The 72,089-nt window shown below is 41.5% G+C and overlaps 3 protein-coding genes across 13 annotated transcripts in view; 1 reads left to right on the forward strand and 2 right to left on the reverse strand.

Annotated features, from left to right (window-relative positions):
• The window catches only part of SIRT1 (sirtuin 1), a 15,378-nt gene extending 12,539 nt beyond the window's left edge, over window positions 1-2,839 (forward strand). The window contains exon 9 of the mRNA XM_048506458.1: window positions 799-2,839. Within this exon, the coding sequence (XP_048362415.1) occupies window positions 799-1,118 (320 nt within the window). The 3' untranslated portion in view covers window positions 1,119-2,839. The remainder of the gene's footprint in view (window positions 1-798) is intronic.
• A 5,520-nt stretch (window positions 2,840-8,359) lies between these two features.
• Window positions 8,360-55,572, reverse strand: HERC4 (HECT and RLD domain containing E3 ubiquitin protein ligase 4). Of its 8 annotated transcripts, none has more exons than XM_048506455.1 (26): window positions 55,364-55,492; window positions 51,131-51,181; window positions 46,554-46,839; window positions 44,047-44,206; window positions 40,098-40,174; window positions 39,062-39,283; window positions 38,503-38,594; window positions 36,336-36,466; window positions 34,680-34,840; window positions 34,176-34,252; window positions 32,629-32,750; window positions 31,994-32,053; window positions 31,779-31,890; window positions 31,100-31,289; window positions 29,599-29,771; window positions 27,927-28,046; window positions 21,969-21,992; window positions 21,460-21,558; window positions 18,263-18,430; window positions 17,578-17,721; window positions 13,783-13,949; window positions 13,272-13,338; window positions 13,005-13,087; window positions 11,627-11,810; window positions 11,001-11,103; window positions 8,360-9,759 (listed from the first exon to the last, which is right to left on the reverse strand). In XM_048506455.1, the coding sequence occupies exons 3-26, from the start codon at window positions 46,777-46,779 to the stop codon at window positions 9,551-9,553; spliced, it is 3,171 nt and encodes a 1,056-aa protein (XP_048362412.1). In that variant the 5' UTR covers window positions 46,780-46,839; window positions 51,131-51,181; window positions 55,364-55,492; the 3' UTR covers window positions 8,360-9,550. The 8 variants fall into 8 exon arrangements, 3 of the variants coding, with proteins under 3 accessions (XP_048362412.1, XP_048362411.1, XP_048362414.1); XM_048506454.1 differs by having other exon boundaries at window positions 50,998-51,181; XM_048506457.1 differs by lacking the exon at window positions 21,969-21,992 and having other exon boundaries at window positions 50,998-51,181; window positions 55,364-55,491.
• A 4,200-nt stretch (window positions 55,573-59,772) lies between these two features.
• Window positions 59,773-72,089, reverse strand: part of MYPN (myopalladin) — an 81,444-nt gene continuing 69,127 nt past the window's right edge. For all 4 annotated transcript variants that reach the window (XM_048506348.1, XM_048506350.1, XM_048506351.1 and 1 more), the window contains exons 16-21: window positions 71,310-71,392; window positions 70,821-70,947; window positions 70,050-70,257; window positions 68,341-68,506; window positions 66,880-67,013; window positions 59,773-63,379 (exon numbers count right to left, since the gene is read on the reverse strand). In XM_048506348.1, coding sequence (XP_048362305.1) covers window positions 63,210-63,379; window positions 66,880-67,013; window positions 68,341-68,506; window positions 70,050-70,257; window positions 70,821-70,947; window positions 71,310-71,392 — 888 coding nt within the window. In that variant the 3' untranslated portion in view covers window positions 59,773-63,209. The remainder of the gene's footprint in view (window positions 63,380-66,879; window positions 67,014-68,340; window positions 68,507-70,049; window positions 70,258-70,820; window positions 70,948-71,309; window positions 71,393-72,089) is intronic.

The raw sequence follows: 72,089 nt of genomic DNA on the forward strand, positions 1-72,089 counted from the left end.
CTTATTGCAGTCAATTTGCGGCAATCCCCCTAGATGGGGTTTCAAGGTGAGAGACTTTCAGAGCTGTTGCCTGCCTCTGTATCACAACCTTGGACTTCTTGATGATCTCTCATCTAAACCCTAACCAAGGCTTACCCTGCTTAGCTTTGAAGATAGACATAGCCTCAGCTGTCCTGGTCAGGGGCCACATGGTAGCTGTACTATAAAACCAGGCCTAAGCTCTTGTTTTCAAGCATCTCCCAGATGGCAAAGTCCAGGTATGTTTCTTGCGTTATGATTTGTGTTGAAAGGCAGACAGGTGTTTTCCTTTATCACAGTATCTAATACTATATTGAAAAGTATCACAAATTTGGATTCATCTTCTTCTGAGAGAAAGCTTTTATGTATTTACTTCCTGTGTAAAAATCCTCCAGAAAGCTTGAGTTGTACAAGCCTGTTAATGTAGTTTGCAATTGAACAGCTCAACAACAAAAATGTTGTGTAATGGATTAATAAGCACTTAGATATGGTTTTCCTTTAACTTGGTCACTAGTATAGTCTGATAACATTCTTAATTCAAGTATGTCTTTGGAGGATGACATACCAGAATTAATAGAATGATTACTTCTTCTCTAGAACCTTAGAGCCCTTTCCCCAGTCCTTCTGCATCGCTGGGCTTTTACTTACAACAGTTCCCTTGCCTAGATCTAACAGAGTGTACAGCTATTGCATCTGTCAAAATCTTAAGCAGGGTGGGTTTGTTTGTTTTCTGATTATCCATTCTGAAATAACTGTTGCTGCCGTTCAAATGTGTTTCAGGTACTCAATACTTGTTTTTACCCCCAAATCGCTATATTTTCCATGGTGCTGAGGTATACTCAGACTCTGAAGATGATGTCATATCCTCCAGCTCTTGTGGAAGCAGCAGCGATAGCGGGTCCTGTCATAGTCCAAGCTTAGACATAGAAGATGAAAGTGAAATTGAAGAATTCTATAATGGCGCAGAAGATGATGATGTCCCTGATAGAGAAGAGGAGACTGGCTTTGGGGGCGACGGAACTGACCTTCAAGAATCCGTTGAGGAGTCGGCTTCTGTAAACAAGGCTGTCAGACTTGAGCATCCAACAGACAAGCTGTAAAATAACTACTGGTTCCAGGAACTTTTCCACCAGCATTAGAAACTTTGGCATGCCAGAACGAATGTGTACTGAATTTAGTGCAAGGAATAAGGATGTAATGTTTATACACAACTAGAGTAGATTTTCATGCATAGTTTTCTAACTTTCCAAATCAATTCTATAAAGGCACACTCAATACTAACTGATCTTCTTATGTTTTGAATTTTGAAGAAGGTACTAAGTATCTATTACTGTCACTGCATTCATGTTTATTAAGTTAATCTGTGTGACCTGTGTGTATATATACAGTATTTTTGCTTAACAAATTTCAGCCTATTATTTTTAAACAGTTTGAAAAAGCCATTGGAATGTTAATGTAATATAAAGGGAACAGCTAATCTAGACCAAAGAATGGTATCTTCCACTCCTCCCTCGCTTTGTTACACTTTGGCTTATTTAAAGCCTGCTTATATTTCTCCTAATTCTCTTACTGCATAATCTGTTAAACACTGGTATTTCCCCAGAATTTCTGTGGCAGCTATGTTTGTTTTAACATTACTCTTCACACTGAGATGCATGTGAGCATACTGAAAGTTAATTAGGCATATTAGCAAGCACCTAATTTTGTTTTAGAAAGATTACTAGGAAGTGCTTAAAAAACCTCCTGTGGACATGTGCCAGTGCCTATGGCTTGCACAACTGCAGCCAGAAAGTGTTCAAGTAGATGAAGTCATCAGACTTGTTTTGATTGGAAAAACAAATCTTGATGCAGGATCATACTACACAAAAATGCTTTGTGTACGAGGTCCTTTGTATCCACTGCCAAGATGTGAATATGCAAATGTACTGAAAAGTGTATATAAAAGGAAAGTAATGATGCCCAAATACAAAAGTTGCTTCTATACTTTTAATACCTTACATTGACGTTGGTAAGGAATTACTTAGGCTTCCACTATAAGACATAAATAGCAGTTTAAGCGTGATTTAAAATGTGCTGCCTGATGGCTTTCCACTTTGGTTTGGAATCCCAAATACCACTTGTTGGTACAGTTCTTTTAAGCAGCTACCAATTCCCCCCCCCCCCCCCCCGCCCCATACTGCCTAGAGGCTGCCTTGACATGGATGTCACAGATGTTTCCAGCTGCAGACTGTTTGCACCCACAATTTGTGTCCTACTTCTGCATTAAATAAGTTTTGTGTTTCTTTTGAAACCACTTTCAACTATGTCCCAGAAGTGCTCCACCGGTCATCATTGAAGTGCACTGCTTTAATATTTATTCCATTTTGAAATATGTATAATAGCTGTCCTTTTAAGCAATTAATACATCTGTTTTGTAACACAGCATAACAAAGTGTTAAGAATGGCCTTCTGTGTTCATCTAAAAAAAAATGTTGGCATGTTTTCCTATAGCCCAGGTTCTAAATGCCAGAACTTAGTGGGCTACACTAAAGAATGCAATATGTTTAGCTTTGCTTGCATGTCAAAATGTATTTGTGTTATAGGAGATATTTTAAATGGAAAGATTTTGTTTTTAAATTATTTTTACAGTGTGGATTGTTTTCTGCTTTTATATTGTATATAGTGTCTTTTATGTAACCAACTGGCAAATGTTTTGTAGAAGACGGTTTCAAAATGACTGGCTCTCTTCCTGCAACTTTTGACATATAAAACCAGTGTTTTATACTCGTACAGTTTGTTTTAAAGTCTATTAAATTGTCATTTAACGTTTGGTTTCTGTTAAGAATGTGTGTGCAAAGCCTTTTCTCATGAAAGCTGTCTTGCCAGTGAATATGAAGTGGAATATGGCTAGGGAAAAGTTTTAGTGTGGTGCTTCTTCATCATCTGCTATAAAACACTTACTCATCAGGTGGGGCACTTGAGTGCATTGTGTGGTGGGATGCCAAGATGGACTAAGGATTCTGGTGCTCTATCATCTGTATCATTCTTCCTGAACTGACCTCAGGAGGGGTGTGTGTGTCCTGCCCCCTGCCCCCAATGTTTTCGGTAAGCTTCAGAATCCATGTGGAAGCTCCCCTCAGGTTTTGTTCAGAATGTCATGGGTTTTGTAGTTTCGAATTTATTATATATCTAATAGAACATACTGATTTGGTACTTTGTGTCGCCTATGGGAGAATAATCTGAAGGTGCAAGAGCTTTGTATAATGATTATTGGACAGGTAGAGTACCTCCTGGAATTTAGACTCCTAGGAACTTGACAATGAGACAGCTTCTGAAGAAGCCCTCGATTTCTATAGATCTAGTTAACTTCCAGCCATGCTCAGATCTTCCTTATTTGTGCATATCCCTGATATGTGAGTCTCAATTAGTCTCTTCAGTGTTTACTTCAATTTTGGAGTGGATTTTTTTTGCCTGTTTTGGTTACCCTTAGGCAGTGGTGGTGAACCTTTGGCACTCCAGATGTTATGGACTACAATTCCCATCAGGTCCTGTCAGCATGGCCAATTGGCCATGCTGGCCGGGGCTGATGGGAATTGTAGTCCATAACATCTGGAGTGCCAAAGGTTCGCCACCACGGCCCTTAGGAACCCACACCGATAATTGGGCAAAGTTCTATTGAACTTCACTATGGTATCATTCAGAATGGCTTAAATGGGGTGGGAGTCAGAGACAAGGAATCCTAATTATTCTTGGAAGATAGATTTCAGAAGGTAGTACTAGGAGACTATTAACAGAAGTAAACTAAAGACTTTAAATTAAAAAAGCTACCAAAATGTTTTTATTTAAAGTTTAGAGGCACAAAAGCAGTTGCTTGTTTTGGGCATGTCTCTACCAGCTGTATCAACTTCACATTTAAAAAAAAAAACAGTATTAAAATTGATGCAGAAATAATGCACAGTTGGATTGTGTGCTTCGGTATCTCCTTCCATCCCTATCACCTCTCTCGTGAGCAAATTATGTTCATGCTAAGGTTAGTGCTAAAGCAAAAACATGTACAAAGTTGAAAATTGTTATGAACACTACTATCCGACTTCGCTGATTGGTTCCAAAACGGCAGTAGGAAGATACTTTTAAAAATTTATTAGCCATTATGACCACTGCAGTTACCAAAATGTAACAGTTTTATACAGCATCAGTTACACAAATAATAATAATTTTATTAAATAAACTGACCATATGCACAATCAGAATATAGTTTAAGCACCAGACTTCTTATCTTTGCAGCATTTAAGGCAGCAACAGTTCTAGCAATAATTTTTTATTTGCAGAATATTCCCTGCTGTTTTTTATACAACTTATGAAACAGTTAAGTGAACCGGATATTCTGCTTTCCACTAATTGCATGTGTACATGTAATGAATGTTATTTTCCCTGGAAAACTCTAGCTTTATAGCCATGTCTTAAAGGTATTTGATCAGACAGGGATCACAGCAGCTACCTATTAACAGTAGCCATACATTCTTATATCTCTACCTCTGGGATTTTCTCATTTAAATGTAGGCTGTTTCTACACAGGTACATTTCTCTATGTGGCTTTCACTGGAACAAAGGCAGGGGCATTTGCAGTGACAGTGGAGGACCCACACAGCAGTTTGCGCTCCTTGATAACAAGAAATTGCAACCTGCTGCAGTGTCACGTCAAAACATTTTCCATTGTCTACTGGTTGCCAGTTTTGTTTTTGTTTTAAGCCTCTACAGTCTTTGGCCATTTCCTTCACCCCAAACCTGACTACATTCTCCAGTGTGTGTGGAGTATAGCTATGAGTACTTAAGCAAGGAAAATGAGTTGATGTGGGCATGACCTGAACAAATGCACACCTTCTGGTCCACAGATGGTGATGGAGGTTTTGACTGCGATCTTTTCAAATCAGTTTTGGGGAAAATTTTAGCAAAGCAGAGAGGAGGAAACAAGCAAGACAAATAAAAGGATGACATCATGTGGATGCTCCTGTAAAATAGCTGCAAGAAAGCCAAATAGAAACAACCCTAGATTTGCCATTTAAGAAGATTCTATAAAACCAACTGAGCATTTTTAACTAAACAAGCATTTTTAACTAAAGGATGGAGATCCTTGTTCACCAGTTGTACCTTTCCAGTACCCTAAAGCGGACCCTTCAAGAAGCTGTCTTCAGGCAAATAATTGAATCTCGGCCAAACATTTAGAAAGTTTGGCTAAAGTTAGGCTAGTTTCCAAATAAACTGCAATGGTAAGTGTAGATAGAGGCATTACTAACAGATTGAGTGCACACACACCCCCTTTGTACCTACTCCATTAAAAAGGATTATCCATCAGATTTCTGTCTGAAGAAGTGAGCAATAATTCATGAAAGCTTATACTGAAATAAATGCCAGCCTTTAAGGTGTCACTGGACTTGTTTTATATTACTGAAAGGGACCTCAACAACAAATTTTGCACTGGCTACAATGGTGGCACTGGAAAAGGCCTCCCTTGTGCAGTGTAGAAAAACTTTGCAAGAGTGCCAACTTCAAACACGTTTAAAGCTGGCAATAATTGATTTGATCCTTCAGTTCTATAAAATCTAGGAAACACTTGGAAACTACCATAGGCATGATACTTTTCTTCCAATTACCTGTAGATGGAAAATGAAGGCTTATGATACGTGAAAGTCCAACATATAGCCATCCTCATACTAGCTGCAAGCTAGCTGAAGAACTTGCACTTCTCAGCAAAAAAACATAATTTTAGATATCATTTAAATTCAGCCTGTCGTCAAAGAAAAGCATATTTTTAAGCAATCTACATAAACTTATTTGTGTTTGGGAAAACAGTATTACAAAACAACTGATGATTAAAACTTTTAATGACCTTTTTTAGGGAACTCAAATCTATCTGCCAATAGCCCAGCTAGAAAATGGCTTCTTTCAAAGGGAGCCAGAAACCACTTTGGCCTACTGTAAAAGCCACAGCTATAGTTGTAGGGGATGGGGGAACCAACAGATAAGATTCTGAAGCCTCACTTACGCTTGTTCTCCGTTTAGAAAGTGCAGCCGCGATCCACATCAATCATTGTTAAATTTCATATATTTGAATGAGAAGTACATGTTTAAAATTTTTCCTGCTGAAATCAACACGACTTAAAACTGCTAATCTTTGACAGGATTCTTTATTTTTCTTCCCTAGACCACATTTATTGGCTTAACATTACAATGAATTAAAACATCCATTTCAGGAAAAAGAAGTGATATGTCATCAATGTCACCAGTTCCTGCCTTATAAAAGCAGAGAGTTCGGAGTCTTGCAAGAGGTTTCTTTGTCCCTGATAGCTGTAATCCCCCACCCCCACCCCTTTCAGTGTCGATAGAAACGACATGGCAGGTCTACTTAGACTAGTGAGGCGGTTGGGCATAATTTTTCTTTTAGTTGTATATTTAGCTGACCCCTTTGTCTGGGCTATTAATTGGCATTTTTAATGCCTCATAGCTTTACTAGTGCATTTTCTCTGTTGGTCACTTGACAGATTTGGCACGTGCTTAGACCAATAAATGACTCAAACACTTCCTAAGAGATGTATTTACATTCCAATGGGTGTGTTGCAAGCAGGTAAAGTGATTGGTCCTTTGCTGGCTGCTGAAGTTGAAGATCCAGATCTATCTTAAAAAACATGTGGCCCGAACCCTTCATGGCCCTAACCGTACATTGCAGCGGAAGAGTACTAATCCATACTTGCTGATTCTGCCCAACGGGTTTCCAAAAAGACCCTAATTTCTTACAAAATGTATTATTAAATTATGTCCCATTTGTATTGCGTGGCATGCAAGCAGATATCAGTTCCCAGGTCTCCCATGTTGGCATTGATTAGCTCCAGACCTGCTTAACTTCAGCAAAGTTGCTGCATCCTGTGCCTACAGCTCATAGCTTCTATTCTTTGTGTCCAGCATTTCAATGTTGATGCCAGTTGTGTTTCCTTGGTAGATAAGAACCTGCAAAGTAATTAACATAGCAAAGGTGCACCACCTGATAAAGTGCAGATAAGGATTTATCCGGGAACTCATATACCACTGTGAAGAGGTGAAAGAGAGAAGCAGCCTAATCCAAAGGGGTGGGTGGGGGTAGAGTGGCAGCTGGGGATGGGGTCGCCATTGCCTTCAAAGAGGCAATCAGTGTTGCAGGCACTGGGAGAAAAGAGAAAATCCATTTATCTTACAAGGAAGCCTATTTTCAGGAATGACTTCTCCCACTTTTTTTGGTGGTGTAAGTCTACATAGCAAAAACAGCCTGAAACTACACTGAGAGTTGGAATCTACTGGGAGTTTTCAGGATAGAAACTACACTGTCTCTCCACGCTGACACAGGCCCCAATGGTGAAGAAGAAATGGCATGGAGGCAGACTTCCAGATTCGGGCAGGGCGTAGTCATGTGCCACCCCATCACTGAGATAAGTTCCTCTGCATCAGCTTCCATGCCACCTTGTGCAGTGCTAGCGGCACTGGCACTGGGGTTACCCCAATTCCAAGACAGCTTCATACACTCCTTTGAGATTGCACAGATAATGTTTTAAGTACATAATTAGCTGAGAGTGAGAGTAAGACACTGTTTTAAGATTAGTAATCTGAAGGCAAACAAGGAATTTCATTTAACAGGTGAGGTACTTAACCTCACTATCCCATCTAACTGCCCTCTTGCTGCCGGGCCGGTTCCAACAGAGGAACTTTTGCTGAATTCATCTTCATTCTCTCTCCTGGTTCTGGGCTGTGATCCAATTGACATGTTTAATTAAATTGGCAGTCTGAAATACCTGATATTTTTGGGTTTAGGAAAAAGTTCCGTAGCTCTTTTCTCCTCATCAACCCTACTGTTGGAAGACTGTTCTTTGAAATCCAACTATCCTGCCCTTGACTCACATTTGTTTGGCTGATTTACTCACTGCAAAGTGGCCTGTCATTTGAAAACCGTGAACTGGGTTACCACCACACCTCATAGCTTAAAAGGTTCTTGTCTGATCACATGCAGAGATTTTCCCCTTGCAGCAGTTTCCACGTGGTTCACTTATACAAGAGGTCAAGCCTAAGGTTGACAAATGGCAAAGCCAGGGCGTGTCTGTAGATCACATGGTGTACTTTTTGAAGTGACTCTGACAGTGTTCCATAGCAGTTAATGCAGCATAGCAGTTAACGGAGAAAAGAAGCATACAGAGCAGTAATTCTGGGTCTGACTTCTTTTGATCTTCAGACAGCTCACACAAATGATGTTTCCCTTGGCTAATCCCTATATCAAGTTAACTGAAACCACTTGCATATTCAGATTTAAGATTACTGAAAAAATGAAACATCTGCAAGAAAATTCGTGTACATAATCCAGCACTTTCACTGAAGAATTTTTATTTTATGCTTGAATTGATTTCACTGCATTTTATAAATCTAAAAAAAATAAATATTTGTTCACAGCTGAAAGTCACATACTATCAAGAACACATAAACATTCAGAAACTGAAGCCAGAGACACCCCCCACCCCGCTCACCAATTCACATGTTCAATTCAACATGATCCTCTCAAAAGAAGTCCTTCTGAAGTTCTATGAGGGCCTTTGAAAAATTATCCGATAAAGTGAAAATTCAACCAGAATGCCAAAAGTATTCCTCCAGCATATGAGAATGAGAACAAATGATTATATCCTGGCTTTGCTGAAATTATGGTCAAAAAAAGTAGAGATTTTGCCAAGAGGGTGCAAGGTAAGTAATTATAACTCCTAGATCAGGGGTGGCCAACCTATGGAACATTTGGAGCACCATAGGTTGGCCATCCCTGTCCTAAATAATTTTAACTATATAGCTGCCAAGTATTGAGCTCCAATATTAAATGATGGATCTCTTCATAATTTTTTATTGATTGTTAGTTCCTTCATGGGATGTTACTTCCTTTGAACCGTATTGATCATCTTTATGCTGGTTCCACCATGAAAAGGCTGCCACACAAACTATTTCTAGTGTCATGGTTTTCGTCCTCGGATTTTCACATGAAACTAGAGACGGATGACCAACTCTGGCCCGAGAAGTGGTGTCCCCATCCCACCCCGCCGCTTTTGGTTTCTGAAGCCCCAAGTCAGTGATAGGCAAGAGAAACTCTACTGCTACTGAAGCTTAGCTATTTTATTACAAAACCGTATTTACAAAATGAAAAATAATCAGAATGTGACTTAGTTGCAGTGATTTAAAAAATTTAAGCACATCTTTTCACACGCACAGCAAGTCAATTTGCAATATGTGAAGTACTAGAATTTAGGGAAACTTTAGTTTTATTCAAAAATTGAATTTTTATTGTTCAGATGGAAAATGTGGCTCCAGAAGTTCCTATCAACAATACATTTCTGTAAGGGTTTTGGACTGCCATACGGAATCCGATAACAGGATATGTTCACAAATAACTTATACCGTCACCGTCCGCCATATCATTGAACTTGCTACTGCAGATCAGATACAGCAAAGTAAGTGTTCCCACAATATGCAAAGCTAATGAGTTCTCATCTTCAACAAGTTATACTAAGTTGAAGCCTTCGTAGTGATCAATAGCCTGGATCAGCTTAGATTGGAGTAGTGCCTTATCTGTGTATTTTGGAAGATCAAGAAGATTAAAACATGTGTGGGCCACTGGAAGATATTCATCTCCACCTCCGGTTGGCTGAATCACGAGACTAAGACTCTTCATCCCAAGAATAGGAATACGGTCACTACCTGTCAAGAATACTACCAAGGAAAAAAATTAATGAGAAGTTCTGGAATGAAGACCAGCACTTTATCACAAACTACAACTATACAATTCCTGGTACTTTTCTGCATCCTAACCGCTCGCTTTCTAGACTGAAGAAGCACAAAATAGCAAGCTACTGAAAGTATAAAGTAATTAGTCACTGGGTTGGCTCTGACCATCTTTTCAGCTGATAGAAAGACAGAAGGAAGACCATGAAAAAGGTTATACTTGATATGAAAGCCATGTAACAGGAGATCTGCATTAAGGAGAGGAACTGAGTGGGGTTGAGTGAAAAAGCTAGCTGGAGCCACTCCATTTTGTGCATATATATACACACACACTCACAAGGCAAATAAAGATTTTGAGGTCAATGAATCACTTTGCATTTCTCATAGCTCAGTAAAGAAGGTGGTTTTGAGGCTATTTAATGAAATTTAGAACCTCTCTCTCAGTTAAATATAACCCACTCTTTGAAAACACAGTTCACTGAGCAGGAGACACATAAATGGTTTTTAAGCTGAATGTAAAATCCTCCAGTCCCAACTTGGATTAATTCATCATATCAATCTGGAGTTGCAGGAGTGCTTTCCATTGGTGTGATATGTGCACCCCCAGAAATTGCTACAACCTTTCCATTTTGTACACCAGCTCAGGTGATCTGTGCACACAGAGCTCACATTCTCTAGCATACAATGAAAACATGTGAACGTACCCTTGGGCAAGTCACTCAACCATTTCCAAATTCAACCCTGTGTTAACAGTTCTGTAACTAAAATGATTGCTCGTGCATCATATACTCCAACACACATTAAGTGAGAGTTAAATACAATATAATTTTGTTAGAAAGGTCAGAACCTAATTTTCCAAAGGGTTTGATTGACTGATTTGATTTCTATCCTGCCAACCTATAGAAGATACTGTCTGAAGGAGGAAAAACAAACTCCATTTCACGTACCAGTGAATCTGTCTTAATTAAAGAAAACAAATTTGCTAATACACAAGTTATTTGGATAAAGTTAACATCTGACTAACCAAAATTTAACTCTAGCCAATTTTAAGTGACAGGCCAATGATTTCAATGAAGGATTGACTTCGTAATCCTTGTCATTCTGTATTCCTTTCTTCCGCATCTTCTCATACATCCTCAAAACTTTTCCATAGTAAGGAAAGCACAAATAACTATAGATACAAGAAAACTAATTAGGTCTATTTCTGTAAAGAAAAGTTTCACACTTACACAAGAACTGTTTCTTCTTTTCCAACGGTAGCTCATGGAAAACTTCCCAGAAAATTTTAATTGTTGGATGCTCTGCCCAATATTCACCCTTGTATTCAGTGTTCTACAAAGGACAACCACAATCACACAGTCATTCCAACCTATTCACGAATACAGTGAATCTGGAAGTGCTCCATTCTCAGCATTCATATATAAACATATTATTTATATAACATATAGGATTCTTAGCCTGTAACCCAGAGTCTCAAGGATTTCTGCTTTCTCAATATCTGGGATGAAACTGATCTGTCTTTCCACCCAGCAATAAACAGCTAGAACAGACTGCAAGATAGCCGGTTCCAGTAAAATGTCTATAAAATTAATTTTAATCAATGTATAAATGTTAATCATTGGTACTATGGTAAAGTCAACTAGAATGGTAAGAAGTAAGAAATTTTACAGCCACATCCTTTCAAAGAAGACAATGAGGAAGGACTGGGCATGTCAGATATGTTATCAGTGTATTACTGAACAATCCTGTGGCGGTCTACTCAGAGCAAGCCCCACCAGGTAAAAAGGGGCTTCCTTCCAAATTGGTGAGGACGTGGTTTCCACTTTGACTGCCAGCTCTTGGAATAGTCACCTACCTTTTCTAGCTCCTTCCAATCGTAGTTTGTGTTCCCAATCACCATTGCTTGCAACTCACTGGGCTGGAAGAGCAGAAGAACTTTACCTCCACACACTTTGTGAAAGCCTGCATGGAATGCATCATATAGAGGAGCCACGGATTTATTGAAGATGTAGTTCACATAAGCATCCACAAATTCTTGCCTAAAAATCGAACAAAAGAGAAGCTACCACATTTGCTCAAGATGAGAATGTTCAAATCACAGTCTCTCTAGAAATAAACGTCAATTTAAACGCTGGTATGATCATTTGGTGGGCAGGGGAATTCCTGGTTAAGAATCATTAGGGCTACTCAGATACCACTTGGCAGCAACAATTTCCCTTTTCTAAAAAGGAATGGTTCCACTGGAGAATTTCTTGGTTGCTGCAGCGGTAAACATTAGAGCAGGGTCGAAATCTTTGCTCGCGGTATAGCCGCTAAACGCTCTTTAGGATTCTGTGGTGCTGACTCCACGCTTCTTTCCTGGGCAGCGTGGGATTCCTTCCTCACAAGAGAGACTACCGCCGCGTCGGGCCGTTCCGACGGGGAGAGGTGGAAGAAGCCGCCTCCCGCGCGAAGAAAGCTGCCTTCAGCGCCACCCCTCGAGAAGAAAGCGGTTCGTATTGGCCTCCGCCAATCACCAAAGAGAAAAAAAAAGCTAGCACCAGCCGCTCGCCTAAAAAAATCCCCGCACCGAAAGCTCGAAAGCCCTGGAGTTGGCAACGAGGGATTTTTTTTGACAGGCCGTAAGAAGGAGGGGGGGAAGCTGATTGAACAGCCGTGAAAGTTAGGAACCAGCCGAAGTAGCAACAGAAGCAGCAGAGTCGCAACAACAGCCTCGCTGCCGCCTCCCCAGAGAAAAGCGCCCGCCTGCATCCGTCCGCCCACAGAGGGGAAGGAAAGGAAGTGGACTCTGGCAAGTGCGGCTCCATGAATTCTTTTCCTGTCGGGCCCAAATGGGCTAAATGGCTCTTTGAGTCTAAAAGGTTCCCGACCCCTGCATTAGAGCCACAGTTCTCCTCAGGTTCCTGGTAAGTAAAACTGAAACTCTTTTAAGAACTTCTCCAGTCCAAGGTCCAAAGCACAGAACAGTGAAACTGGGAAAACAGTGAAACTGGAAAAGGCAAACCTCAGTTTTTAGAACTGTTTGCCTGTTTACTATCGTGACAAAAAGTAACATCTTTGCAAGTACAAACATAACTTTGCAATTAGAAAATGTGCATGAGAAGTGCAAACATGCAAGCCCCACTTCTTTTCAGACCTCTTTTAAATTCAGTTTTGAACGGTACCCTTGTTCCTACCTGACAAAATTAAGCCAACATTAATGTATTCTGTCTACATGCGCTGCTAAAACTCACCTATTCTGTTTGACAACAGGAGTATCCGTGCCGTTAGGAATCAGCTCTTTTACTTCTGTTGCACCAAAGTTTTCAACTGTGATCTGTTTCAGAATACAAGAGTATACTTTACTTTTTGCTATGGAAAAAATATCCATATTTCATATAAAGGACGCCACGCAAAATCTACATTTATAATTTGAAACAGAAAAAAAAGAACAGTAATTGAATGTTATTACCTATCACATTTGTACATAAAAAGATGCCAATGGATGACCTAAAGCTTACTGTGAAGTTGAGGCAGAAGGTATCTTCAATATCATCTTCTGGATAATCCAGCAGCTGCTGCATACTCCTGCAAGGCAAATGGCATCATCTTTCACCTCATAGTCATACACTAGCAGCATAGCCTGCATTGAGCATCTTACAGAATGTAAATGACTTGGTATTTTGCTACCGCAATCTTGTTTAGATTATTAACAGACTTCTGAGAACAGACCATCTGTTCGTTTCACTGATTCTTCAAATGCACCTGCACTGATGTTTGTACAACTGGCCCCTGAAGTGCTGCTCTTGGGGTGCAGGGATCACCCCCAAAACAGAATGAGGGGAGAAGCAGCAAATATCACCCCTCCTTCCCTCAGCTGAAATTTTCCATTGACAACAGCTTCTTAATGAAAATAACTTTACAGTTTTATCTTCTTACATTGTCGGGCTGCCTTTTTTTGGCAGCAGTCAAAGTAGCTGGTGCCCACAGATATTAGTCTCATTACTGTATTTCCAACTATGACATGCTCACCTGCCAACATCAGGCATAAGCTCTTTGAGATCTTCCAGGGTAGGTTTCTTGTTCAGGAGCTTCTTGTACAAAGCCGGGGGGAAATGAAGGTCTACAATAGTAAAATTATATATTGCTAGCCCACAGACAACACCAATCAGATGAAACAAGTCACTGTCTTCAAAGGTCTGTGAATATGAAAAAATTGAAATTAAACTAAAATAATTTGAAACGACATAGGATGAAGCCATGCATATTACTTAATTTTTAGAAGCCACATTGATATTCAACTCTTATTAGGACTAAATCATCACATTTGTATAGCTTAACACACCAATAAAAGGTGTATATCAGTTGAAAGACTGGAATCTACACCGTCAAACTAATCTTTCAGATCATACAGAACAGGGTGTGTGGTTGCTTAGTATATGCAATCTCCTCTCATGACATAACGTATATACTCACGTATAAGTCGAGTTTTTCAGCACATTTTTTGTGCTGAAAAAGCCCACCCCCCCTCGACTTATATATGAGTTAGGTGTATTTTAAAAAATATTTTAGGGTTTTTACTTTGTCGGCTGCCAGGGGGCGCAATTTTTAGCCTAGCAGCATCAAAATTTCAGGGTAATCAGGTGACACTCCTGATGATACCAGCCAAGTTTGGTAAAGTTTGGTTCAGGGGGTCCAAAGTTATGGATCCCCAAAGTGAGTGCTCTCATCCCCCATTGTTTCCAATGGGAGCTAATAGTAGATGGGGCCACATTTTGAGGGTCCATAACTTTGGACCCCTTGAACCAAACTTCACTAAACCTGGGTGGCATCATCAGGATAATCTCTTGCTGAGACCAGCCAGATTTGGTGATGTTTGGTTCAGGGGGTCCAAAGTTATGGATCCCCAAAGTGGGTGCTCTCATCCCCCATTGTTTCCAAAGGAAGCTAATAGTAGATGGGGGAAGGCTACCCTTTTGAGGGTCCATAACCTTGGACCCCCTGAACCAAACTTCACCAAACCTGGGTGGTATCATCAGGAGGGTCTCCTAAAGATACTCTGAAATGTTGGTACTGCTAACATAAACCACTTATTCCTCCCTGACAGGTTGTGTAGATATGTTCCTTCTAAAATGACACCTGCCATGTGCAATTTTAAAAATATGTACACTAAAAATAATGAACTAGTCTTTTAAAAAGCAGGGTAGTTTTGAGTCACAGTGAACAGGCATGTTCATTCCAGTTTTTATTGTAAGATCCATTGTTTAAAAATCTTTCTTACAAAAAAGCTAAGGTTTTTTGTACTTGTAAAGTTATTGTTGATACCCTATTGTTCTTGTTGACCCTCTTTTCCACTTACAGAGCTAGTTTACTGTTTTTCTTTGAAATAAATATTCAAAAACATTTAACCTACTGATGCCTCAATTAATGTAATTTTATTGATATCTATTTTTAATTTTGAAATTTACCAGTAGCTGTGTATTTCCCACCCTCGACTTATACACGAATCAATAAGTTTTCCTAGTTTTTTGTGGTAAAATTAGGTGCCTCGACTTATATGCGGGTCGACTTATACACGAGTATATACGGTACCTAAGAAAGCAGGTAATCAATACACACAATGGCAGAAAGACTAAAGAAGCATAACACAAATAATCCATACAGACCAAACTGGCTTAATACCCAAAATATATATGAAGGACAATGTCCATTTTGTGACTAATGCAATAGAATTTATGAAAAAAAGAAAGAAAGCAGAATTGATGTTCTTAGATGCTGAAAAAAAATCCAATAATATGACCTGACCTTTTTTTTTAATACAGAAAATGCTTGGAAGTCTAAATTGCAGGTCAAGATTTATGAACTGGATACAGAGTGAATGAAATGCAAAGATCTTAATAAAATTGAGTTTTAACTGACGGATTTCAAATTGAAAAAGGAGCATGTCAGGGATATCCATTATCACCACTTTTATTCATTCTTGCACTAAAAGTGTGGGCAATTAAGATTAGAGTGCTGACAGAATTTGAAAAGAAAAAGGTTTGGATTTATATCCTGCCTTTCTCTCCTGAAAGGAGACTCAAGGCAGCTTACAAGCTCCTTTCCCTTCCTTGCCCCAACAACAGGCACCTCGTGTGGTAGGTGGGGCTGAGAGAGTTCTAAACTGTGATTAGCCCAAGGTCACCCAGTAGGAATGTAGGAATGGGAAAACAAATGAGGTTCACCAGATAAGACTCCCCCGCTCATGTGGAGGAGTGCAGAATCAAACTCGGTTATCTTAATCACTACATCACCCTGGCTCTTGTGGTAACACAGCAAAAAGAACACTTATTGAGACGAATTTATAAGCTATTACTTCAACATGATACAAAAAACAAAACAAGTGAATGTAAAACTAAATACAAAACTTTGAACAAGAAATAAATGAGGCTAGAGGGATCTAGGTTGTAGTGAATTCATAACCAATATTTAAATCATCCCAGCCACGCTATAATTTCCAACACAGTCTGGCCAGTTTCAGTGCAAAGAGCTGCATATATCTTGGCATCCCCATGATTTCATGCAAGAATTTTGACTGAACAAGATGAAGGGGATGATTAACCACTACAATCCATAGTGGGTTTCCATATAATAGTTGAGCACCTATTTTAGCGTTAAAGACTTTCAAGGCTGCAGGAATATATTGATTACCACTGTTATAGAAAAACGGGTAATTGTTGAAGAACATGCATTAGCAATGGCTACTGCTGATCTACAATGAATAGTCCAGGATGTGTTATACTGGGACAGAATTCCTAGATAATTAAATTGTTTAACCTGTTCCAGTTTATGACTATTCATTTTCCATTTATAGAGTTTCCAGGTTTCAGGGAAGACGAGGACTTTAGATTTCTCATAACTCAGTTCAAGGTTATTAACTGAGCAATATTCAGAACAACAGCTCAACAGTCGATTCAGGCCCGCCTGTGTAGAAGATAACAATGCTGCACTGTCTGCATAAAGTAGAATGGGGGCATGAACTGATCCTAATTTTGGTGAACGCCCATCAACTTTAGAAAGAAACTGGGCAAAAACATTTAAAAACAAATTAAACAGGAAAGGAGTTAAGACCACCCCCACCCCCCTGTTTAACTCCCTTCTTGGTGGGTCTCTTTTCAGACAGCCTTCCAGCTATAGAGCATTTAATTGACAACTTGTTCATCTTTTTTTATATCATCAGCTACTGGCAACAGCTATCGGCTAACAGCTATTATAATTCTATGGTTTAATAGATTGTTGAGTATAATATCATATGCACACTTCCCTTTTTTCTTAAGTCTTCCACTATAATTGCAATACTTGTTTTGATTTTCTTTTTTTCTGTTTTGTTTAAAATATACACTATGGGCAAGTGTGGAGAGGCATCAAAGACAGACACTGCCTTCTGCCCAACCTCTGAAGCAAAGAAAGGAGTAACGAGGCAGTGAGTTTCTAATTGTTTTGCTCTCAACTCTAACAACCTCCACAGAAGATACCTGGATAAAAATGTGGAGCCATGTGTCATTTATAAAACATTCTGACCCAATCCAGTACTGCTATGGGCACCCACATTCTCCACAGACTCTCAAGGAAAGGGGACACAGAAAGAGCATTTGGAGGAAGCGGTGAACGAACAGCTAATACAGCAGATGCCCAAGCACCCCAAACCAGAGGATGCCAGCTAGGGTGCTCTGGTACAATGACAATGCTCCAGTAATGCCTCTGAGCCAGCCAAACAGTTCAGATGGATATGAAGCAATAATTATAACTGATTGGCAATATTTTTAACACACACACACAATTATATACCTTATCTGAGAACCAGATGAGCCTGGATTCTTCATAATACCTAAACATTCCATACTTGGGATCTAAAAGTTCTCTCATGATAAGTAAGAAGAATTCTTTGCGGACTCCTCCTGCATCAACAGCTTCTTCCCCTACAAAAATAACCTAACATTGGCAATGCAGTTAGCAAAGGATATTTTTTTACAGCATAAACAACAGAGGTTTTCTACTTGGGTATCAAAAGTTAGAATCCATCTTAAAGTTTAGAATCCATCTTAAAACTTCCATTTAAACCAGCCTTGAAAAAATATTTTACATGCGTACATAAAAATCTGATGCATAAAAGTCTAACCAAATCACACCAGGAAATATGTTATGCACGCATACTATCCGTCAAGCTGGGATTGGCCTCCGCTCCCTGATGAAACTATCTGCTATACTTAAAGGCACAAAACAGCACTTTGATCGTTTTGATTTTCTGAACGTGAAAAGCAGCCTCAAAAGGCTGCAATTTTAAGTGGAGGAAAAGGGGATGCTTAACCCTTTCCCTGCAAGATAGTTTTCTATTCACCTTCCCAGCTGCTTATTCTATTTCAGAATTCCAGATTAGGGTTTACAAAGGTAAAGAGGGAAGAAAGAACAGCTGAAGTGGCTACCAAAACTGATGCACAACAACACAAAGTTAAACACACATATGAGACGTTACCTTAAGAGGCTTCTTGTAATCTATATTTTTTGTTTTCCTTAAGACTTCCATGGCATCCCCCACAATATTTTCTCTGCGCACTATTAAGATCAGGCATGGATTGACAGATTCAAAGACTGGGAGAAAAAGAGATGAGAAATTCTGTCTGTGAGCCTGGTCAACAGCCACCTGGGAAAAACCAAGTAAAAGCCTTAGTGGTAGCAGCAGTAGTGATGGACACTGGATGCATGGCAGGCTCACTGTTCAAGGCAATCTACAGGTGGCTCGTAATTATGTTTTTCCCTTTTGCCAAGGCTAATGCTTCATTCCAATCTGCCCAGCCTATCAGAAGATCTGCCTCGCAAGCGCCCCGCCCCGCCCCCCTCACAGGTAACCAGAAAGTGGGCCTTTTCTTTCAGTAGTGGCCCTCAACTGAATAATAAGTGTGGCCATTCTCAAACCTTTTGCTATCTGGAGCCCTGAATTCCAATTGGTGACCTGCTTCTCCAAAATTCAAAGGGTAGGTGCTTCTTCCATCAGTTTCCAGAACAAGAGGCCACCTGCCTTGAGGGCCTGCCTATTGTCTCTTGGTGTTTAGCACTCACCTCTGCCCCGGCAACAAGAGCTCAGACATGAAACCATTCCCTCTGGTCAAGGAATCCCCCACCCAACACTAGTTGTAATACATGCAGCTGTAGAGAATCCCTGTGCATTTTCACTCCCTCAGTTAGGATGATGTACACACACCCAGAGGAGAGTCAGCACTGCACAGGGCCTCCCTTTTCCAAGGGGCTTAATGCAGAGCAGCGGTTTCCCATGTGGTACCAGTGAGAACACCACCACCTGCCGACATCTTTCCTAGTACCCACCAAGTGTTTTTAGAAAGTGGGTGGGATCAGGTGGGGCACTTGCCCAGCAGGGTTTCTCTGTTCTTCCCTGCATTTAGGCTTCCCCTGCATGTGTGTGTAATTCCACCTCCTGTGGCCACCATTCTGTGTCACCCTTTGTCAGAATTCCAAAAGACTACGGACTCCTGAATCAGGGATGCGTAAACAGTTCAAGGCATGCTTCAACCTCTCCTGATACACAGTTCAATACTTAATACACTAACAGCACCACTGCAAGTCCATTAAAATCTGTCAGCCATAACAACCCTGAATAATTCTGACTTCGACTTGCCTTCTGAACCAAGAGCTTTGAAATAAGCTCATAAAAGTAACTGCCGCACTAAAATGTCTGACTCACCTCCCTTTGGATACTTCCATCAGACATGGCATTGAGTTGGATCCAGTGATCCATCAGTGGAAAGAACTAATAGTTGTGAACCTTTCCCACATTCCTTCTTCCCAGTACTCTTTTCCAACCCCCAGGACAGTTGATTCCCTGGATCGATGGGGACCAATTACCATGTGGGTGAGTGAGCTGCACAGAACACTGAAGGCAAAACTGCTTTCCTGCTACTTCAACAAAGAGGGCGCATGGATGAGCAACTGTGTTCCCTTCTCAAGGCAGCCCATGTGACCATTAGCCCCATGGGTCCCAAGACCCAAGAATCAGCTTCCTTGGGGTCAGAACAGCTGGGGGAAAGGAGGTAAGTGCAGGCAAGATCCCTGATCTTTGCACCCATGGATCGCGAGATCCAAGCCATTGTCTTCTAAAAGTAGTACCAAAAAACTCTTCTGAGCTATTCTCCACAGTTTTCTGAAAACAATTTGAATTGGCTACAGATGCTCAGGTGAGTGGATATTTGCAGCTGATTATGCAACTCTTTGTGCTGAAATCAGATACCTCTTTAACTTTTATAGGGACTTATTTAATTTTGAAATATTTTATTTCATTTTCCCAGGTGACAAAAAAAGTATCTGCAAAGTTTCAATACTTAACAGCTATAATTCAAATCAAATTTTGAGTGCCACTTAATAAATCATACTTTTCCAACATGGAGATAAACAGCACACAGGACAAAGCAAACACAAAGCTGTCACAATCACCAAATATTAAGTGTGAGCCACAGTTTACTCGCAGGTTCTATGGCTCAGGATTTTGCTAAGACTGTTATGACCCAATTTTGCAGGCATCTATGAGGCAGCTGTATATCCAGAATGCTCTCCTAGACTCCTGTGCAGAAACCTGGCCTCTCTAGAGGCTGGGGTTGGGCAGGGCTGGCAGACTGCCTCAGCCACCAGTCAAGTGCCAGCTGTACTTGCCACAAATTTAGAAGCCACAGTATAGGCCAGGGGTGGCCAACCTATGGTGCTCCAGATGTTCATGGACTGCAATTCCCATCAGCCCCTGCCAATATTGCTGGCCAGACCCACTCCAATTGGCAAGACCCTAATGAGGAATTCCATTGGGGCTGGCGAAGAAGGAACTAGTGCAGCGGTTCTCAACCTGTGGATCGCGACCCCTTTGGGGGTTGAATTACCCTTTCACAGGGGTTGCCTAAGACTCTCTGCATCAGTGTACTCCAACTGTAAAATGGATAAATGTTAGGGCTGGGGGTCACCACAACATGAGGAACTGTATTAAAGGGTTGCGGCACTAGGAAGGTTGAGAACCACTGAACTAGTGCCTTCCCCACAGCTCTGATCAGTCCGGGTAAACGCATGGATACCTCTTCTGGTCCCTGATAGCATGGTATCCTCATTCTTTGAGAATGCTCTTATTCACAGTGAGGGTCATTAATGGGTTGTTTCCAAGATTTGGTGCAGGCACTTATGAGAGGTGTGGCGTTTTTATACCGAAATACTGCTCTGACTGCTTGTCTGTAAGCCTCGTTCTCCTCCGTAAATTGTCTGTGATCATTTCAATTAATCACAGCCTCTCATTTTGCTTTCTTAGCCTTCTTTGGACTTCCATTGCTTTTAATTTCAATCCCAAACTAGTGGGAATGCACTATTCAATTCCTCTTCATTTGAGTCTTGACAGAGAGTCCTGTTTGCACAGATCCAGAAATTTACTTGTCAATATAAGCACATTCAGCAGCAAGGCAGTAACTGTACACTACAACTGCCTGACTGCATAATCAGAGCACAAAAAAGGTGATTATGTGCACAATTTCTCTCCTAGGAAACCGTCTTTGTATTTAAAGAAGGACGCATCACGGTGGCAAACACTTGAGAAGCTTATTATGAAAGTACGCATTAAATTCTATCAGAGCATTTTAACTTTTACTCCATGCAGCACTTTTAAAATATCGAAACACAGAGCTATTTTACCTGCATTTGTAAGAATGCATCTGTTTGCAAGAGCGTTGTCTTCGCCTGCGCGTCAAACACAAATGGGTAGGTACAAATTGTAACTGGTACATCTGCCAGCTGGAAAGAATGGGGGAGAAATGTAGTGTTAGCAATATTTGCAACAATTCACCTTAAAACAGGGATTCTAGTCCTTCTCTTTGCTCTGCTGATTAAGCAAAGACTAGCCAGTACAGGGGTCTTAAGTTTAAGCTGTCACATCTATTTTATTAATCTTTATTTTCCAAGATGTAGTATGGAAATACGCAATCCAATCTCTGAAGGTATTTAGATTTTGTTTGTTTTAAAGGAATTGTGTGGCTGGATAATGTATTTCCTATGCAACATGGTCTCCTTATTTAATACGTCGAATAATTGGTATACCTTTTTAAGATTACATGCTGTCATGATAGTTCCACGGCTTACAGACGAGTCAAAAATTCAACATCTGATCTCAGAGCTTTTGCTGTGAAGATCAGGTAGCCCCTTACCTCATTTAATCCATGGCTGATGTCCTGCCACAGCAGGGCAGAAAAGGCAGCAGTAATTAAGAGGAAAAAGCAGTTAATTGCTGCACGTATATTCCTGTCCCCACATCCTCAAAAAGCATTTGCCTGACCTTTCCATTTCTAATAGGCACGAGTCCGCTTCAGGACACCTTTCGCAGACAGCATTGGCTGAAAACCCTCGCACAGTTATGCGGATTCTAGGAACTGCATGTGCCGTGATCACATCCAGACCCAGATCCAAAACCAACATATTGTCACCATTCTCCTTCAAGTAGTGAATCCAGTATGAAATAGCTACATTATAATTCATTAAGAGATGTGATGCTACCAGGACTGAACGAGGATTTGGGATTTCTCATTAAAGCTGTTAAGTTTCAGAGGGTAGCCATGTTGGTCTTTAACAGAACAGCTAAATTCCAGTGCAGCAGCACCTCAGAGACCAACAAGACTGTTTGGGGCATGGGCTTTTGAAAGTCAAAGGTATCTGATCATGGAAGCACTGATTCTTGAAAGCTAATAGCTCCCCACCCCCAACCTCTTGCTGGTGTCTAAGGGTGCTCTCTGGACTCAAACCTGCTGTTCTAAAATTGTTAAGTATCTCCACAAAATAGGAATTTCTCACCCAGTACAGACACAACTAGCTTAGCAAAACCACTGAATGGTCTTTCTACCCTTTGAAACTAAACTGAAATTTACAGTGTTACATTTCATTTTGTACTTCCTAGTTTTCACATCCTTCGATTCTGTTTTCCCCCCCTAATGCTGCCACATAAGAGCTCTGCTTAGCAAAGAGCTACTGCATTACATCTGAAAAAGTGTGCTCTAGACCACACTAGTCCACACAAATTAGATTTTAAGGTGTCTGCTACACTTCAAGTTGTTATGGAAATACCGCCAACGGCTGCTGAGATATATGAGTAGGGAAAGAGACACTTCTGATCCAAAAATAAAATAATATCCTCAGAGGATATGTTTGAAAAATTACAAAGAAAGGATCCTTCTATAAATGCCACTGATCTTGAATGAGCGAGTCAGATGGACGGAGGCAGATTCCATGCATTTCTTGCAATGATGCATCTGTGCAACCTCATGAGTTAAAGCCAAACCACCCTTTTTAAAAGAGTTGGGTCGGGCAACAGCTCTGAGGAATGTCTGAGAAAAAGAAAGGAAAGCCCATTAGGGCTTGAAAAGGTGCTGAGGGGGAAAGGCTTCTGGGAAATAAATCCCCCAGTACTGTTTCAGCACAGGAAACTGGCTGATAGAAACTGAAGGAGCTCTTCCTCCCACCATGGTCCAAACTGGCTATTTTTTAAACAGACATTCCCCGCAACTGCTGTGTGACTGCAGAGAAAAACAGCTGCAGGATCCCTGGATCCAATTCCTGGGAAAAAAAGTTTGGCCTTTAATCATTCATTTTGCAAGGAAGAGGAAAGTGTTTGAAGAATACCGACATTTGCATTTTGATCACTTTGATCTAGTGATGCCGTTATCTTTTCTAAAGTCTGCACGTTTTTGTTTTATAAACAACTTCCAGAGTTACCCCTCTGTATAAACTCAGGTTCTATGTTCTGACCTTGAACAGTACCTCCAATAGCATTTGACAGGAAAGGACAAACACACCCGACACTGAGATAACCATTTCCTAGAAATGTATAACCAGTAAGTGTTCCACGTTTCCAAGAAACACACTGTCGTTTCATTCTGCCTGTAAATGTATTCGGAAAATTAATCTTGACATCTTTCGTCTTCAGAATCCAAACAATATACTCAATTCATTCTAACTGAAGAATCTGGGGGTTCTGTACACACAGCTTTTTAGCTTTGGATCACAAAAGTAAAATATGAGGCAAGGGCACCAGAAGGATCATATCCAAGATTCAAATTGAAAATTAGATCATGCATCTATTTAAACAATCAATTAGAGTTGCATGATTTCTAATTTAGATTAAGGCCACATAGAAGGGGAAGATGTTTGTTCATCAAAGTAGCCCCTCCTGCAGACAAAATGTTGTAAGAACTCCCATGTTTTCTTTTAGTAAGCTACAGATGGGGGGGGGGGGGCAGTTTCAAAGCAAAAAAGTGTGGAAGTGATATGGTTAAAACCCCTCTCCCCTTCCTGTATATCCCCTATGAAAACTGCAGCCCCACCAGCAGCTGCAATTAACCATTTAAAGATGAGCAGAAGACCACAATCTGCTCTTACAAGTTTGGTGGTAGAGGAAAATGACATCCAGTCTCAGCTCACTCAGCCCATATATATATATCAAGGCAAGAGACCTGAGAGGGAGTTTGCCATTGCCTTCTTCGGCACAGCAACCCTGGACTTCCTTGGTAGTCTAACCACGCTGACCTTAATTAGCTTCCAAGGTCTGACAATATCTGGCCAGCCTGGGCCATCCAAGTCAGGGCTTTAAAAGTTTAGCATAACAAAATCTTCTGAATGAATGTTTAGGGCAAGAATAGAAGAATATAATTTATTATGGTCAAGAACCAAAATCTGCTGCTAAAATACAATATACAACTTAATAGAACAATTATCTTAGTAGCAATTATCTTCTTCGAGGCAGAACAAACACTTCCCTAGGAAACTGTTTTCTAACCATCAGCAAGACATGGTGACTTATTCACTCCTAGGGTTTAACTTAAGCGTAAAGAACAATTAAGGTCATTTTTAAAAGCTTTTGCTGCCTTGAGATTTCTCAGGTGGAAGAATTAAAAAACACCCACCCTATTCCCGTTTTTATCAGCTTTTACCAGCCAGTAGTAACCCAAAGTGAGTTTTTCAGTTTTTCATCACCAGTATTTTTACTGCTTTTCTCTACTGAACAAAGTTTGGCACTTAGCAGCCTGCTCGTTACAACTTTTTAAAATTTTGTTAATAGGAGCTCCTTAGACTTCATTTGTTTTAGTCCCAACTGCAATAGGTGAGAGATCAGGAGCATGATCCGGGATTCATGAACTGGTTCCCAAATCCTGCTATTCACAACAATGGAAAAAACAGACTGGGAAGACACCATTTTCCTATTCCCCTGGTTTAGTCATTTAATTCTCCCCAGTGGAGAAAGGAGGACAGACTCTTTTCCATTTCTTCCCAGTTATAACCTTGGGATATTATAAACTGAAAAGAGCAATACTACATAGTGGGAGATACAAATACTGGTATCTCCATCCCTACCCTCCAGTACTTTCAGCGGGAATACTTTGTATTTTACACAAATTAAGGTCCCAACCTACAGCTAAGAACTGGTATACTTGCAGAAAATTAACAGAATGGGGATGAAACAGTCTGTTCAGGATAACAGGCAGAATGTTAATTGAAGTACTATTTCAGCTAAACAGAAGAAGAAGAAGAGTTTGGATTTATATCCCACCTTTCTCTCCTGTAAGGGGACTCAAGGTGGCTTACAAACTCCTTTCCCCATCTCCCTCCACAACAGACATCCTGTGAGGTAGATGGGGCTGAGAGAATTCCAAAGAACTGTGACTAGTGCAAGGTCACCCAGCAGGAAAGTAGGAGTGCGGAAACACATCTGGTTCACCAGATAAGCCTCTGCCATTCAGGTGGAGGAGTGGGGAATCAAACCCGCTTCTCCAGATTAGAATCCACCTGCTCTTAACCACTGCACCACGCTGGCCCAACTGGAGTAAAGATACTTAAGGAAACACAGGAACAGTCGATAACTTACAGAGCCTACAGAATGTTAAGAAGAGTTTGATATAAATTACTTTACAGATGATACTCAACTCAAAGCAAAACTAAATATCTTGTGCCATAAACAAAAAAGGCAAAGCACTGGGTCATTACTAACCCACGGGGAGGTTGTCACATTCACAACATTTACTAGACAGACTTTATGAGGTGGTTTGCGATTGCCTTCTCCAGTCATCTACAGTTGACCCCCAGCAAGCTGGGTGCTCATTTTACTGACCTCAGAAGGATGGAAGGCTGAGTCAACCTTGAGTTAGCTACCCAAAACCAACTTCCATCGGGATCAAACTCAGGTTGTGAGAAGCTTTGACTGCTATACTGCGGCTTACCACTCTGTCCCAGGGGGTTCCTTGTTCTGTCATATGAAGAATATAAAATACTAGAAAGGGTTTTTAGCTATCTGCTGGCTTTTGTGCATATTTCATTGTAAGCCAGACTGAACAAAAGGAAGGAAACATTTTCTAAAAAATAAATGTTAGGCTGCTAGTCAATCTCTTTCACATATGGCAAAGTAGTAAAAAAGACAGTCTTGCACACAGTCCACCCACTTTTCAGCCATTTAATAGCTTCTAATCTTAACTAGGTAACAGATTGTAATAGTATACCAACAGGTGTACTATTACAATCTATTACCTATTGGAGATTAGAAACTACCAATTGGCTGAAATGAGATTTTGAGCATATTTGTCCATGGCAACTAAAGTGGTTTGAGCTTATTATTGGAAAGGACACAGCACCTTTCATTTACAACTGGCTGAGAAAAATTCTTTATACAGTCGAATAAAAAAACAACACCTTATTGGGATAAATCTTATTTTGTGCCAGTGGAGCAGTACTTGCAGAAGCAAATTTCCTACTTTAACTGCCACCTGCAGCCTGTCCTGACCCCGAGCTCAGTGAACCCCAGGGAGCAGCACAGGGGTAAAATGCAAAATTCAAACACACACACTTCCAACAGAGGAAAACATGGTTAAGATTCAGACTGCAGAAATAGACAAAATTAGCACTATGTACCACGCAATTGAATAGCAAAGTATAATGTATTTATTAATTAGTCTAATATATAACAAATGCAGCTACAGTATTATACTGATATGTTTTAACATTGGGTGAATTACACTTTTATTTTATTGAAGAGAAAAATATTGTTATACGTGCACTTGAAGGAATGTTTCAAATACATACACCTGAACCAACCTTACCCTACTTTGGTAACCAGGTGTAAGATCTTGAATATTGCCTTGTGCATTTGACTGGGAACACCAAGTCACAGAAATGGACTCTAAGTGCGTTTTATTCTCTTAGAACTACATGACAGCAATTCTCTTTATTAATATACAGTTTTACAAACTGTTGTATGTTATATACTGAAGATATGGGACACTGGAAATCAGCAGATAGCCTTTGATCTGCCCTCAGATATCCTCACATCTAACACCGCAGCAAAAAATGTTTACCTCTAAGGATTGTTGTGAAAGCGCATAAAGAGCAAAACAAAATATAAAAACAAGAGAGCCACTGCCATAAAACAAAATGTTAGTTCCCACATTTCAAGACATCAGGACTGAGGGTCTTCACATGTTACAAAATTCTTATACAGAAGGCACTTGGTTATAAAAAGATGCATATCTGAAAATTGCTCCAAAGGTCCTGAAACTGTGATGCTAATGCCCAATTTTTAAAATTTTATAATGGAGAACTGCACAGCAGTACAGGAATTTTATAAAATGTGAAGGAGTACGTCACGGCATCATAGTGCCCTGAATCATTTGCGCTTGTACTCTCAGCACCGCCTAAAAAGGTGGATTGCAGGCTGTTTTCACTGTCAGTTAGCTTGACAACATAAATAACCTTATAGGAAAATCTCAGCAAGGCACATATTAGGGGAAATTAAGAAGGAACCGAGAAATGAAAAGAAAACCAAAAGGTGCTCTCAGCAAACAGCGTGCCACATTGTGTAACTGTTCCTGGAATGCTCCAATAGTAGAAAAAATATCCCTTGACGCAGAAAAGCATTCTGTGAAGGAGGAAGTTGGTTTAGAACCCTTCTCTGTAACATGCAGCTTTCTACATACAGGATTTTAAAAATATGCAATGAAGCAATGAATCAAGTCATTTGCTCATTCTGGGTCTAATATGCAATACTTCTGGCACATGAATAAAAATCCATAAAGCATAAAGCAATCTAGATACGCGTTTTAGAAGGTATGGACAAAAATGGGAATACTTACCATGCAATAAGCCTGCTGCTGAACCCAGCTGATGTAGTCATTTCTTATGTCTATCAAATCTTGTACTTCATGTATGTAGAATTTATCATACTGTATGATTTGTCCCCCTTTTTCATTTACCTAAATTAAAAAAGCAACATTTTATCATTAAGAATATTTTACATTCCATTCCACTAAAACTACAAACATTTTCAAACTCCTAAACTTAACACCTATGGGAGTTACCCCATCTTTTGAAGCAAATGTTTGACAAAACAGACTCAAGAAAAGACCATTTTCCTTTATAAATATAAAAAATACCAACGTGCAGAAGAACAAAGATGTGTACAGAAAATTAAAAGCATGTACATTTCCCAGAAAGAACTCAGTAGAGGCAGCCTATAGCAAGCTTTCACAGCTTTGAAAAAATTCAGCACATTTCAAACCACTAAGCATAAGAACTGAGAAATGCCATTTCTTTAATCATTGTAGAGCCCTGAACTCCAAAATCACATTTATTTTAAAATATGGCACACTGCCTATTGCTGCAGTCATTTATTTTATTTAAGTGTTTTAACCCACCATTCAATGAGGACTCAAAGCAACTTATAGCATCAAAAGAATTTAAAAACTGCACAGCAGAAAAACATTGTATTGTCGAAGGCTTTCGTGGCTGGAATCACTAGGATGTTGTGAGTTTTCTGGGTTGTATGGCCGTGTTCTAATAGTATTTTCTCCTGACGTTTTGCCTGAATCTGTGGCTGGCATCTTGACAATATTACTGGAATATGACCATGCAATCCGGAAGTCACAACATCTAGAAAAACATTAAATTCTACAAATACTTAAACACAGGTTGACCAATAACTCAAAGCAGGTAGTAATAACTTTTTTTTTTGCTGTCAAGTCACAGCTGATTTATGGCAACCCCAGATGGGTTTCAAGACAAGAGACAGTTTGCCATTGCCTTCCTCTATGTCACAACCCTTGACTTCTGGTCTGGTCTGACATCCAAAATACTTGATAGGCCTACCTTGCTTACTTTCTGAGATCTGACAAGATCAGGCTAGGCTGGGCTATCCAAGTCAGTGCAGTAACAACTCTAACCCATGAGGAAAGCAGTCTCTCCCCTTGCAGCCAGCAGGCACAATTAACTCACTAGCTATTTCTGAAAAAGTTTCCTTCAAATTGTATCATATTTCTTCTGTTATATGGTTTTAAGCGTTGAAATTCAATTTCTGCAGTTTTGCCTACAGCAAAATACTACTGAAGCTAGCTAATTCTTCACAAAATAAAATTTAACTCAGTTTATGATGTGGTGGGCCTCTGCGAGTAGCAGAGAGCTGGACTAGATGGACTCTGGTCTGATCCAGCTGGCTTGTTCTTATGTTCTTATGATGTGGCCCATCCCACTGTGGCTTAAGTGAAAACATGGCTAAATGTCCCATTTGCTAAAGATGCAAAAATCAGGTATTCTATAGCTTAAAAAAAAATTCTATCTCACGTTCTATTTGTATTTCCACTTATGAGGACACAAGGAAATGTTCTTTGCCCACTGCTCAAAACACAAATGCTAAACCCCGAATGGTCCACATAGACAGAAAGAAAGGCAGAAAAACTTTAGCTTCAATTATGTTAATACTAAAATGCACTCAGTGGTTTAAATATGGATACAAAGCGATAAGAAACATACCCTGTACAAAATTTCCAAAACTTTGAGGGCAGTATGTAAACAGCTATTGAAGATTCTTTGCTCTGAAGGAGGAATGCCGATCTTATTCAGTTTCAAAAGATGAACCACAACATCCTTGTAAAGTTCCACTACTTTGAGAAATAATGGAGGCTCCAATAAAGACCACCAGTTTTCTACAAATAAAGGGGGGGGGGGAGATTGAGCAATTTACATACAGATAAAAATACCATACAACTTAACTGGACTTGTATGTAACTAATATTATTTGTTGTATCAATTTATCAGTTGTTCCACATCATACAAGGTAGAATATTCCTTACTACAGATGTTCCCAAATAAAGACCCTGCTGTCTAATCTTATATTGTGTTATCAAGTTGCTTGGTTTCATTCAGACAAGACAAGACCCGACCCAGTTTAAGATCAGAAGTTACATGCCCTAGTGCTCTTGGACATTTTTTCATTGGATACAGAAATCTGGATTATTGTCGAAGGCTTTCACGGCCGGATTCAACTGGTTGTGGTGGGTTTTCCGGGCTGTGTGGCCGTGGTCTGGTGGATCTTGTTCCTAACGTTTCGCCTGCATCTGCGGCTGGCATCTTCAGAGGTGTATCACCGAGGGAAGTCTGTTACACTGTGTACACCAGACCACGGCCACACAGCCCGGAAAACCCACCACAACCAGGCAGAAATTGTTTTCAGGAAGGCAGCCACGTTGGTCCACAGTAGCAGAACTAGATTATAGTCCAGTATTTTGGGATTATAAACTATTGAGAATCAAAGCTCCCGAAGAGAAATCTTATTGGTCTCAAAGGTGCTACAGGACTAGAATCTAACTCAGCCAAAATATTATATCTTTATCAAAACAAATAAACTGAGGCCCAGCAATCTCTCTTTCGAAAATGTTTTTAAAGAGCTTAAAATCTCGTTTAAATGGCCATTTTCAAGACCTTTCTAACTAGGAAATATCACATCCCTAAATTTAGGAATGTGATCATCAAACAGCTCCTTTATTACACAGAGACATCAGGAGTAAGGTCTCAGGAATTGGTTCCTTCTTGGCTGCAGCACCTTAGGAGAATTACCATATTAATTTAGACTGAGAAACGATCAGCTTGGGAGGAGATGGTGCCTTATATTTTGATGAGGTGGGTGCCCTCTCAAAGATATTCGAAGAGTTGTGTGATATGAGAAAGGAGCAGTCATTTCTGATAGGAGTTGAATTTAGGATTCACTCATATGATTGAATGGTTCAATGTTTAAAAACTAGCACGTCCCAAAATTACAAGCAGAGGTTATTCTTATAGGGTAGCAGTATTTTTCATATAGAAATATCAAGGTATGCAGGCAGCAACATTTCTCTTTGTAAACATAATTATCACTGAGGAGTCATAGAGCCCTTCGGGGATTGGGTGGGATATAAATCCAAAAATAAACAAACATACATATGAAAATTCATAGTTGAAGAGGTTTTTTAAAAAAAACTTTAAAAAAAGAACTTACCAAGAACTTTTAGTGGAGCTTTTTCTAGGTTTGTAATTGCTGCAGCAAATGGAATTGCTAGTGTCATGTAATTGTTTGAATCACTCATCAGCGGACATTCTGGCAGGGTTAAAAACAGTCTTAGGGCTTCAACATCAGGGAAGGCACTGGTCAGTTTAGGAATAAGATTCTTCTCCAAACTAGCTGCCACCTAAAAATGTTGTTCAAAGCAAGATTCTGGATTTAACTTTAAAACACTTTCAAGAAAAACACAAACAGATTCATATAACCAGATGAAAAACTGGAATAGAAAATTCATTTGCACAGAAGTGTTTTCATGATAAAAGAAACACCAGAGACCTTCAGTAAGCATCCTGAGAACAAATGTTTCTTGACATCAAGAACAGTTAGCAATTATGCTATACATTTCTGTTCTGGCCTATAACACATATTCATGTGTACTTATTTCAGCCCTAAAAATAATAAAAATGCAGCGCTTATTTAAAAAATCACAAAACTATTTCTCACATAGCTACATCAGAACCATTCCTGCAATTTGCATTTTCAAACAAATAATACAAACGCTCCATTAGAAGCCTAAAATTTCAAATTCACAGTAAAAAGAAGGATCCAGAAGTTACTATTAGACATCATCTGGAATGGGAGAATACTAAATTGAAGGAGGATTTACAGAACCAACCTGCTGAGATATGTGTGGATGCTCTGGCTGTATAAGTTTATGAAAAAGAAGTCGAGCAGCATTCATATCAATTCCTGAGACTCTGGCACTAGTTCTGTAGTGATCATCATTACTACAGAAAGAACAGAAAATTCAGCTTTCTTCATGCATTACACAGGAGTCAACATTGTAATGTTAAAATCAGGAGTTTAAAATAAGGCACACTACCCACGCACCTGATAGCTAAAAAGCTCCCATTTAGGCATCCGGTGGAGGAAAATGTTCCATCTATTTCACTATTTAAAAATGAAAAAAAAATTAATACAACACAATGGCTCATTCCGCACATGCAGAATAATGCACTTTCAAACTGCTTTCAGTGCTCTTTGAAGCTGTGCGGAATAGCAAAATCCACTTGCAAACAGTTGTGAAAGTGGTTTGAAAACGCATTATTTGGCGTGTGCGGAAGGGGCCAATGTTTAAATAGATTGTAACTTTTACAGATGGCATTATATTCACTGGTTAACTGTGCTCATTACAGTATCCTCAGAAGAACTGAATCCTCATTAAGAAACTGAACAGATGACCTGTACTCAAAACTGCCCATTCACAGCTAGAATATTTCAGAAAGACTACCCACTCTGCTGTAAAAACTTAAGCTTGGTTCCAGCATGAACCAAAAGACATAGTAAAAGAAAACCTTAGGTGACATTTAAACTAATTACTACTTCCCCTGCATCTTTTTTGTTTTTACCTGTACACTTTCAAAAGATGCATTCAAATGTTGAAGCCTCACTGATAACTCAGTAAAAGAGACGAAGACAACTGGTTATAGAATAGGGCAAAGAGCAGGAACGTAATTTGTTCTTACTTGGCTATTTCCCCAGGAAGCCTTCCAGGACAGCTCAGCAGTCTCTGAAGGAAGCCTTCATTCACAGTCCAGATTTGCTTCGAAGCATTAGGATATCTGAAGTCATCTGGGGGAATCAAATCCTACATTTGGCAAATTACACATATCAATACATACAGCTTTTTGAACAACAAACCAATATATTTAAATTGTGGCCCTCTTATGTGTTGGAGTTTTATTCTGCCAGTACTTGTTATCTTGACCTTTATTCTCTACTTCTTGCTTATGAAACACTACATATTAGCAGAATCCACACAAATTTAGATAAAGGAACAGATTAAAACCCCTTTTTAAAGAGAGATTCAATCTGAATTCTTTCAGATAAATGTCCCCTCTTTTTAGGATAGATAACACCCTTCATACAGCTTTCACTGACTTTTATGCAAGCATCCAGCTACTCTAGATTTCCATTACATTCAATGGAGCTGGGTGCTCATCTGAATCAGCAGCTGAAAAGTAAAACAAACATTTTCAATTACACCCTGAATTAAAGGCTGATTCTCATAATCAACAGACTTAAAAAAAACTGTAGTACAGTAAGTCATGCTCCTACGCAGGTAATCGTACATATAAAACTAGCAACACCATCAGACATCCACATCTACTGGATAGTCCAGAAGAAATCTTATCTGGACAAATCTGTATTCCCAGTTTTTAGCTTCTTGTAGCCTACAGAAAGCCCAGTCCCTGTATTTAATGAGAGGAAACGATGGTTTTCTTCAAATGCTAACGCCTGCGCTTCTGAACAATTCAAATAGAACATATCACAGCTGTTATCTAACATACCAGAGATGTAGGATTCAAACCAGGCCTTCCCAACATGGTGCCCATGGGCACCGTAAAGCTTGCTGACATCTTTTCTAGTCCCCTCCAAGTGTTCTTAGGATGAGGGTGGGGCCAGGCAGGGTTTTTGCCCAGCAAGGGTTCTGAATGGCTACTGGAGATATGACTGACTGTGTAGATTTTGTAAGTGTTGTTCTAGGAGCAGCTTCTACTATATCACAAGAACCTTAGCTGTGTGACTGAAGTACAGCTACGCTAATCATTTTATGGCTGACTCCACTTCTTATAGCAGCCATTCTGTGGAAGCCATGTTGTAGCTGTGCGCGCCAGGCCATGTCAGAATGCCAAAGGTGCCCGCATGCTCAAAAAAGTTGGAGACCCATGACTCAAACTAAGAACCGCATATGCCTCAAATGATATATCCTTTGCACAGTGAGCCAGCAACAAAGCAAAGCTTTTATAGTCAACTTCTGTACCACAATCAGATCATTTTCCACCAAATTCTACAGAATCTCAGCAACTGAAGATCTGAGAAATGCATGCGGTTTTAACAGGGCAAAAAAATAATAAAGTATATGATGAGGGCTATAGATTAACAGTTCTTAAATGAAACAAAGGAAAAACAATGTTAATGTAAAGTTGAGACTCCTGATAGCAAACAAACCCCAGTACACCATACTCAACACAGAAGCCAGTTGATAGATTAAAAGAAGAAGAAGAATTACCTCTGGCATAGAATAATGGGAAAAGCTTTGATCTCCACCAGAGAAAATCTTCTTTACACAATAATATTGTTCACCGTCTATAATTAAAATAAGATACAATTAAAACCCAGTAAGTTGAATAGACTATTATGCTGACACGGATACTTTAATTACAAAGGTATGAATGAACTTGAAAAACTCAAGGGTAGTATCATCGCTAGCTCTGCTAAGAACACGTCTGTATGCCAGCATTGATCACCACAATCAGAGAACCTTCTGTTCGGAGTTACATTGGCAATTATTATTTGGCACTATTACAGATGTGAATGCATTCAGCCAGAAACTAGATTAGCCTCGTAAAGGAGACACTTTCAAGAGGAGCAGCGATTTATCACACCTATGGTACACAGCAGATACAGCCTCAAACTCTGATGATGGTACCCATAAATGTATTCTCTGACTCATAATAATGACTCATTTAAGAATGACTCACTGGCATAATGCTTGACATATATTCACAGTTACCTGAATCTGGTGGGATCTGGCCACCATAAGGAAGCCAATTTCCTTTTACTGGGAAGGGGCTTTTCCTGTTACTGGTTGATCCTGTGCCTAACTGCCCATTGCCTCCAAGGCCAAAACAATAAATTCTTCCAGTTGAAGGAACAAACGCAGACGTGTGCTGCCTAAGGCAGAGGAAACGATACAGAAAGACATTCAAAAACAGCCTGAGAATGCTGTGGTACCCAACATAGAGCCATTCAAAATCCAACATAAATGGAACATTCAGTCTGCCATTGTAAGCTCAAATGGGCCCTGAGACTTCTCCCCAAGATAATGAAGTAGCAGTAGTAGACTAGAACAGCATGGCAGTCACTGGCACTCCTCCTGTCTAGGCAGCTGTACACATGAAAACGTCAGAGGATGGTTCAAAGGTAAAGCTGCTCATCTGTGCCAGCGCCAGGTCATTGCTGACCCATGGGGTGACCTCACACCATGACACTTATTAGGCAGACTGTGTTTACCGGGTGGTTTGCCATTGCCTTCCCCAGTCATCTACACTTCACCCTCAGCGAGCTGAGTACCCATTTTCCCCAACTCAGAAGGATGGAAAGCTGAGTCAACCTTGAGCCAGCTATTTGAAGCTGACTTTTGTTGGGATCGAACTCAGGTCATGAGGAGAGCTTTGACTACAGTACTGCAGCCACAGGGCACTTCAGAGGACAGTTACAAGGAAGAACACAACTAGGAGTCATTTACTAATATCTAGACATTACAGAAATGAATAACTTCAGGGTGGGGGGGAAAGGGACCAGATAGTTGAAACAGTTGGAAATTCAAGAGAGCCTTATATAGGATCCTAGGAAAGAGGGAGGGGCCCGGGCACAGCCGTAGAGAACCTGCTGGCACACATAATATCCTGGTTTCAATGCCTGACATCCCCAGTTAAAAGAATCAGGAAGTAGGTGATGTGAAGGACCACCACCTGCCACCCTGGAGAGCCACTCCCAGTCAGAATAGACAGTCCTGATCTTGATAGGCCACTGGTCTGACTCAGCAGAAGCCAGCTTCGAGTATTTTCTGAGTAACTGCAAGCAGAAGGAAACTGGAGGCAGATTTCCCCCCACTTTCTTTTTTCCACAGCTGGTCCCTGTGATCTCCATAGCCAGAATGTAGGGATCAGGAGAGCCTTGTGGACAAAGTGCTGCATAGCCCAGGCAGATGCAGTGCAGAGCGGGAACTGGGTGAAACTGACTCTAGGGCTCACAGAAGAGGATTTGACCTTATATCTCCTCTTCGCTGAGGCTCTCCATAACACATGGCCTACTGTCCATTTGGGGAGCTGTTGTGGGAAGGGAAGGGTCACAGCTCATGATTTCTAAAAACAATCCAGACACAGAAATCTATAGTGTCTAAAGAACATGTTCGTTGATTTAAACAAGCTATATAACTTAGTGCGTTCAAAAAAGCATCCAAGGCAACTTCCTGCCAATCCAATAAAGCAGTTTTGAATTGCATTAGGGTCACCTCACTGAAGTTTTCCCTTGTGTCTTATAAATCCAAAACTGTCTAAATCACAGCTGCCCCTTTTCCTAACATATCACCATGCCCGCTGCACTACAGCATGCAACCGGTAAGGATTACTGACTTTTTGTAGCCCCGCTCCAAGATAAGCCTTACCTTCCACAGGTTATTTGTGTGACTGTGCTCCCCATAAGTTCAAACACTTTCCTGGGGTTTACTTCATGGCTAGTCAAGTTGTGACCCAGTTGCCCGTAGCCTCCAGCTCCAAATGTAAACACCCCTCCTTGCTAAAAAAAAAAAAGGGGGGGGGGTGATTAGAAAGCCATACTTAGGTAACAAACAGACTGTCAGAAAAATACCAAATGCCTGTTCCAGCAAACACAAAGACGATAATATTTACACAGTAGAAATGACACTGCTCATCCCTACTATGTGAAAGTGTGAAGAACAAAACAGCCCCATAGTGCTAGATTTTAAAGTGTGTGAATAATAATCTGCAATTATTATTTTTCAAAAACACAGAACCCCAGATTGTTCCCTGCATCCTTTCCACTGCAGCTGAGTGGAAGCATCTGTGGCATTAACAGCAGCTTCCACATCCAGCAACCTTGCTCAAGATCAGCAGAAGAACCCTGAAGGAAAAGCGGAGTCTGCAACTCTCCCCTGTCAGGTTTGCAGAAAGCCTGGGAAGAGAGGGCCTGAATTCACATTCGTGGCAATAGGAGCCACTGGGAGATGAGGAAGGAAGATTTCTCCCTGGTTTGCTGCTGCCTTGATAACCCAATGCAAGAACTGAAAAATCTTATGGGTGTTGGGTTGAGTAATGGGGAGTGGTTATGCCTGTGAGGCATTTTGACCTAGATGGACTGTTTGTAAGCTTTGATGTACAAGCTTCTTTGAGACTGATCTTCAACGAAAAGGATGTTTTAAATAAATGAATGAATTCCCTTTTAAGTGTTGCCAACAGGCAACAGATAGGATCATCCTTTTAGCTTATACCAACATAAAATTGTTGGGCTGTATTTCATTATATTAACCTAGCTTCTGCCCCCCTTATTTGTCGCATGAACTACAGCTTCATGACTAGAAGCCGCCATAAGAAAAGCGCCAAAGATTCATTACTGAATAAGCAGCCCCCCTTAATGAATTTCAATGAAAGATTAAAAACAGCGTATCAGATTTCATTATGGTTCTGAATGGATAAATCTAATTTGAGAGTGCTATCTTTAAAAAAAAGAATAACCGACAGCACAGAACTGATAAAGGACTTATTAGGGGCCAATAAAGAAAAAGAAGTAGTCCCACATTACTAGTAATATCAGACTGTGAAAAGAGATTGTTTAAAAAGCTGTATGTGGACCTCGTGCCTGATCTGTAACAGGACTGCTGTTTTCACTTTTATTTTAAGAATATCTTCAAAAACTGCATAAATCATTTCTCCCTACTACTAGTCAAACAGTTTTAGAAATGAAATTAAGAGTTCAAGTTCTTATAAAATTACATCTTCTGTGTAGAAAAAGGGTATTTGTTCATTAAAACAGAAACTAAGTAAAATGTACTTACATTTACATATTCCCTTTGAATTTAAAAGAGAGCTTATATAGTAAGATTTACTTTAAAAATGTCAAGTTTAGTACACAACCACACCGTTAATGAGCATACAGAGATAAATCTTAGCTTCTGGCACTACGAAAAAGTGATATCCATCACTAAGGGAGGCACTGGCAAGGTTATCGGAGCCATGCATACAGAGGTCAAACAATAATCTTTCTAACAGGCACCTGGAAGCAAGACAAGGACCAGCTCCCGTATATCTCCCCTTCTCAAACTGTAAGTACTAATTTAATCATTATCTGCCAGCCACATGAGTAATGTTATGACACAGCACCGTGGGGAAACTGCAGACACTGAAATGCCAAATTGCTTACTCACTTTCCCGTGGGTTGACCACTTGTATGAAATGAAAGAAAAGCAAGTGGTTAAATCTAACATGTGACTTGCACTTCTCAGTAAGTGGGGGAAGAGTTCACAGCCCACACCCACCTATACAGGGTGTGGTATTTGAAAAAGAGCAGGCGCCCTGGTGAGCAACAGTGGCAGAAGTGTTCTTCCTGTCCCTTCTCCATACATAGCTGCTGTTCGCCATTATGCCACCTGAGACAGCTTGGCAGCTTTTGGCAACAGCCTTCCTATTTCTGGATGAACAGGCAGCCCAGCAGCATCAATGGCACAAGATTCAGTGCAGGTGAACATGTTCCTTGCCACCCACTATGTCCAATGCCTGACACTAAAGGCGATAAGTGCTTCATTTCTAGTACAGTACCTTTGTAAGAGCTGCAGTATGGTCTTCTCCACAAGAGATGTAAACAATTTTATGAGATCTTAGTGACTTTAGAAGATTGGGAACGTATCTATCTGAAAGTTGTAATAATGCAATATAAGACAGATGCTGAAACAAGTTATATGCAAAACCACTTCAAAATAATCAGCTATCAATATCAGATTTTTTTCAATATCAGTGTTTTTTTTTTAAATTAGGAATGTCCTCATTTTTTACTTAAAAGTTAGAATTTTTGTGAAACAGTGCAGGATAACAAATGTACCAGGAAGTCTTAAAACGATCTGTTTTGAAAATACCATTGTGAAAAATGAACAAGGCATTTGTAGAACTTCACAGACAACAAGTAACAGATTAACTTCAAAACGCTGCGCTGCAAAGAGAACCACAATATTCTTCAGCAGCTTTCTGTGTTTCAGTGGATCTCCCGGCTATCCTGCAGCAGCAAAGCACTGGTCATTGCTTGCTTATTTTTGTAAAGACAAACAATTTGCTCATACAAAATAGAGAAACAACAGAGAGAAGAGGAATATACTGCACTTACCAGTTTCATCATTAAGACCAAGTTGACCAAATTTGTTGCGTCCCCACCCAAAGACAGCTCCGGAAAGAGACAGTACAAAGCTATGCGCACCACCTGCTGCAATTTGGGTAAAAGGTATTCCCAATAAAGATTTCACCGGCTGTGGGGAAGTCTGCTTTTTTAATTCATAGCCTAAACCTAGTTGACCATGCTTATTCTGTCCCCAGGAAAAAACTTCACTTCCTGTGGAAGAAAAACAAAAGACATATTTAAAATAAAGAATCAGAGACATTTCTCGTTCTAAGAAGTATTCCATTAGTTTACATCACAAAGTTCAAACTGTGATAATAATGAGTGAGCTAATAAAGGCATTTCTGAATTTGCAAAAGACTGTTCTGTTGCAATTTGCAGCTCACCCAAGATGCATTTTAGCTCAAGGATCAGTGTTACCCAGATAACTCAGTTAGCTCTTGCATACTTCCAGATATAAAACTGTTAGAAAAGAAGGTAAGCTCTTATAGAATGGCACTCGTATCACCCACCCTACTATATCCGAAGAATGAAGACTTCTACTTGAAGCCCATCATACACTTTTTGACATTAATACAATCTGGCAGCAAAAAATGCAAGAAACACAATGATTATGTACCCACTGTGTGAATCAGTAGCAGAGGGACTGGCACACAATGATAGGTAATGCACTAGAACCAGCCTGAGGATGGGGGAGTAAAAACAGCACAATAGAAATGAAAGAGTAAAGAACACACGAGCACAGTGGAAAGGCAAAAAGCTTAACAAAGCTGAGAAAGGGAGAGAGAGCACATGCCAAATTAAAAAAATATATATATAACCTCACTTATTATATGGCATTCATTTTCTTGGCAAAAGTAAAGGTTGTTACTTGCTTACCCAGATATAAAGCACTTTCTGCATATTCAGTAACTCCAACACATGCTTTATTCCTTGATATATTTCAGTATTCTTTCATTGAGGTAGAAACACATTTTAAATTTACAAACAATTAAGAATGTAATGAAAGCCCACTGAGCTTGGTTACCTTTGGAGAGGGCAAGTGAATGACAGTAGCCACAGGCAACCTGCACTATTTGGACATCTGATAAACTTTTAATGTTTCTGTGAGAACAACAAAAGATTGGATCAGCCTTTTAAAGCAAGAAATTAAGGAAAACATACAGAAATGCATATGAAGTGCTCAAAAATCATGTGGCTAAAAATACTTAATTACACAGAACCTTCATAACTTATTGGATGTAAATTACTGCTCTGCAACTTCTAATCTATTGATTATCAAAGCAAGGAGGTCTCCTTAAACAAATGTTATATTGTCTGAAAAACTACAGCTGAAAATGTAACACATTTACTAAAGAAGAAACCATGAAGGAAGGTTTCTAGATGAATTTACTCCTCTGTATTTGTCTAGATTTCTGAGGAAATATTTGTGACAGTCAAGACATTTTGATTCCTACACAACAGGCGGGATCCAGAGGTAATTTTCTGCTGATGTCACTTCTACATGCGCTCCCCCCCCCCATCAAAAATTGTGTTATTAGGGGAGAGAAGCCCCTTTGCATGTGGGGCAAATGGTAGGATCTACAACAGATGGGAGAAATCCGTAAAACTGCCTCCCACTTCTGCTGGGAGAAAATCAGTGCTGAATGCAACCTAACAGAAACAATTCTCCAAGAGTAGATTTCAAAGGCTTAACATCATGGAAGCCAGTTGACAAAGAATGTGCACATCAGCAGTGATCCAGTGACCTGTCTGGGCACACGGAAAGGTTAGAGTACATCCAGTGGGCCTTCCATTCCTCTACCCACACACATGTACACACAGAAGTCCTCCACTACAACCCAGTCCCATACTACAAACTGTTTGAAGCGGCTGGTGCTGCTGGGCTAAGAAGAAAAAGCCTTGTTAAGCACACAAAGATGGTTATGTGCAGTTCCAAGCCATGTCCTAGATGTCTGCATGACAGAGGCAGACACCAAGATTAACTGAACCATTCTTCCACCGCCAACTCACAGAAATAAATTCTCAAACCACCTTTGTCCTGTATTTGAGATGCAACTTTAGTAAGCTGGCAGAGGAAACTGCTTGGGGGAAAAATGGTCAGAGAAACTCTCAAAACTTTAATATGCATACGCCACTTTCAAGCACATAGGTAAGGGGGGGGGTCCTCGGGTTTGACCCCCCCATTCATGTCCGAGGCTCCGCCCACCCGTTTGTGGGTTTTTAAAACATTTTGTGTTTTTTGGTTTTTGGCCTGCAGGGGGCGCAATTCTTTGGCTAGCAGCACCAAACTTTCAGGGATTGTTTGGTGGACTCTCCTGATGATACTACCCAGGTTTGGTGAGGTTTGGTTCAGGGGGTCCAAAGTTATGGACTCCCAAAGGGGGTGCCCCCATCCTTCATTGTTTCCAATGGGAGCTAATAGAAGATGGGGGCTACTCCTTTGAGGGTCCATAACTTTGGACACCCTGAACTAAATTTCACCAAACCTGGGTGGTATCATCAGGAGAGTCTCTTACTGATACCATCCAGGTTTTGTGAAGTTTGGTCCAGGGGGTCCAAAGCTATAGACTTCCAAAAGGGGTGCCCCATCCCCCATTGTTTCCAATGGGAGGTAATAGGAGATGGGGCTACACCTTTGAGGGTCCATAACTTTGGATCCCCTGAACCAAACTTCACCAAAACTGGGTGGTATCATTAGGAGAGTCTCCTAAAGATACCCTAAAAGTTTGGTGCTGGTAGCTTAACAATTGCATCCCTGACAGCAGGCACCCCCCAAATTTCCTTTTAAAGCCACCCCCTTCGGAATGTATTTAAAGCGAGAATCTGAGGTCCTCAGTTTAGAAGAAGAAGAAGAGTTTGGATTTATATCCCCCTTTCTCTCCTGTAGGAGACTCAAAGGAGCTTACAATCTCCTTGCCCTTCCCCCCTCACAACAAACACCCTGTGAGGTAGGTGGGGCTGAGAGAGCTCTGAAAAGCTGTGACTAGCTCAAGGTCACCCAACTGGCGTGTGTGGGAGTGTACAGGCTAATCTGAATTCCCCAGATAAGCCTCCACAGCTCAAGCGGCAGAGCAGGGAATCAAACCCGGTTCCTCCAGATTAGAAAGCACCTGCTCTTAACCACTACGCCACATTGAAAGTGATGCTGTTTCACGGTGGGGGATAATCCACCCCCAAACAGCATCACTTTCAATGTTATTTAACTGGGGACCCCAGATTCTCCCTTTAAGGTGGATTTAAAAGGAGAATTTGGGCTCTCTAGTTTAAACACCATTGAAAGTGATGCTGTTTGGGGGTGGATTCTAGCATCACAGCGGCTGCCCGGGGGGCAGGGTGGGGGGGGGGACTCAGATTTTGCACCGGGCTCCATTTTCCCTCTACCCCTCTTCCCAGAGGGGAGGGCAGAAGGAACTGCCAGCTGCCGGCTGGGAGCCCAGCTGGTGGGGGGCAGGGGAGGGCAGGGCGGGGGAGTCTGCTTTTATAAGCGCTAGGCCGTGGGCGGGGCTTGGGGAGGCGTGGCCACGCCCTTGGGGGTGGGGGGGTGGGCCCCCCGAACCCCCCCCATAAAAAATCTATACCTACGTCCCTGGCCACTTTGCTGAGTCAGAACTTCTGTTTATTGTAATTAAATAACTAAAGAAATTGTCAAAATCAGGAAAAACCAGACATGTTTTTAAAATTCCTGAACAGTATGTTGTAAATTACTGCTCGGCCAAGTATGGCATCCAAATATATATTGATAGACTATTTTAATACTGCATAAGTAATGAGACTACTTGGTGAAAAACATGCTGCTTATCTAGTTATACACGATGTATTTCACTGCAGGTAACTCCATAGTTCAAGTTTAGAACAATCAAATTACAAGCACATGTACCTTCTTTCTTACAGCTGTAAAATTAATTTCAATCCATAAAGGCTCCCTAACATAATGTAATAAAAAGAATTAAATCTATCCAAGCATAGTTTTATAATCTTAATATAGTTTCCAAATGTATTGAATTATTAGGATACAAGATAGCTCTTTGAAACAGTTTTCTTTCTGATAAGAAATAACACTTAGCATTCATATAGCTCTTCAGAGTATCCAATGTTTCACATAGATCCAAGGACCCTACAGATACTATCAACAGAAACTTAGCGATAGGAAATCAAACTATTTCTTGTCCACTTGTAGCCTGTAATCCTTATTACTGAAGTAACATGAACATTACCGTGTTTCCCCAAATATAAGACAGTGTCATATATTAATTTTTGCTCCCAAAGATGCGCTATGTCTTATTTTCAGGGGATGTCTTATTTTTTCTGTATTCTGTTCGTCAGACGTGCTTCCAAACAAAAACGTTGCTATGTCTTACTTTCGGGGGATGCCTTATATTTCGCACTTCAGCAAAACCTCTACTATGTCTTATTTTTAGGGGATGTCTTATATTCGGGGAAACAGGGTAGTTAAATCTAGCTGTTTCTATCCTGGAGCAGAGCTAGAATCCAACTTTTGGCCTTTTCTTTTTTATTCCTTTCATTTTCGCTATCCGAATGTTACATCCAGCAATAAAGAGGTTGTGTTGTTAGTCAGCAGTACAAGTTACTACTTTCATCTGTTTTTCAATACAGGGGCCAGACACTAAAATGGCAAGCATGTAATGAGGACAAATATCAACCCCCTATGGCAGACAGGAGCTAAAGCAGGGGTCTGCAACCTGCAGCTCTCCAGATGTTCATGGGCTACAATTCCCATCTACCCCTGCCAGCATGGCCAATGAACATCTGAAGAGCCGCAGGTTGCAGACCCCTGAGCTAAAGTTAAGGGACAGCAGTGTGTTTAAGGTAACCTATCATGAACTGGGGGATGTTCTACCTCTGCCTCCCTAGAATTTATACACTGTAGTGCATGTTCTATAAAGTGTACAGACTGAGCAAATACAGGCTTTCTGCAATGTTTAGAGGTGCAAATGAAGAAACCTCTGCTTTACCTGGGCACTCTAACACATTCTTCAGTTCCAGGCAAGCCAAGCTGTCCATCTACTGCAAGACCCCATGCATAGACTTGCCCCTTGTCATTTAATGCTAACGTGTGGGCTTCTCCACACGAAACAGCTACAATATTTTGAGCATCCAGGGCACCAACCTGCTCTGTAAATGTCAAAGAAAAAAGATTACATAATTTTTGTGCTGCAATTGCCAGAATATGTAAAAAAGCCATTACGCTACCCCATTGCTAAGATCAGCAGCAAGATTATTAGTGGCAAAAACTTGGACTTGTTGCCGTCAGTAGATAGCTTACAGAGAACATGTTGGTTTAACACACTTGTGGCTCAAACTGAACTATGTAAGGCTCTGTGAGAAAGGAAAAACCTTTATGCAGAAGGCATTTACTCAAGACTGGCAGCTGGTAACTGTATATCAGAACAAGGTCAGAACTAAAGGAAATATATGAATGGAGGCTACGCCATGTGTATGAAACTTCCTGGTTTGTCAATCACATGCTCGGTATTTGTATTATTCCCCATCTGTTCTTTGCTATTTATATGGATGTAATCTCCATTTATAAAAAATGTTAAAAGCAAAAGAAGTTATGTGAAAAATGTATTAAATCTCCATTACTTGTCATCAGATATTGCATAATACAAAAGGCAAAGTCCTGGAATCCACACCTTGATTACCTGGTATTCAATGAGGACTGATCCTTTTTCTTAATTGTGGAGAAAAACACACTGAGTGGAGGACTGAGTAGTCCATACATTTTCTGAGATAGAATGCATCTTTATGTATCTAAATTTCCAATGTGCTTGTTTCAATACATCTAATGGGTCCTCTGCATCAATGCAGGAAAAAAATACCCAAGTTTTTATACAACCATTGAAAGTTAAGTTTCTATTGTCTGCATAAATAATCTAAATATAAAATATGTTTAAGTTTCCCCTCATTCAGTACACAAACCCTCCCATGACAAAAATGGAACCTGTGCTCTGCTTTCATATAGCAGACTCTCTCTGAGAAACAAAAATAACCAAAAAAGAAGTCATAAAATTTTGTAAGCATTTTTACCAGTTCAAATGTGTTATACCAGGGTGGCAGCCCAATGTTTATGGACTACAATTCCCATCAGCCCCTGCCAGCATGACCAATTGGTCATGCTGGCAGGATCTGATGGGAATCGTAGTACATCAACATCTGGGGTGCCAGAGTTGGACACCCCTGTGTTATACCATTCTCTCACACAATGTGGCGGCAAAGTAAAAAAACAAACTTCTTGAAGCTCTACTAATTCTGGAAACACTTCAGTAATCAAAGCAACATTTTCTGCAATCCTCATTCCATGAAATATCCAGTGTCAATTCATGTGACTGTTTTATGACACAAGGCATCTTAAGTTTTATTTTGGTCCCTATCACTGGTGTCGTAAATGTTTCAATACACATGAGCACTGCTTTACAGATAAGATTTTTTTTTACTTGTGAACAAACATGTACATTAAAAAAAATGAGAATCGCCTTAGCCACAAATGATCCTAACCTACATCAGTTGTGGCTTCCTAATTCAAAATTCACTGTGCTGCTGAATGAGAAAAGTTTTAAAGAAAAATATTTTGAAGGGGAAAAAACAGTTCAAGCACACAGGGACCCTTCATACCTATTTACATACAAAATGCCTCAAATGGAAGTTACCACATGTATCAACTATGACCTTTCGTCTCCCAACTTTAACATTTTTAAAAAGACTTAAAGGACATTAAGATTTCTCTAAAATCATTGAATATGGTAGACCACATAGAATCCAGATAAGATTTTTACATATGAGCTAATTTCTAAAGCGGGGTGTCCAACTCTGACCCTCCAGATGTTCATAGACTACTAGAATTGGACACCCCTGGTCCAAAGCGTTAAGCTTAACAGTTTTTGAAAATCAGATTTAAGGAAGTGTGAAGAAGGTCTTTGACATGGCCTGGCTAAAGTCATAAACTATGAGACCCTGGCCCCGTGGAAAAGCTACAAAACTGTGTTTTATGTTCCCACAACATAAAAATTCTAAAACTCAAATTCTAAAACTCAACCTGTCAGACCAAGAACACTGATCTGGCACCCAAAAGGAAACAAAAGGCTATATAACTTGGATCACAATATTGGGAGGAGATTCAGATTCATTCTGATTTCAGCCTTCAGACTGCAAAGAGACAAGCTAGAGCTTTATCTTGGAACTGGAATCATTTTTCTGTTATTTTTTTCCCCTTTCCCTTTACTTTTTTTCTTTCGGCATAAAACCTTGAGAAACCCAGCAGTTTCAGAGTATCTGGTTTTGAACCCTGTTCTCTCGGTTAGGTTACAAGGAAGAAGTGAGCCCACACCCCTCTTTCTTTCACAGGAAGCAATATTAAGCACAAGCATTGCATCCAATCAAATACACCAATTTAAGCCAATAGAAGTGTTACCCACACCACCTAAATACATAGAATATCCACCAGGCACTCCTTCTAACTTACCTGGTCTTTTTCTGGATTTTTCATGTCCTAGTTGTCCTAGATCATTACATCCACATGTATACACAGTCCCATCATCCAAAATGAACACAGTGTGCCTCAGTCCACAGCCTACATCTTGGATCTTTTTATTTAGGAAGAACTGGCATCTTCTGGGTTCAAGTACAACCTCTTCATCGATGCCCCCCAGTCCAAGCTGTCCAAAGGAGGCATTTCCCCAACACAGCATGTTGCCACCCCTCACAGTAATCTTCAGGATTTGGTGTTCAAAGGTATTTTTTCAGCATCCCTGTTACAAGGAGAAAAATAAACTAAGTCAATGCAGAATTCAGGAGGCTTATTATTTATAAAAGGATTCACAACTTTCAACCCTCATAATTATTGTGACTGGCCAGAACAAAAACAGTATGATAAAAAAAACTGCTGAAAAATGTTTTTTAATATGACTTCTGCATACCTTCTAGCTTCAAAGAGCTTCCCTGCTGCTGTTGACACGTTTAGAACTCAAAGCAGCCAACATCTGATAATTATGTAGTTGTCATGTAAATCCCAAAGCAAATAAGATGGGAAAATGTATCATCTAAACAATTTATTGAACCAGTTATGATGGCAGGTTAGCAAGCCAGGAATTTAAAGGATTGTTGATTCTTCCCACTTCTGATAGGAGTTCAACTGACCCCTGCTGACTCAGTTAAGAGCCAAGGGGTTATACCGCATCCAACATTATAATCGGAGAAGCAAGTTAATGCACCTACAAAAAAAGGGTTTCTTCCAACTCAGTCTAGTCCAAAAGACGCCCCCTCATCTGGAAATGGCTGATCCAGCCACCTGGATGCATGTCACAATAACATCCATACTAGACTGTAATGCACTGTACATTGGTCTCTCCTCAAAACCAATTCAGAAATGCCAGCTGCTGCAGAACAGCATGGCTGGGCTACTATCAGGACTTAAATGGAGTGTGCATATTACTCCCATCCTGGAGACACTTCACTGGCTGACCATCAAGAAGCGGGTTCAGTTTAAGATACTAGATGTCACCTACAAAGCCATTCTTGGCCTTGGACCCTCATATCTTTGAGACCACTTCTCCCCCTATGCTCTGCCACAATAGTTTCACTCATCAGAGAATGGTCTTCTGCAAATAGGTGAAATCAACAACTGCGCATACACCTGCTCTCTCTGTTGTGGCCTCCATCTTGTGGAATGGCCTGCCTGAGAAGGTTAGGGAGGCTCCCACTTTCCTGGCTTTCTGCAAATTATGTAAAACTGAATGATCACAAGGGTTTCCTGAGCATGACTATACCAAATGATTCACAAAAGTTAGTTGGATAAATTATTAGGGACTGTGGTCTACACAAACTAAAAAGAGCACAAACAAACAGAGCCTTCTTGGAGTTTAAGAGTTTAAGATGCTCTTATGGTAACTGACTTTGCAGAGAAATAACAGAGTTAGGATGTGGGTTTTCCAGGTTGTATGGCCATGTTCCAGTAGTATTTTCTCTCAACATTTCACCTACATCTGTGGCTGTTATTTTCAGAGGCTATACAACCTGGAAAAACCACAACATCCTAGTGATTCCAGCCATGAAAGCCTTCAACAAGACAAAGAACAGGATTTTATGGATTTTAAGTTCTTTTTCACTGAGATTTTTAATCAACTTCTGTAAAAATGTTAATGACATATGGTTTTGAAATACTGTTGCCATGGAAAGAAGTTAAATAGATTTTTAGATTAGATTCTGTATTTCTGAGTTTAAATGCAAACTGCTGTACTTTCACTTAAATTACACATATGACGAATCGGCATATTAATTATTTTCTGGTATTTTTCAAGCATTCCATGAAACAATGTGCTTTTTAAGAGCGGTTTGTGATCTCTAAGTCTTCAAGAAGACAGTTTATGAAGAAACCCTTTTTCATGAGGGATGCAGCTGCCAGCATTAATGCAATCATAACAAATGAGTGGATGGCCAGGAATTTGTAAATTAGGCATTGCCTATTTTGATGGTTTTAATTTTTTCCTACTTGCTAATTGTTCCATGCTAATTTTTATTCCTAGATCTACCAGTTTCTAATTGCCTCCAACTGGGCATTCCTTTATATGGCAGTTTGAGAAAAGATAACAACTTAAGCATATAAGTTTCTTGAAAATGTTTTTACTTTCTTTTAAACATTGGAGAACTATTACTCCTAGTGGGTTATAATTTACTTGTGTTTTTTCAATAAAGAAGAAGAGTTTGGATTCATACCCACATTCTCTCCTGAAAAAAGACTTTAGGAGACTTATAAATTCCTTCCCTTCTTCTCTCCACAACAGAGACCTTGTTTGAAAGGTGGAGCTGAGAGTGTTCCAAAGAACTTTGACTACCCAAAGGTCATCTAGCAAGCTTCACGTGTAAGAGCGAGGAAACAAATACAGTTCACCAGATAAGTCTCTGACACTTAAGTGGAGGAGTGGGGAACCAAACCCAGTTCTCCAGATTAGAGCCCACTGCTATCAACCACTATACCACACCGGCTTTGATTCATTCTGAATGATAAACACTACACTGAAAGAAATCACTGTATTTTTCAAGAGCCAATTAGTCGCATTTCAGTCTCATCTGTCCACTCTAAGCCAGCTGAATGGCTGAGAGATGAGAAGCTATTGTTCCAGATTTTTCCTCAATTGCCACATGCCTCTATTAAAATGAAGTGCACTGGCATAATCTGCAGACCCACTTAAGGCTTTTAGAATTCTCATGAATATTGTGTCTCAAAGCTCTTCTGAATTGTTACAGTGGCCCGGAAGTATGGGGACAGGGGGATGGTTAGTGGTGTAGCAGAAACATTTCTACTATGGGCCAAAGTTGTTGTTTTTTTAAAAAACAAAAAACAGACCCATCCATACACTTCTTTAGGGGAATATCCACAACTAGTGTCTTGGCTATCATGATGACAGTTTTGAGATGTAGGGTGGAGTGTGGATGCAGAGTGTGGGAACGTGCACAGAGACAAAAATACCAGAGCAACACACCCTGACTTTCCAGTTTCATTGGGGAGTCCATCAACCTGCCTGCTGGGCAGGGTCAGTCCTGCCACCATCATCTCAAAAAAGCAGAACAGTCCGATAGATGGGGCCATGCTTAGTGAAAAATGCTATCAGCTTGGTACTGCAAGGGCACTGCCATCCACCGTGCCAGGAAGCCTGAACATTTCAGGATGATACTGTCATCAACTGCTGGTGTAAAACCGAACAAAACAAGCCTTTGCCCAGAAACCGGCTGCACTTGTAGTACCATATGTGCCAATGTATGTGTATCATATTTGCAGTATTTAACACTTTGTTACAAAACTAATATTTGCTGTGCTTTTCAGCTCCACTCCAACCCCCATTTTTCAAAAATGAAAAGTCTCTCACCATTCCTTCTCATGCAGAAGAATTCACCCTTGTTTTCTTTGGGGCAGGGTTCTGTAATGTTTCAACCCTGGCTCAGGCAATTAAAGCAGTACAAGCAAATCAAATTAGGAAGTACACCCATTTTCTCACATGTCTATGCCAATAAAGGCTTGCTGCGGCTGCTACATGTCAGCAAAGATGTAAAGAAAGCTGCCTGAACAGACATTATAACTCTAACACAGTAATTTAGTTAACATACTTCACAAACAGCCCTACAAAGAACATCACTGGACTGCAACCTCCACAGAGATGAAGTGTTAAGCGCAAAAGATTGCTTAGAATCAGCAGAAAAACATAACAGGATATAATTTGTATGCAGCTACAGATCTCAGAGCTAAGCAGGGTCGGCCCTGTTTAGATGGGAGACCACCAAGGAATTCCACATTGCTCTGCAGAGGAAGGTACTGGCAGACCACTTCTGTTAGCCTTTTGCCTTGAAAACCCTACAGAGCATTAGGAGTTGGCTGCGAATTCACAACTTTTTACACATACACACACACACAAAAGAGGCTACTATGGCACAACACAAGGGATATCAGTTTCAAGGCACTGAGGCCCCTTCCACACAAGCAAAATAATGCATTTTCAAACCACTTTCACAACTGTTTGCAAGTGGATTTTGCTATTCCGCACAGCTTCAAAGAGCACTGAAAGCAGTTTGAAAGTGCATTATTCTGCATGTGCGGAATGAGCCTGAGTGTGTTCATATGTCATAAGCAGGTTTCAAGGATTAAAACTTAGTTTATAATCCTCACTTGAAAACTGCCCATTCAGATGCTACAACAATATCTTGTTTCTTTTAAACCAGGATGTCTTCAATCTTGGCTACAGAGGTGAGGATTGAGTCAAGGGAGCAAATAGATTGAATGGTTACCACCCTCATTCTTGCCAAGTTTGTTTCACACACTTGAATGCAGTCATTGTTCTAATCATACACAGTACTGACAATCAAGTTCCATTTCACCATATTAGAAGGGAAAGCTAACACAGTGATGCAAAATTTACCAGACATCTGGGTGTGTAGGGCGTAGTTCCAGGTTTCAAATTTTTTCCCCACAGATCTTCACGCCGCCAAGAAAATTCCAAAAATTATTTTCATACCAAATCTGTGCACACTTCCTTGGAAATTAATGCTTACAGGTTCAATGGAACTTACTCCCAGGTTACTCTACAGGATTGCAGCATTAATCTGAAAAATATAAAAATATTGAACCACGTTTAGGACACATTCAGGATGCCAGGAGTTGGAGCATTTTCCTCAATGTAGTTTTCACATATCCATGCCAATGTCAAGTTTAAAACTGTGTTAGAAGCCCATAAAAAGCACAGTCATTTTAAGATTTATCATTCATTGCAAATGAGCTGAGAAAAAAAATACAGAAAAATAAATTTGTTGTCCAATTATGGCTATTTTCAGAGTATCAAACTGGGGGCATAAACACACCACAGCACCCATGGTTAGATGTGCAACACAAGAACAATACATTATGCAATTCTCAGCACACCTAGCCATATTTCACACAACGCACATTCTTTTCTCATTACCCATTCACTGCCTCTCTACAAACAAGATCAGTTTTGCAATGGTATAACACAGCAAGCCTTTGGAGGAAGATTCTATCTCCATAAAGCTTAATAAATTTTTATTGTAGTTTCAGACTGAAGAACTCCAGAAAGATCTTTTGTACAGACCTAAAGCTTTCCAGAAGCACAGCAAACTTTCCCTTTCCCTTTTATTATGAATCACTGCTATTACATCACTATAGCTCACAGCACAGCAATGCATTTTATTCAGGTTTTAAAACCAGCAAACTCTTAATCTATCTGTGTTTCACAGAACAAGTACATACAAAACTCAGATTATAGTACAGTGATGGCGAACCTTTTCGAGACCGAGTGCCCAAATGGCAACCCAAAACCCACTTATTTATCGCAAAGTGCCAACACGGCAATTTAACCTGAATATTGAGGTTTTAGTTTAGAAAAAACGGTTGGCTTCGAAGCGCGTGTTACTCTGGAGTAAGCTTGGTGAAGCAACCGTGCAACACTTCGAATGGGTGAATCACGACCCTAGGAGGGTTTACTCAGAAGCAAGCCCCATTGCCAGCAACTGAGCTTACTCCCAGGTAAAGGATCATGCCCAGGCCAGCCTAGATGTGTGTGTGTGTGTGGGGGGGGGTGATTTTCCACCACCCCCCACATGATGAATTCTGTGCCCACATGCCCACAGAAAGAGCTCTGAGTGCCACCTCTGGCACCCGTGCCATAGGTTCGCCACCACTGTTATAGTAAATGTCAAGCCCTATTTTGGCATAACTTTGAAAAGCACACTTCACAATGCATGTCACTATGCCACTGAGAGATTTATACCCAAAGTGATTTCACTGAGATATAAGAAAAGTTAGTCACAGTTTCGAAGTGAAATAATTGCACCTGTAATCATTTAATAAGCAACAACTGCCTTAGCAACAAATGCCAAAATCCTAGGACCAGTATAACCTCCATTCTTTAAAAACAAAGTAAGATCCAGAAGGCAATGGATATGCTCCCATTCCACTAGTTTTATTTCCTATCTACTGACAAAATATGTGTAAACACACTCTATCTATTTCAGTACTAAACATACCAGGACTTGACAAATCCCAGCTGCTAGGTCCCCAGAGCACCTGGAAATTTCACTGTGATGCCATATATTTTTTGTGGCAGCAATAATTAGGAAACACAGTCACAGAAAACTCTGAAGGGTAGAATGTGAGGCTGCCTCTTAAATATTTGGGCTGGCTTCTAAGGCCAAAGAAACTTTGTGAATTCCAGGAATACATTAAAAAGGCATCCTGTTTATCTTTATGACTAAAAATGAACAACCACACAAACAGTCAATTAATGTCAGTTAGCCTTTGAGACAAAGAACTGTTCCAATACATTTTTTTAAATAAATGGCCATACTTTCCCTTTCAGATTCTTCTGCCTTGTTCTAGAATATACCTATTTATAGCCACGACTTCAATTAGATAATTTTAGATGACCACAGCCCTACCAGTGATACCTGTTTATCAATTAACGTTCTTTAATCACACTGAGATGTTGCTATTCATGCACTTGTGGGCCATGCCATATATTATTTTTGTCATTATTCCATGGGAAAAAAGCTTATTTTAGAATGTGCAACTTATGTCATCAGTGTTTTGTGGCTGGGTGCACGTATCAGGGAGCTACTGTGCATATAAGATGAAGAACCCTGTTCCATTTATATGGGCAAGTGTACTACAAAACACACCTTACAAAATCCACACTTTTTGCAAGATGTCAAGATTGATTCTAAATGGGGAAAGACCACATAGGACCCATTAAGACAATAAGCCCTTTGCCAGGCACCACACCCTTTCTGTGTAAATTACAGGGTATCATAATACACTGTGCTAAGTAAATGTAATGTAGAACTAGGGATTGCTAGCATTAACATTCTGTAACTCTGTAAAACACACTGGACCCCCCCCCCTTATTATCAGAACACAATAAAACAGCTAAATATGTTTTCCAAAAATGTTTAATATCTCAACTCTGTAAAGCCATATTGAACAATATAACATTAAGTACAAAATATGCACCTCAGGTGAACTTCTGATGGGAGTACGGATAGAGGGAAGGAGAGGATGGTATCTGGTTTAATCTGTAATGTTTTCATTATACTTTAAAAGCTGCCTTAGGCAAAGAGGAATATAAATGTTTTAATAAATAATAAATTCATAAAATCTTATGAAAGATTAGAAAAATAATTGTGTTTGCATATTATTTATAACATTTTAACCTTGCTCTCCTACAGGGTTAAAACGTTATAACGGAGGCCACCCATAAACAAGCAAGCGGTTGGCGGATAAAATGAAGGGTCGGGCCAGGGGCTTCCATACTTCTGAAGACAACTTTCTCCAAGTCCACAGATGCACAGGAATGGGGGAATGGAGCTCCTGCATCTGAGGCAACACCCCACCTCTGTCTATTACTCTTAAGTGTGGCAAGCAAGCTCCAGAGACAGTCTGACTCCTAAGGCACCTCACTGCTGGTGCTCAGAGTAGGAAAGGCAAGAAAGGCAAACCAGACAGACAGGTAGCCATGGCAGTGCGCTCTGCTGGTGGGGTCCCTCTCAGCCAGCCACTCACCAGGAGCCTGAAATGCCAGCTTCCCGATCGCCACTATCCAGCTCTGTGAATGCTCCTGAGTCCTGCTGCAGCTTCTAATCTGCTCCCACACCAGATGTATTTTTAGCAGCTATGTTGAAACAAGGGGACACTTCGCCAGAGCGTAAATTGGCGTAAACAAAAAATCACAGGGAAAATCCCCCTGCGAAGGCAACAGACACAGGGTAAGTAGTGCATGCATAAATGGCCTCTGACTGTATGGCTTACAAAGTGGAAGTTCTTCATGGCTTGGCTAGACAGCAGAGATAAAAGGGGCCTCCAGGCCCTTTCGGAGATAGTTCAAGAGCCTTCCCTGAATTATCCAATTTTCATTCAAATAAAGAAAACAAGCCATACTACTTGAAGAGGGACCTGAGGGCACACAGAACACATGAGGCGTTCTTATTCATTGCTCACTACTTGCTAACTCACATATCACACAGGAGATGTGCAACCAGATTTCCTACTTAAAAATAAACAAACCAACCTTGGCCAGGTGCCACTGTGGTGCCAGAGACACTCCTTTCCCCAATTCCAGATCTAAATCTCTCCCCCACCCCTGGTCTGCCTCACGTGCACTTTGGCCTTCAGGAGCAAAGCTGCCTCCGGCCTCCCACAATTCAGGCCAAGGACTACAAAACATCAGGCTCACCAAGAGGCACGACTAAGCGGCTTAGGCGTTCAACTCGCCAAATGCAAGCAAGCTGCACAATGTTTAAAAATTAAAACACAATGAAATGTCGCTTCGTGGAAAGGCTGTCCTGCACCGAGGCCGCTTGCAGGCCGATGGGCCTGTGGTGGGAAGGACGCCTTGGGAAAGAAAGATCAATTCAGCCTCGCCTTCTTCTCCCCAGAGGCCACGAACGAGAAGCGCCTCGCCCGCCCACCCCACTGGAGCGGCTGGAAACCCAACTGACAGCCCGGCTGGGCCCCTGCCTCGCCCACCAGCCACCCCGTGGCCTGACCAACAAGCCCCCCTCGCCTCGGAGGCGCCGAAGCTCAGCAGCAGCAGTTGGGAGGCCGGTCCCGGGGAGCCTGCCCACCCCACCCCTGCTTGCACCCCGGGCTCCTTCCCCTGCCGCCGCCGTCTCCTTTCTCAGGCCCCGACCTCCACCCTCAGCCCGCCTCCCCAAGCAGCGGGCCGACCACCCTCCAGGCTTCTCGCCTCGGGACACGACAGGGCGAGCGGGACTCACCGAGGCACGGGCGGGACGGCGGCCTTGGCAAAAGCGGCCGCGCTTCCAGAACAGGCCCAGCAGCGCCGGCTCGGCGGCCTCAGTGCGCAGGCGCCGCAAGGTGGACACCGCCCCTCGCGTGAGGCGCCGAAGTCGGGAGCCAGCGGCTCTTCTTGCACTTTCCGGGGAGAGAAGCCGAAGGAAGTTTCTTTCCGAGCCGCTGCGCCTCTGGCCGTTTGCCGTGGGAGCGAGAAGCTTCCCTGAGGTCGCTCAGGCTGTGCAATTGGCGGTCCCCTCACACCGCCTCAAAGCCACGCAGAAAGAGCCCCGATTTAGATTGCAAGGCGGAGGCTGACTCAGCAGCAGGGACCTGGGCGGATATTTTGATTTCTTTTTCCTCGAGCTGCTTTGCCAAGAGCGCGCGTGCTCCGCTGAGGCTATGTGACGGGATGGGCGCTGGAGGAAGGAAATCTTAAACCACCAGGCACTCATCTGTGAGTGAAAGTGATGGCGCCTCTGAGGGAAGAACCCAAGAAGGGATGGTCAGTCAGAAATCCAAAAGACTGACCCGTCTTTTATTCCAGCATCTCACACACACACACACACCCCACCCCCCACCCCCCAGACGGGACTCGCAATGCCTTGACGTGAGTTCTGCTCTCCAGAGTTTGTGCTGGAATAAATGCTTGCCTTTAACGTGCTGCAACAGGCTAACGAGGGTATTCCTGTGGAATGCTTCTTTGAACTTAATATTGTAAAATGTGTTGTACATGTATTTTATTTGTTTATTTGAATTTATATCCCGCCCAATCCCTTTGTCACAAGAACTGTACAACTGATGCATTGTTTCCTGGAGGGAGGGGGGTGTCTACAAGCCCGGGATGCAACAAAAGCTATGGCTGATGCCGCAAAACGCAGCAAAACATGAGAGGTGGCTTTGGTAGTTCACAAGGCTATGGCAGCATCAGCTACAGTTTGGAAGCAGAAATGGAAACAGTGATCCCCCACCCACCCCTGGGGGCGTGGCCATGCCTCACCAAGCCCTGCCCCTGGCCTCAGTGCTTATAAAATCAGCTCTCTGAGGCCGGGGATGGCAGACTCTCCTGCCCACCCTGCCCCCCACTGGCTGGGCTCCCAGCTAGCAGTCCCTTATGCCCTCCCTTCTGGGCATAGGTGTAGCTAGGGAAAATGGAGCCCAGTGCAAAATCTGAGTTTTGTGGGGACCCCCATGGGTGGCCGCTATGATGCTGGAATCCACCCCCAAACAGCATCACTTTCAATGGTGTTTAAACGAGAGAGCCCAGATTCTCCTTTTAAATCCACCTTAAAGGGAGACTCTGGGGTCCCCAGTTAAAACATCATTGAAAGTGATTCTGTTTTGGGGTGGATTATCCCACCCTGAAACAGCATCACTTTCAATGTTTAAACTGGGGGCCTCAGATTCTCCTTTTAAATCCATGCCAAAGGGGGTGGCTTTAAAAGGAGAATCTGGGGAAATTTGAGGGGTGCCTACTGTCAGGGATGCAATTGTTAAGCTAGCAGCACCAAACTTTCAGTGTATCTTTAGGAGACTTTCCTGATGATACCACCCAGGTTTGGTGAAGTTTGGTTCAGGGGGTCCAAAGTTATGGACCCTCAAAGGTGTAGCCTCCATCTTCTATTAGCTCCCATTGGAAACAATGGGGGATGGGGGCACCCCCTTTGGGGGTCCAAAGTTATGGACTGAACCAAACCTGGATAATTTCATCAGGAGAGTCTCCCAAAAAGCCCTGAAATTTTGGTACTACTAACCTAAAAACTGCTCCCCCTGCACGCCAAAAACTGAAAAAAAAAACAAAAAACAAAAACGGGGGGGGGGAAGCTTCAGACATGTAATGGGGGGGTTGAACCCCGGAAACCCCCCCTTACCTACGTCCTTGAATGGAAGAGTGGTGGGGCGCTCAGACTTGACAGCATTGTGAAAAGGGAGGGCTGGAGCTGGTGGTGGAAAGAATGGAAAAATTCTTTCTTTTCTTTCCATGGCCGTTTCCGCACGGGCGAAATATGACGTCGTGGAAACGGTAAAAGAACCGCCATAGCGAGAGCTGCCGCTGCGACAAAGAAGCGGCGGAGGTGCGATTCGCTACTACCGCTGAAACGCTTAAACCGCTGGCCGCCGAAGACGCCGTGATTCAGAAAACGCTTTTAAACCACTCTTTTTTTTCCCCTGGTGACGATCGATCGACGCCAAGCACTGCGCGCGTAACAGCCGTTTCAAGGGAGTCGCTCTCTCAAAATGGCGAATCTCGCCAGACGCAAGGCCAAGCTGGGTCACCTTTTCCCCCCACACACACACACGTTTGTCCCTGGTGCTTTCCCTGCATGGCCAAGCACCTTTCCCAGACCTGGCATGCACTGGGACTGGGACAGTAGTAGCTGGGAGGTGAGGAGGCACTGACAGATGGGGACGGCAGGACATCAGGGCAGTCACGTTGGTCCATCGCGACTGCTGCGCGGGCATGACGTCTGGCCTGCACGGCTTCAGCAAGGCGCAGGCTTAACGTCAGCGAAAGATCGCCGCTTCCGCGAAGCGCTTCAGTGCGAAGTAACTGGCCGTCACATTTCTGCGCGGGCATGCGGATCAAGTATCTCGCCTCTGTCTGTGTGAACGCTGTGATAGCGTACAGCGTCGCAATTTGCGACGTCATCGCGTCGCTGCTTTTGGCCGTGCGGAAACGGCCCATGTATTAGTCACCCTCCCCGGAAGGGCTCAGGGCGGCATACAACATAAGTATAAAAATGTAATAATAAAACCTAAACAGTATTAAAAAAGTATTAAAGCATAAAACCAATATGACACAGATGGTGATAACTCCCCCCCCCTCCACTGAGCCCACTGGAGGCTGGGACGATGGAGCCAGTGGTGGGATCCAAAAATTTTAGTAACAGGTTCCCATGGTGGTGGGATTCAAACTTCTATGAACGTGAGCACCAATGGGCCTACGGGCAACATGGGGCGGTATCGGCTATCTCCGCTAGCGGGCTGTGGTAAGGACTCAGCTGGCCTGCGCCTCGACCTTGGGCTGGAAATCTAATGTGGCGCAGCGCTGCCACGCGACGCTGGTGCACCTCCTCCTGCTAGACTGCTTCAAGTTCCGCGTATACTGCTGAGAGGTAAGAGGGCGAATTCAAGGCAAAAATCACTCTGGCAAAATCTGGACTTCTAATCAATTGAGGTGGAACCCCCTCTCTGGGCGCAATAACAAATAATTAGTAACCTACTCTCGGGAACCTGTGAGAAGGCATGGTATTGCCCAGTCTTGTTAGGTCTTGGAAGCTAAGCTGGATGATTACTTGGAAGGGAGACCTCCAATGAAGGCTCTGCGGAAGAAGGCATTGGCAAACCACCTCTGCTTTATCACTTGCCTTGAAAGCCCCTTGCTGGGATTGACATGAGCCAACTGTGACTTACAGTACTTTACACATACCGGGAAGGTCTCATTAAGATTGCAGCCAAAGTGGCATCAAAATCATGAGCTGAAAGCTCTGTTCTTCTCAGTACCCCCGTTCTTTTTTTTATGCTCCAGCCTGATAAGAGAGTTCTGAAGAATTTGAAAGCTTGCACATTGTACTGAAAACAGAGCCTTTGAGTAAGGACAGCAAAACCCTCTTTCATTATGTTACTATGCTTTTGTCTCAGCTCTGATACCACCAGCAATTATTCAGGCTGAAAGAAAAATGCTTCAGATAACCGAGCACAGCAAGGTGATCTTGGGAAAAAAGACAGAACTAAGCTCTTCTTACCAGTGTGAGCCATTTTATGAAAAATTCACACACACCTAACAAAGCTTTACCTATGAGCAGGAAGACACATTAATTCATATATGTGGCTCACCCCACACTAGGTTCATCACATTGTATTTGGCCGTGAGCGAAAGGTGGCTAAATATATTTCTATTTGTTCCTACTTCTTTTGAGCAGCAATGTCTTCACTTGCAGGCAGAGGGAACCACATTCTCAACTTTATGCTGCAAAGCAAACAATATAGGTTGTATGGAAGCTAATAATACACTCTAAATATCAGTAGGAAGTAGGGTTGTCAGGTCCACCTAGTCCAGGGGTAGGGAACCTGCGGCTCTCCAGATGTTCAGGAACTACAATTCCCATCAGCCCCTACCAGCATGGCCAATTGGCCATGCTGACAGAGGCTGATGGGAATTGTAGTTCCTGAACATCTGGAGAGCCGCAGGTTCCCTACCCCTGTCCTAGAACAAATCAGCGCGTTGCACGTTTCCCCCCATGCATCGGTGTTTCCCCCCATGCATCGGGGTGGGGGAAGGTTATTACTGGGGGACAACACTCATGCTGCCCAGTGCCAGATCTGTCCCCTATTCTGCGACTCTGCATAGTTTTGGTCTGAAGACAAAGACAAAGAGACACACACAAAGTAATACAGCTCTGAAGCATTTATTGAATAGATGAAGAATAATACATTTGCTGAAGAGTCTGGCATTGCCATTATATGCATTTAAAATATACTGAACATTTGAATCATTAATGTCCCCATTTTCTATTGAACATCTGCACCTCTGTAACAACAATGATAAACCCCGCATTTTAATGGGGAAAAAAGAACAACTTCATATGGGTGTAACATAAAGTAATTGACTTGTGCAGTATTTAAGCTAACTGATATGAAACTTCATTAGTTTTTTTCTTGGTATCACCATTTGAGATATATGTCACTATGAAAATAATTGTTTTCCATTCCCCTTGGCATTATTACTACCATTATTTTAAACAAAACCAGTTCTTTGCATTAGATATCACATTTTTTTTCAAGTAACCATCTGCAATGTCAGTTGACCCAAATTTTGTTTTCAAAAGTGTTTTCTGTCCTTTTAAAAGAGGAGTGACAGTGCTTGCTATCCTTTGCCATGTTCACATTTCGCTGGCACAACAGTTCCCTGAGGAATGGTAACTACCACTTTTCCAATACCAAATACGTGTCCTGACAAACCCTCGGCAACATCTCTGCAGCACAGTCATAACACTGTGTTTTTAGTGCTGTCAGTTGTAATGACAAGTACAGGCCACCTGTAGTGTTCCTTGGCTGAAACTACACGGAAGAGCTGAGCTACTGTACTTCATTTCTGAAAGGTACTCCTGGGCTATACTGGAGTTCTGATATACAATATGCCACATTTCATTCCGCTCTGGGCTGCCCATTGTGTTGGTAGTCGTGGCAGGAATGAATTAGTTAAATAACATATGAATTTGGATGTAAACAAATAGACTTGTTTATAGCACAAACTGGCTTCTGTCAGATGAAAATTAAGGGGGAAATATTAAAACAACACCATACAAGTAGGAAACTCTGGCAATTCATCTAGAATGTCTTTTAGCAGAATTAATCACAAATTTCTAATCACATAGTATTGTCTGCTCATACGATATATTGGGATGAATCTCGCAAACATGAGCCAGTATAAAGTGTTATGCCACTGAAAAGAATTGAATTGGATTGTTTTTATGGTGAATGTCCCAAAATGCTGCCAATTTTTGTTTTTTAATGGCTGAAAAGAAAGATTTCCTGAACTTTGCAGACATGCATCTGTGAATGTTGACTATCAGATGGCAGTTTAAAAAAGAACTGGTACATACCTGACTTCTTTGACGCATACACAAAAATGTGTGGAACATTTAGATTTGATTCTTAACACTCACCAAATTTTGTGCACTCACTGTATCATTTGCATGTCTCAAATGATGCTCTCAGCAGATGACATAAATCACAGGGGCTCTTTGAGGAGTAGCCTTTGCAAAAAATTACCTCCCGCTCTTTCCTCTACAAGAGTTTTAATTTATGATGTATGGTGTCTCCTAGATTTTACTTGGTCAGCCTAAAATCAAAGCATCCCACCAATCTTTACCTTAAAAATCCACAGCGACCACAATTTCTCACACATTCCAGAGCCATTTCTATATATTTGATAAAGCTCAAAAGAACATTCAATTCCACCCCAAAGTTCTGTTGCCTCCATAGTCCCTTTCCCCTCTTTAAAGGATAGAAATTTTGCTGCAGTGTAGGCAACCGAATTTGATCACATGGTGATCAGGTGCTAGAATTGTTAAGATATTGGCCTCATTGATTCTACTGCACAGGATAAATGTTGTGACATTCTAGCACGCACTATTTTGCTAAATTTGACATCAGGCTCAATGCTAGTTAGCAAAGATGGAGCTCAGTTGCAGTTTGTTTCATTCTGCCACTCCATACCAAAGACCTTTGGGCATGTCATGCTGAATTGATGAGCGACCTGAACTTCCTATGAATGTACTCTTTCAAAAAGTTTTCCCAGTCTATCTCCTCCCCTCAGTTAAAGAGAGAAGCCAGTGCAAATATTTTGACAACATGAAATCATTAGATCTCCAAGGGTTTAGATCCTTCAGTCACTTTGATATGAGTTCAAATGTATGCCGATTAACTTGGGGCAGGGTTATGGTTTACTGCTAGTGCAAAAGGAGAGAATACTCCAGGATTTGGGTTTGCAGTAGAATGCAATTAATCTGAGAGAGAATTGGAACTGCATGGTTCTTGGTGATTATAAATCCAAGTGAGTGATCACAGCTAATATGGACAGTGGTATTATTCTTGTGCTGTATGAATGGCCTTCATCAGACCTCATCTCCTGGCAGCAAAACCCAAATCATACATCATATCTAAGAGTTTAAACCCAGACAAAATGCTAGCATATATTCTTAGCCTTTCTGAAGACTTTGTTAGAATAGTGAATATAACAGAAATGTGGATGAGATATGCATTATCAAAAACTTTCCCCCCTTAAATGTATCTTGATTACCAATGCTGAAAGCTTCATGAATGCAGAATTCTATCAGAATCCAAAACAAAACTGAAAGATGTTTGGTTGGACCAGGTCACAGTTCTTCTTTGTTTCTCATCTAGAAGCACTTTCTCCTCGCCCATATATAAATTTATTTACAAAAGCCCATGAAACAAAAAACAATGCTATTTTTTGCTTCCAATCAGGCAGTTACTAAAGTGGAAAATAGAACCAGGAAAGCACACTTCAAAATGCATATAGCAATGGTAGCTGTGGACTTTATATAATATGTGCTTCTTCTTATGATTTAGGCTGTTTAGTTGCACATGTTCATGTCCAAAATGCATGCATGGTGTCTTATGATATGATTCAGTACACCACCAGTTCACAATTAATGGAATATAAACACACAAATAAAAAAGTTATGATACTGTATATAGTGGTTCCTACATACTATGTTTGTCCAGCGTTGAGTTCACCGGGTTTCTTATTGATGTGCACTCCAGTTAAATTGACCTTCCAGTGGGGTTTTTTTTTTTTTTTTGCATTTAGATTTGTCTTGTGTTTCGTGACCATCAGCCACCTTTTCAGGATAGTTACATTCAAAGTCATATGGCTTACCCTCTTTCAGAATTTATCACAGTGTTGATACTTCTGCTGCTAGCTCTCAACCAAACATCCAGAATTCTTCTCATTAGCTGTTTTAGGCACAATAGCTGCTTAACACTGAAGCAGTGAAAAGAGAAAAAACATTTCTTCTCTTTGGGATTGAAAGCTAAGTCTCTTTCGTGTATAACATTTCGGGGGAAAGCAACACAGTACTGAATTTACTGCACTGCATCTATACCACAATGATCCAGTAGTAGGATGCTGCACCAAGGTCTTATACATTACTCACAGGAATTCCAGCAACAGTAAACTTACTAAACAGATACAAGTTGCTTGTAAACCTTGAGTCTCCTGGCTTGTACCTTCCATTATTTTTCACAGTCCTAATGTTTTTTTGCAGGTAGGATTGGAACCAGCAGGGTTTTGTTTTGTTTTTAAAGTTCTTCACTTTCCACCACAGGCTGGGATGGTGATGAAAACCGTACTGGACTCTCCACAGCAGAGAAAGCAGAGAAAATGTCAAGTCCTTGCCCGGTTAGATTTGCATATCGAGTGCCACCAGGGCGAATCTTTATTGGCTGAGGGATCTGGTGATGCCATTGGGCTGAGGCGACAAAAATATATAATCATGGGACACAAACCTCAAAAATTTACAAAATTTGCTTTTAATCATATTTTCAAACTGTGATAATGTCTACACATAATTCATAAGTGCAATCCTAAGAACTGGAATGATGGTGGGCCTGTCGCATTTGCCTTAGACCAAATTAGTTTTTCTCAGCTTTTTCTCATGCTACATTTATTAGGCAGAGTCTAACTCAAACTAAGCAAAGTACCACTGCCTTCAGATCTTCTCCCTTAACACGAGCACAGCTGCACATGAAAATTAAGCAACCACAATATTGTTCATGGTGGTGGCCGTGTTAGAGCCCCATCTGGGGGGAGGGGGGGAGATCTGCCTGTGAGAGCGATGAGTGACTGCGCCAGTGGATTCGCCCTACCAGGGGCATTTATCCCAACTGAAGGACGATTTCATTGGCCTGCAGTCATGGCGGCCCTCCCTGGCACTGAGATGTGTTGCCAGACACAATGCCAGCATCTCAGTGCCCCTGCCACTGCTGAGGGAGGAGCTGTTACTCCAGCAGCCAGGAATGCAGACTTTCGCCAACCTTTTGGTGGCGTAAGTCTGATAAACCCAATGGGGGCTTCTCAGCGTTGGGGAGGCTTTCATGCTTGCAACTGCGGCTAACCACGTGAAGTCTTGGATGGCAGTGGTGCTGTGTCTGCCCGTAACAGTAGAAAAGAACAAGAGTCCAGTAGCACCTTAAATACTAACAAAATTTCTGGCAGGGTATGAGTTGTTGTGAGTCACAGCTCACTTCTTCAGACAGGTATTTGAAGAAGTGAGCTGTGACTCCCAAAAGCTCATACTCCGTCACAATATTGTTAGTAGCATCCTTGGCAATATCAGCATCTTTTGCACTATCAGAGACGATACCGGACACTTCGTTTGGTTTGAATGTGATAATATATGATCTAAGAAGCAAGAAAAGGTCTCTCCCCGCTCAGGTATTGAATTCATTCAGGGCTGTTAAATAAACAGGTGTCCAGAGAAACCTTAAAGAATAACAACCTTTATACCAGCATACATTTTTGTGAGTCACAGCTCATTTCTTCAGATGCATGCTGTGGCACCTTCAAGGACAAATGAAGGTTTTAAAAAACACAGGCTCATTCCGCACATGCACAATAATGCACTTTCAAACTGCTTTCAGTGCTCTTTGAAGCTGTGCGGAATAGCAAAATCCACTTGCAAACACTTGTGAAAGTGGTTTGAAAACGCATTATTTTGCATGTGCGGAAGGGGCCACAGAAGAGTTCTTAAAGAAACAGTAGCCTGGGATGCCTTAATAGACCCACACATGGGGTTCCTCAATAGACTCACACACAGGGGCGTACCTAGGCAAACTAGTGCCCGGGGACAAAACCTGAGTTTCACTGCCCATGTATACCTCGCCCCACCATGACTCCGCAAAACAATGATTTTTTGTACCAGCTCACAAATCACCTCCCACTCCCATCAGAACATACATGGCTCTCTACCCACCAACTTTTTTCCTAATTTCCTAATCACAACAACCCTATGAGGTAGGTTGTTAGCCCGAGAAACAACTCCAAGCCAGCAAGTGGGCTGAAGGGCTGTAAATCTCTCACAAATCACCCCAGCAAAACATTTACCAAACAAGTGTCAGCATCATCTCACACAAAACACCTCCAGTGGAATCCACTTTCACTGGTGTTTAAACCAGGAGCTCAGATTCTTTAAATCTACCTAAAGGGAGAATCTGGGGTCCCCTCGTTAAAACAAATTGAAAGTGATGCTTGCTTAGTGGGATTTTTCCCCACCCCTGAAACAGCATCACGTTTGAGGGTTGGAGATTCTGAGAGAGTTCAAATAGCAGATTCGGCTGGAATTGGCAATTTGGGGCAACATTCAGACAAAAAATTGTCTGATTAATGTCCCGCCCAAAATTCAACAAATGCACGCAAAGTATTTAAGTTTTGGGTATTTTTGGTGGTTAGGCTCAGGAGCGATTTTTACACATGATTTCAGCATCATCCAGACTTCCTGATGATAAGCCATCTTTAAAGTTTGGCGATAATGAAGCTCAGCAGTTAGGCGGACGCTCAGTTGAATGTCTTCCTCACTGTTAATGGATAATTTCGAGATGGGGCTACCCATTTGAGGGACCATAACTTTGTCCCTGAACATAACTACCAATCTTGGTGGTATCATAAGATTAGTTAACAGATGATACCTGAAATTTTGGTGTCACTAGCTTTAAAAAAACACATCCCTTCCAGGCACCCCAAGAAATTTGCCCAAGACTTTGTTTTGCGACTTGCTCCATTGTAGCTAATGGGGAATTTCTGAGGCAGGCTGCACATTTTGAAGATAGAGGCTCCAGACTATCAAGGGTGCTCCAAGAGGCCTTGAGTAAAAACATCGAATCTCGGTGAGCGTTGCTGCTGGGCAGAGGGGGGGAGCTGAGAGAGTGCTAAGAGAACTCAGCCGACAGGCTGCAGGAGCCGGGGAAACAAAATAAGCCTTTAAATTCATAAAATTGAACCCCTGTGGCTGTGCTGGGTCTCCCAAACCTGGATGCCATTAATAGAGGCCCTCCTAGAGCCAGAATTCCTGAAAGTCTGGTGCCTCTATCTTCAAAATGTGCAGCCTGCCTACACACTCTCAGAAATTCCCATTGGCTGCCAAGCAATGGAGCAAAGTCACTGCAAACAGCAATCTTGGGCAATTCCTTTGGGGTGCTCTGGAAGTGGGGTGGTATTTTAGTTAGTGATTACCCTTCAGGGTAATTCGTTAACTATTCATATGATGCCACCAAGTTTGTGAAGAATTAGAACTGTTATGGTCCTCAAAATGGGTAGCCCCCATCTCCTGTTGGGGCTTCCATTGAAAACAATAATGGGGATGGGGCACCCCATTTGGGGTCCATAAATTTGCTTCCCCTGAACCAAACATCATCCCAAATTTGGGTGGTATCATCAGGACAGTCTCTGGATAGTACCCTGAAAATCTGGTGCCGATAGCCTTAAAAATGCGCCCCCTGCAGGCCGGAACGTGAAAAAACACTTTAAAAATGTAAAAACACACAAACGACCCTGAAATGTTACTTCCACGCGACTAAATGGGGCCCGGGGACAAAGGGTACCCCCTGTCCCTAGGCAGGAACGCCACTGCTCACACATGGACAACTGGTTCTGCAATTCTATTTTAAATGGAAAAACTCTCCACAAATCATGTCTGAAAACAGAAAAAAAAATGCAGAAACTTATGCGGGATTAATTCAACTATGGTATCCCCTAGATTTCCCATTAAACCAATATGAACAAATCATGGTCATTCCAGCCCAAACTATTCAGCAGAACCAGTTTTTGATAACCAGCTTTTGAAAAAGGGAAAGGTGTGACTCAAAGGAGCTTTCCAAAGAAGCAGCATGAGTCACAATGATCAATGGCTACAAAGTTCACACTGGCAAAGTACATCAGTTCTACTATTTTATTGCTTAGACAATAACCACTTACCGTATATATCGAGTCTAGCAGTGCAGGAAACAATACCAGCTTCATTTTTTGCAGACAAAGTGTACCAACCAGCATCCATTTTCTTGGCTGGCTGAATCAGAAGGCAAACATACCCAGTAGCATCTTCATGCATACTAAAAACAAAACAAAAAAAACCCCAAATGTTCTCAATATTTTAGCCTATTAGCTATTAGGTTTGACATAACTCAGGTCGGTATATTAAATTATGGCCAAACAGTACTGCTCTCCAAAACATGTGTGTGTGTGTGTGTAACTTTGTGATGTTGCTTGTTTTCCAGTAATTCTAGTTCATCCTAATTTCTGAACAGAGTATGTTTGAGTTTGATTTGTACCATATGTACATCTCTAATAATTAGGGCTACAAAATGTTGTAGTTACTAAATGTAAATCAGACAGTGTCACTGATTAAAAGGTGTCCCTTCCAATTAACCAGGCTACAGGGAGGGGTTTTTTTTGTAGATTATTAATATTTTCAAAAACAGAGCAGATGGTAGTAACGTCTAAAGAAGAAGCATTCCTTCCTGAGTCTGATTAGACAGAACACCTAAAAGATGCTTAATGCAATACATGTATGTATTAACAGACTAAGGATGGTTCTTCCTTTGGAATATTTTTGCACCTAAGCACAATTAATTAATTTTTTAATCAATTAAGACTTGGAGGACAACTCAAATAAGGTTAAGTGAATATCTGAGCTACAATAGAGGTCCTCATCAGAGGAGAAGGTAATAACTGGTGGTGGTGGTGGTGGTAGCAAGCACCTTCAAGGCACAGCTGATTCATGGTGACCCGATTTATGGTGACCCTGATTTATGGTGATGCTCAGAGATGGTTTGCCCTTGCCTGCCTGTGCTTAGGTGAAGAGAGTTCTGAAGACCTGTGAGACATGGTGAGGCACCATGTTGAGGAGTGGGGAACTGAACCCAGTTGTCCAGATTAGTCTGCCGCTGTTAACTACTACGCCACACTGGCTCTCTCATCAGAGTAGAATGGAACAATTATGCCAACAAAATAGAGGTACCTACTCTTAAATCTATCTGAAAATACATTGGGACTATTCAGGAAAAGAGATAAATTCAGCGACAAAGTTTCTATACCAAAACCACTTCCTAGATTCCTTCAAGAAATTGTGTTCTGTGCAGGTAAAAACTCTTGTGCAGGGATCCTTCATGCAAGTACAGGTGCTGCATTTACATGCTCTGAGGAGCCACAGTGGATTGTGAATTGCATGCCTATGCAATGATTTTCATACATGTCCACTTGAGGTATGCACCCTACACATGGGATATAAACAAGGCATAAATCCTCCTGTTCTCCAGCCCCCATGGGGATCGATTAGACTAACTGGATAAGAAGGAGCATGTGTAGCACATCGTTCCTATGGACTTCTCACAGAGGAACTACTATTCCATTTTCAAAACACTTAAATCTTGCAAATACCTCACTCTTTCTCGGCTGGCAGGAATGGTTTCATTGTCCTTTTTCCAATAAAAGACTGGGGGTGGCATTCCAATCACTCTGCATTCTAATCGGACCGGGTGCCCTTCTGGGACTCCACAATTCTGTAACTTCTCCAGTATCACTGGAGCTTTTTTAACTTCCTTTGCTGGAAAAGAGAGAAGAAAAAGCTGGCGTGAGTCTTCTTGTGGTGAGTTGCACTCTGTCAACAGGAATGGTATAATTCAAACTTGAGAATACAAGAAGAGCCATGTTGGATCAGACTAAAATCCCACCGAGTCCAGCATTTGGTTCACACAGTGGCCGACCAGCTACATCCAGAAAGCCCCAGGTTTGTACTGCCCAGGGGAACATATGGGGTCAAATGTTCCCAGACTGCAGCCACTTAGCCTCCTCCTTCCCCCCAAGTCCATTCACTGACTTCAAGACTGAGTCCATACACTGACTTGAAGACCTGGTCATGGTGAAGGTGGACAGCCGCTTATACAGGGGTGAAGTGGGAAAGAAAACTCAGATTTTGCACTGGCATATCCTGAGATATGCCTCTGGAAAGCCCACAAGTAGGATGACAGCAAAGCATAATTCTACCATGTTTTCCACACAGTGGGGGGGATCCAAAAATTTTAGTAACAGGTTCCCATGGTGGTGGGATTCAAACAGTGGCGTAGCGCCAATGGGACTGGGTGGGGCACGACGGGGGCGTGGTTGGGCATTCTGGGGGCGGGGCATTAATAATATCTCTGTTACTGTAAAAAACTCTTACTATAAAAAAAAAGTTCCTGATTTCCAGCTGGTATTTTTCTGTCCATAATTTAAACTCATTATAGCAAGTCCTATCGTCTACTGCCAACAGAAACAACTACTTCTCCTCTAATTGACTGCTTGTCAAATACTTAATACTTTCAAATACTTAATTTTGTTTCTAGAAATCAAAAGAAGGATACTTTCCTTAAACAAGGAACTTTACCATATTTCTAAAACATGTTTTTAAAACAGCCCAACAGGGAGAATTATCCCGTTTTCTACCTTCGCTAACCAGCCACATAGGAAACAAGAGTTTTTATGATTTTTGGACCTAATGGAATTTCTAACGGAAAAGCAGACCCAATTAGTAACTCCCTCTCGGCACACACAAATAATTAGTAACCCACTCTCGGGAACTGGGGAGAACCTGCTGGATCCCACCTCTGGTTCCACATCAACTGAAATAAAGAGGCACGCTTCTTCTGGTGGTACTATAGGAAGTAGATATCTAGTAGCCCCAGTAGCTAGTAGCCCCAGAAGACTCTAAAAGACGTTTGTGTGCACACAGGGACGTAGTGTGTGTACATGCTTACACCTGCATATGTGTACACTGGAGACTGGTCATGGAAAACACTTTCCTTAATTGTGGAAATTTGTAAGTGGAGTCTTAAGCATTTTAAGCCTCTTTGCATACTTCCTACTAATATCAGCATACTGTTTATTTACTGAATGGATATTCTGCCTTTCTTAAATTAAAATCTCAAGGTTGGTTCTGTGAAATTCTTACCAAATCCCACTATGTATCAACCATCCAATATGAGACAAAACTAAAACATCAGCAAGATAAAATAAATACAATCAGCAAGATAAAATAAACAAAGCCCCTTTGTATTCCAATCTGAACACAAAAACTTTCACAGCGGTTCTTTATTGAAAAAGAAACTTACCTACAACACTGAGATCCAAGCTGAATGAATTTTGTCCTGTTTTGTTGGTTGCAATGCAAGTGTAAATCCCAGCATCGTTTTGCGTGAGGGGATCGATAAGCAGCGAGTGCACGCCAGTCTCTCGGACCAGCATCTTGTGAGTGGTGTCCGGCAGCACGGGCCTCCCATTCAGAAGCCACATCAGATCCGGAGGGGGTAAGCCACTCACCTGACAGAGAAGAAAAGAAGCTACAGGCAAGTGACAGGATGACTGATGTATCTATCACTTTATTTTCTGATGCAATATTTTCAAACCCTTCCCTTTGGCAGAACAAGTTAGAAAGCAAGAAGACTTGGAAGGATGATCCCTTGACACAGTTAAAGAAGAAATGAATATTTTAAAAATGCACTTCACACAAGAGGGTTGAATCCTTGTAATATTTGTAATAAGTATGAACCAACTAAAATCTACTTAAACTTCCTTTATCTGTGTGTGCTTTTTCCACATAAAGAAAGGGTGTAAGGTTAAAGATCTTTCTGTCCTTTTGTGTCACCTCTTGTCTGTTCTTGGACTGATACTCTCAGGTCTAATTTCCTCCTTCTTGTTGGAAGTCTCTTCCTCTCTCCTTTCTTAGCTAGTTAGCTAAAGGCTATCAGCTTTCCTGTCTGACATGAAGTTCCTTAACAAACATTTCACGTTATCTTTAATCAGTGAGTCTGCTGCTTCTCTGAGTAATTAGCACTTTGACGGCAGCAACAGGGTAAGCGAACACAGCAAAGGGCACCAAGTACCTTGCAATCCAGTCTACAAAGCCGTCCTTCATGAGCTACCATGTCCCCAGGAGCCTGTAGAAAATATGGTCGGAAAAATCGCTCTTGTACTGGCTCCTTATCTCCTTCTGGTACACGGGTCCTTCCCCTGCAACACAAAACCCTGTACATTTTAGAGGGGGATTATTAGGCTAGAAGATCTGGCTTCTAGACTAGTTTGAGCCTTCAGCTGGGGGACCACATGTGGAGTGCTGTCAGTGACAGTGTGAAGTTACTTCCAGGGGAAACTTAAAGTGACATCACACCTCTCTAGGAATCATTAGAAATTCTATGGTAAATTCTGTGGTGGGAATATCAGGTTACTGGCGGGAGGTCTCCTGCTGGCAACTATCTTTCTTATATTCGTTTAGAAATCTGAAAGCTGCTGCTGAACTCATACTGACTTCTGTTTCGGAATGCACCCATGCTTACCTCACAATGTATATGCCAAGCATTAGTTTTGTTTTTTACCTGTGAGATTGGTTAGCTGTTGTCAATCTACCACGCATTGGAAGAGTCTGCACCATCAAGTGGCCAGAGCAGCTGATCCTCCCCTGTCAAATAGTAGAGAAGGTAAGCATAAACAAGGCACATCCTTTTTGCAAACAGTAAGGGAAGGCTGTTGTCTCCAAAGTCTCTGGCTGGCCAATGAAGGAGAAAGGATGCGGAATGTGATTGCGGACCTTTGGTCTGACGTCTTATACCCGTTATATTTGCCCTGTGCGGAACCCACCTTTGTTGTGCATGCAAGTAGACCTTTCAGTCAGGCACATAGGTAAGTGGGGGGGGGGGTTCAAGGGGTTCAAACTCCTCCCATTGTACACGGAATACTTAATATAATGGCCAGAGGTGTATGGGGGGGAAATGGCGCCCGGAGACAAACCTTCTCCAGACGCCCCGCTGCCCCTGGCCTCCATGCCTATAAATGCATGTCTCTGGAAGCTGGCAGTTGCTTCTGCTCTCCCTAGGCTCTGGAGAGGGCAGAAGTCAGGCTGCGGGGGGTGGGGGGAGGGGAAAGTGCGGCTGCGTCCCCCTCCTTGGAGGCTGCCTCTCGCCCTCCTCAGGGCCTGGGAAAGGCAGAAGCTGGGAGGGTGCCAGGGCAGGGTGTCGCACCCTTGGGCTCTCTTGGCCCCGCCCATGTCATTCCCATGATGTGGGCGGGGCCAAGGGAGTCCGAAGACCAGTGTTCAGGCTTCCTTGGTCCCACCCACGTTGCTCAGTCACCAAACCCACCCCATTAAAAAATCTATA

Source organism: Sphaerodactylus townsendi, linkage group LG08 (genome assembly GCF_021028975.2).
Source record: "Sphaerodactylus townsendi isolate TG3544 linkage group LG08, MPM_Stown_v2.3, whole genome shotgun sequence".
Lineage (NCBI taxonomy): Eukaryota > Metazoa > Chordata > Lepidosauria > Squamata > Sphaerodactylidae > Sphaerodactylus > Sphaerodactylus townsendi.

Coding starts and splice junctions, on each gene's coding strand:
- HERC4 (XM_048506455.1), bottom strand. CDS start 46,779: ATGCTGTGTTGGGGAAATGCCTCCTTTGGACAGCTTGGACTGGGGGGC. Junction 40,175..44,046: donor GAATGTGTTAGAGTGCCCAG/GTAAAGCAGAGG, acceptor TTGTTCTCACAG/AAACATTAAAAGTTTATCAG. Junction 21,559..21,968: donor TCAGCCATGGATTAAATGAG/GTAAGGGGCTAC, acceptor CATTCTTTCCAG/CTGGCAGATGTACCAGTTAC.